This window comes from Engraulis encrasicolus, chromosome 19 (assembly GCF_034702125.1).
Source record: "Engraulis encrasicolus isolate BLACKSEA-1 chromosome 19, IST_EnEncr_1.0, whole genome shotgun sequence".
NCBI classification, from domain to species: Eukaryota; Metazoa; Chordata; class Actinopteri; order Clupeiformes; family Engraulidae; genus Engraulis; species Engraulis encrasicolus.
In genome coordinates this window covers 34,526,323-34,597,257 of record NC_085875.1, presented here as the reverse complement: position 1 = coordinate 34,597,257, position 70,935 = coordinate 34,526,323, and the positions used below count along the sequence as shown (strand labels likewise).

Below are 70,935 nucleotides of genomic sequence, written 5' to 3'. Positions count from 1 at the left end.
TGTGTGTGTGTAAAGGGGAAGACTGCATACATTTATAAATGTGTTCACATTTATCATTATATTAAGATTCTGACGTCATTAAGAATCAATTTAAGCTATGTGAACTTAAAATTGCTGTCAAACAGGAACACACACTTTGTCTTTCTCTCTCGCGCTCACTCACTCACTCACACTCACTCGTCACTCACTCACTCATTCACTCAATCACTCACTCGCTCACTCGCTCACTCACTGACTTATTCCCACCCTCCCCGCCCCCACACATACACACATACACATTGAGACAACAATACCTTTTCCCTTCAACATGTTACACGTTTCAATGTTACATTTGTGATTTTTAAATGTTTGTAAAATGTATGTACAGTAGGCCTATGTTTTCTATACTGCACTGTAGGCTTCACTGTATCTGACTGCGCAGATACAACGATATCACTTCCCCATTCTCCTCAGAAGACAGTACTAACTGCCATATTATCAACCTCTCTGTCCTCAGTCACTCATAATCCTTCAAAGGGGTAGGTCTCCAACCAGACTTTTTACAGTTTGTTGGGCCCCCTGGCAAAAAAAACAACCAAATCTTCCATGCCAGAAATATTAGCACCACATTCAAAGGTTTGCCAGCCTTTGAGGGCCCTGTTGTGATCTGGGAGGTGCCTTATACATTTGTCTGTTGTTATCGTTTGAGTATGACGCTAAGCCTCTCCTTGGTGTACATTCCAATATGCGCACTCCCGTCCTCCACTTGTGCTTGTGGCCTCGCGTTTTGCTGATGCCCCGCCTCCGTGGAGAAAACAATACCGTTTCCCAGCTGTCAGCCTAGCTACAACAATGTTTGGGGGACTGTTTTTCATTCACCATCCCGATTGCAAATGAGGAAATGACGTTAGAACTGTGCTTCTGCAAGATATTGAATTGATTTTCTGTCGTCAGTGATGTCCTCATGAGGTCACAAGCAGGCAAGTGAGCAAGGGAGGATGGAAGTCCACATAATGAAATCCACCCCATGCCCCCTGTCCCATTTCCACAATGCTATGCTGTTATCTAAGGTCTCTCCATGTCCCCTGTCCCATCTACACAATGCTATGCTATCTAAGGTCTCTCCATGCCCCCTGTCCCATCTCCACAATGCTATGCTATCTAAGGTCTCTCCATGTCCCCTGTCCCATCTCCACAATGCTATGCTATCTAAGGTCTCTTCATGCCCCCTGTCCCATCTCCACAATGCTATGCTATCTAGTGAAAGTCTCTCCATGCCCCCTGTCCCATCTCCGACAGGGCTGGACTGGCCATCTGGCATAGCGGGCATTTTCTCATGGGCCTCTATTTTCTGAAATGTAAAAAAAGGACACATTTTTTTACCCACCGGTGAGTCAGGTCTGCGCCGCTAATTATAAGGGGCCCTTTAAGCCAAAAGCACCCAGTCCCTATTTCTCCCTCAGCCCAGCCCTGATCTCCACAATGCTATGCTATGCTATCTAGTGAAGGTGGGTATCATGGGGGAAATGTGCCCTCATGTCATGACAGACCTGGGAGCTGTGCCAGAGCTCATCTCCGTAATCGGTGACCCTTATGTGACCTGCTCTGATTTATGAGCGCTGCATAAACAGTCATAAACACCCCTGCACAGGAACTGTAGATGAACCTGCGCTGCCAGGTCTTGATAATCTTTTAAGCAGGAGTGGTGTCAAAGAGAGTAGAATGCACACAAACATATATTTATATACAGTATATGCCTCTTTATATATTTATATATGCCTCTTTTTTTATATAACTTCTTACAGTTGTGCGAAAGTGTTACATTCAGCCATTGCTTTCACCCCTGCACTTATCTTACCTTTCCTTTTTTCTCAAAGATTTCACGAATACTGTATGTCTCATGTAACAATTCTGTAATAATGTGTCAGTGGGGTTTTATCTCATGCGTGGCATTGCTTCCCACATATGACTACAAGAACAATCATCCTCACTGGGTGTCATGGATGAAAGACACTCCAAGCAAGTGGTGGTCCTTGAAGAAAGAAAAAATGAACATTATTCTGCATTACAGTAACATCATCTTTGACACTTGTTTTTTGTTGTTGTTCTTTTTTAATTTGTGAGAATAAGTCTGAGGTGTTTCCCGTTCTGTGTGTTTGTGTCTGAGTGAGTGAGTGAGTGAGCGTGTGTTCATAGGCTATCGTCCAGCTTCAGCGTGCCGCTCGGCCAGGAGAAAGGCAAGAGGAAGTACTTGCATAGCCTGGCTAGTCTGCCTGAGCTATTTATGGAGACTGTGGACCACTGAAATAGATCTGCAGTTATGTTCCAGATACAGCTTTGTACCATAGCTCAAATCCCACCGTGCTCTCTCTCTCTCTCTCTCTCTCTCTCTCTCTCTCTCTCTCTCTCTCTCTCTCTCTCTCTCTCTCTCTGTCTCTCTCTCTCTCTCTCTCTCTCTCTCTCTCTCTCTCTCTCTCTGCTTATCCTCTCCTCTCTCTATCTACCCCCTCCTTCTCTCCTCCCCTCCTGCTCTCTCTCTCTCTCTCTCTCTCTCTCTCTCTCTCTCTCTCTCTCTCTCTCTCTCTCTCTCTCTCTCTCTCTCTCTATCCCTCTCTCTCTCTCTCTCTCTCTCTCTCTCTCTCTCTCTCTGCATATCCTCACCTCTCTCTATCTACCCCCTCCTCCCTCTCTCTTCTCTTCTCTGATTTTAGAGCACAGGTGTTGACCTCTGGATGGATGGATGGGGACCCTACCCTGCACATGCTCACACATGATATGGGAGGGTCTGGACCATGTGTGTGTGGGGGGGCCACGACCAGGGCTGGACGGGGGGAGAAATTAATGGGGGCGGGGCATTATTGTCTTAAAGGGGCCCCTCCTAAATAGCACTGCAGAACTGACTCACCGGTGGGCCCTGCACTCTCGTGGCCCCCTATTTTCAGAAATGATACAAAACAAATTCTTTTTTTTTTCATTTCTGAAAGTAGGGGCCCTCGAGGGTGCGGTGCCCATTGAGTAATGCCCGCTATGCCAGATGTCCAGTCCAGTTCTGGCCACAACAATGTGGGGAGCCTGCGACAGTCCATAACATTGCAGTTTCAAATAAAAAACACATTCAAAGTCATTGATATTCTTTGAAGTTTGAAACAGAAAAGTAATCATTGATATTCATCTTGATTGATGATGATGTAATAGATTCATTGATGATGCAGAAACCGTTTCTAAGACTGATTACAGGGTAGCTGTAGCCCTGAGGACTGATGCTTTGACATCACCCAAAGAGCACAATGCCGGAGATGGCCATATCAATGTTGTTTTGTTGTCAAATACGTTCATAGCACTTTTGTGAATATAGCAAACAAAATCCTTGTATTTTGTACCTTGTTTCATTATGCAGCTCCCATCAGGGGCGTAGCAGCATATTGTGGGCCCTATGTACAATCAGCTCCAACGGACCCCCCCCAAGCCACATATCTACATATATCAGACACTGTGTGGACCCCTTGGGGCCCTGGTGACTCAGTCCCACTTCACCACCCTATACAACACCCCTGGCTCCAGTTGACACAGTAGAATAGTAACTACTCATTATTTGTAAAACAAATAAATAAATAAATAAAAACCCACAGAAAAAAAAGAAGCGACACACTCCTAATGTCTAAACATCTTCAAGCACTGTAGCCATTTGAGATATGATGCATCATCTTTAGTTTACATCTCCTAAATTGTCTTAAACAAAAGCATTCATGAATGGGGGCTATGTTGAACACATGCTAAAGGTGAAAGACCACATGCCACATGGCCAGAGACAGGCATACCCAGCTAAGGTATAAACTACTGCTCTAAGCTCTCAGCTGTGCCCCTTAAACCATTTTTCCGCAGGACTGTCCAAAAAAAAAAAAGCTTGGCAGTTGTTCTCAACCACCAACACCCAACACTCCCCTCCCCCGTGCACCCACACACACACACACACACCCACACACACACACGCACACGCACACACACACACACACACACACACACACACACACACACACACACACACACACACACACACACACACACACACACACACACACACACACACACACACACACACACGTTCTTCTCCACCCCCCACCTCCTCTCTCTAGCACATGCTCTCTCGCGCGCTCTCTCCCTCTCTCTGTCTCTCTCTCTATCTCTCTCTCTCCCTCTCCCTCCCTCCATCCCTCTCCCTCTCCTCTACTGCAGCAGAGCATTCAACATGGCTGTGTATAGGAATAGGATGTCTCACATATAGTGAGAACAGCTGAGCGGTGTGATTTGCTTGTCAGGGGAGGGGGGTTGTGGGGGGTGAGGCCGGGGAACAGCAGGCGCGGGGCAGCACAGAGCAGGCGAGGCCCAGGCTTCTGAGGGGCACCGGCAGGTGGAGGCCCAGCCCTGTCGACACAGAGATAGGGTGTGTGTGTGTGTATGTGTGTGTGTGTATGTGTGTGTGTGTGTGTGTGTGTGTGTGTGTGTGTGTGTGTGTGTGTGTGTGTGTGTGTGTGTGTGTGTGTGTGTGTGTGTGTGTGTGTGTGTGTGTGTGTGTGTTGGGGGGAGGGCAGAGGGGAGTGTAGAAAAGGCTGGAGAGGGAAGCCCAGCCTGGACACAATCCAGCGGCCGGACGCTGAGGAAGGAGAGGGACGGCGGGCAACAAGGAGAGGAAGAGAAGATGAAAGAGGATGACGGAAGAACGACAGACAGCGAAAGACTGAGAGAGAGACAGAGAGAGAGAGAGAGAGAGAGAAAGAGAGGGAAAGAGAGATAGGTGGGGAGTGAGACGGGACAGAGACAGATAGAGGGGGAGAGAGAGAGTTGGACCGCATGGACCCTCTTTGAAAAAAAAAAGAAAACGGAAAAAAGATTAGGAGACTGGAAGTTGAAGAAGAGGATACTCTACTATGAGGACCCTCTGACTGGCGCATGTGCTCTTGGATTCTTCAAGAGATTTCGCCATTTGAAAAAACTAACTAACTTACTTTTCTTTCATTAGCTGTGTGTGCTGTATACCACTGTTCTGTTTGCTCTTCATTCATTGTGTCCAGGCTGGCTGGGCATATTCTGTGTGAAAAGAAATCCTGTTGTTTTGCTTTGAATAGGCCGCAGTTTAACAGTAATGTCAGCAGAAAGCCTCCGTGGGAACTGAACACATAAAAGAAGACAGTCTGATGATGCAGCAATCTCTAACATCTGACAGTGGAAAGGTGGGGTATATCTCATTCTTAAAGTGGACCTTGAGTGCTTATTTCTACTGTTTTAAAACGTTCAGGACTGAGGTGAATGTGTAACATACTCTGATAATCCAAAATGTGTATGACTTTGTTATATTTTACAGTTACCTTCAATTCAGTCTGAAGTGCTTTTTCATTGGGCAACCAACACTCTGCTAAACCCATAATTTAATATTGGCTGGACTAAAGCATGGCTTTTGTATTTGTAATTTGAATTGAGTGGTTAGGTTTGTTTTTCACCCTTGACCTGGGGCAAACTGTGACGCCATCTTGTTGCGGAAGATAAATCAGGAAAAGTGGCTGAAAATGCAACAAGGTCTTTCCAGCCAATCATGTTTGACACTCTAAAAGAAATACAGCACACAAGGTCCTCTTTAAGATCATTCATGACTTTAACATTAGGAAATGAACATTAGGATATCTGACTACAAGTGAAATGCACAAAGGTTAGAAAGGAGGGTTGTGCATAAAATGAAGCAGAGGAAAAACTTTGGCAGGCAGGCTCCGCTCCGCTCCGAGTTTAAAAGAAGGATTGCCTGGCTCTTTCTCCTCTTGAGAGAACACACTTCCTTATATGCCCATATGATGAACTCCACTATGGAATGTAAGGAAGTGTGTGGTTTCAAGTGGATCTGATCTGCGCTGTCGAGGGCCAGGGGGACCTGTACCACAAGACTGGAGACTGGAGGTGAGAAGAACCATTCAGACCATGTGTGTAAGCACTAACAGTCAAGTTCTTCCCTTTTATTTTCGATTTCTTTTTTTTTCGTGGGACCTAACGCTTTTAAACCCTGAAAAGGGGACTCCGTAGGTTGTGTGGCTCTCTCTGCATAGCCTCTGTGTGTGTGTGTGTGTGTGTGTGTGTGTGTGTGTGTGTGTGTGTGTGTGTGTGTGTGTGTGTGTGTGTGTGTGTGTGTGTGTGTGTGTGTGTGTGTTTCCGCTTCAACATTTCAGATGCTGCGTTGTTGGAATACCAACGTACAAGTCTATGTCTTGAATGCAAACCATATTTAAACTGTGTTGCTGTGGCCCAGGCCAGCCGGTGCAGAGCAGAGCAGAGCAGAGCAGAGCAGGGGGGTGTGCAATTGGGGGACACACACTAGGAGCACCACCAGAGCCGCTGACAGCTTTGACTGGGCCCGGGACAAAGATATCTGAAAGGGCCCAAACCCAATACATACAATGTAATGAGGATCCAATTCTGGGTCCCGTCTCTCACTGGGCCAGGGAAAAGTAACCCATTTGTCCCCCCTCGTCGGCTTCCCTGAGCACCACCCATAAAGTCAGCATGGACGCCCCCTCCTTTCCTCCTCCTCCTCCTCCTCCAACACCACGCCTGGTGGCATACCGGCATTCATGCTCGGCAGCATGGCTCACTGGCTCAGCCAAGGACCGGCTATGAGCTGTCATGGTGACACGCTCGCTCTCCCCCCCCCCCCTCTCCCCCCCCTTCTCTCTCTCACTGTCCCTTTCTCTCTCTCACTGTCCCTTTGTATACCCTCTCTATCTTACCCTCCTCTATCCTCTGCCACTCTCTCTCCCTCTCTCTCCCCCTCCCTCTGTTTAGCTCTCTCACTCTATGACTGACAGAACACAGGTGCTGTCCATCAGGAGAATGTGTGTGTGCTTATAAATAGTGGAACAGGTGTGAGCAGGGCGAGCGAGAGGGGTGGGGGGGCCTCTAATTATGGGCGCTGCCGCCACTCCTCTCCCTCCCTTCTCTCCTCTCCTCTCTCTATCTCCCTCCCTCTCTCTCTCTCCTTCCCTCTCTCTATCTCCATCCCTCTCTCTCTCCCTCCCTCCCCTCCCACACTCTTCTGAAAAAGGACAGATAATCTCCACTTCCCTGTCAATGGCTTTGAAGGGTGGAAACAATGTCAGCTGAAGATGAATTACAATTTTCCCACTGCTGTCAGCCTTCTAAATTTACTGGGCTTACACAACATAGACCACCCCTCTATTAGCTCACCCTACCCTCCTGCCTGTTAAGCTGCAAACATCTCTGTCTTTGACATATTGTTGTTACATTGGTCAATGTACTGTACATAGTGGCACATTACCAGTAGGTCTGTAGCAAGTTCATTCTGGTAAACTCAAGAATATAGAACTAGGTGAATGTTGCCAGATTTTCAGACATTTTGGTGATCCTTGGGGTCCTAGTGTTTTGGGTACATGGGCATTTCTCAAAATCTGCCAACTCTGTGTCGTCTTATCAATCTGCAAAAACACTGTGAGGTGCATGAGTTTTTCTTTTCAGTGACTATTATCGTTGCACCCCCAAGTAAGAGTTTCCTTGACACATATAAGGTCCACAGTCATTCAATCCCGGTCATTTTCATCTGTTGTTAGGGTGTATAAGGGCCACAGCCACCCAGTTCCGCTACTTTGTTGTTGGGTGTATAGATGGGTTCTCATTTTTTGTTTTCCCCCTGATAACGCGACCCTGGTTGCGCACAACTCAACCTCCAATTGTTGGAAACCGCTGTCAGTCAAAAAATTAGCTCACATGGTTGGCTGCCAGTGTCTTGCCCCTCCTCACAACACTGTGTTTATAAACAAAAAAACCCATGTATAGAGTCCACAACCACTGGTTGGGTCCCCAGTCCCGCTACTCTGTTGTTAGGGTGTATAGGGGCCACAGCCACTGGTTGGGTCCCCAGTCCCGCTACTCTGTTGTTAGGGTGTATAGGGGCCACAGCCACTGGTTGGGTCCCCAGTCCCGCTACTCTGTTGTTAGGGTGTATAGGGGCCACAGCCACTGGTTGGGTCCCCAGTCCCGCTACTCTGTTGTTAGGGTGTATAGGGGCCACAGCCACTGGTTGGGTCCCCAGTCCCGCTACTCTGTTGCCATGCAGGCTCCACATGGCTTAGGAGCTGGTCAAATGGAACCAAGTCAGGAGTCTCAGTGAGGTTTGGTCCCTTTCAACCAGCTCCTGCGCTCTGCCTCACGCCAGCCTGCTGCAACACACACTCCCACTGGTCGCACACAAGCACCCACACAGACACACACACATCTTCTCCCCCCTCTGGATGGTTAAGATGGTTGGAGAGCCTTGCAATGTGTTAGCTGTAGTGAATCACTCTGTACAGTATGCCCACTTTCACTGTCAACAAATATGAAATACAAGTTTCTGTTGGAAAAAAATGTTTCAAGTTTTTGTTATTCTTATTAATCACACTGTAAACAACAAAATCATAATTTCAATGATCAATCATGATTCATCATCAACATTTAAGTTAATTTTGATGTTTAGTTCTAAAATCAGAATTGAATTAACAACAGCTAATTTAAGTCAAGTGAGAAACTTGATCTCACACCTACATCGCCACTTAATGCATGACACCTTTATAGATCTTTTACAGATCAGATTCATGCTCTAGTACACTAAATGGGAGGGGGGTAAAAGCATGTTACAATCCCTGCACCGTGTAACAGGCACGTACTACACCCTTGAGATAAAATAAAAAGGTCACCCCATTCTCCCATAGTTCTCAACAACCAACACTCTGCTGCCCTCTAGAGCCGTTTCCAAATAAATGCACCCATAGCAATATGCTTCCCCTACTACTACATAGATGGGGAATCTATGGTCTGAGCCAGGGGAGCTGCCAGAAATGTTGGGCCCCATGAAAGATTCAAATTTTGGGTCCCCTTAAGGGCCCCTCTCAGAGCTTGGGCCCCCTTAAGGGCTCCTATCAGTGCTTGGCCCCTTAGAATCTGTACCACTTTTCCCCACCTAGCGGCCCCCATGGTCTGAGCACCGTCTTATCCGCCCCCTAATATATTTCAATGCTATGCAGTGTTCACATGAAACCTTAGAAATTACAACTGGAATACTAAGGGAGTTTTTCCTCACCCCTGATGCCACCAGGGGCCGCATCTGAGCGCCCAAATTCAGTGTGACTATCTACTGTATGACTTATGCTAGGCCCAGCCACTATGGACCTTACGCATCTAAGAATCCTGGTCCTAACCTACGTTGACCTTATGACTCTACAATCTCTATCTATCTCTTCTTCCTCTGCCTTCCTGCTATTTCTGCCTCTCCTTTTAAATCCATCTCTAACAATGATGTTTTTTCCCATTTGTTAAGCACTTTGAGTTACATGCCTTGTATGATACAGTGCTATACAAATACAATTATTATTATTATTATTATTATTATAATTAAGTTATATTTTCAGTAGGGTGAACTAGTGAAGTTGGGGTCTGTTGTAAAGGTGGCCGCCTTCAGTTTAGGCCTTAGGTGCAGGGGGACATCCTGGTCTGTGTTCTTAGCGCGGCCCTAGGAGAACTTATTAAAATTTGAAGCGGCCCTTCGAATGAAAATGTTCCTCACTCCGTCCCTACTAAAGTATAAACACTAGTGGCTTTCCACTTTGACGTTTAATTTCACCCAGTGTCATAATTTCCACCATGTGGTCTTCTGACTCACTACAAAATCGGACAACTTTGTTTATCAAAAACATTTGCTCATTAAAAAAAGCTCAAAAACCAGGCCCAAATAAAAGTAGAAATATTTGTTTTATTACAAAAGCAAAAAAAAAAGGTCACTTGCTAACTCCTGCCAACTTGTCCACATGTTGGAAGGGTATTTAATGTTGGACTGAGGCAACACCATGGGGATGGTGAAAGGCAGTACAAATGGCACCCAAACATTCAAACGTTCGTTTACTTACTTCCCTGATTTTCGAGACTACGCTGGGCTCTCGACACACATAATGGCCACGGAACACAGAGCACTTGCAGACAGAGCTTATAGGCTTGATCACATTCTTTAGGCATTAAATAGTTCTGTCCAGAAAAACAAAATGAAAGAAGCACTAAAACAAAAGATTAAAGCTTCATAAAACACAGCAATCAAAGACTTTAAGTTTAAAGGAAAAGAGGAAATTAGGCATGGCTTCTGAAATGCTACAAATCAAACTAGGCCAATCTATTAAGTAGACGTTAAATAATAAGTAGATAGCGAGTGTGGTGGTCCCTTCAATTTTACACAAAACATAAATCAGCTTCGAATTATATATATATAAAAAACAGTAGCATTGAGTATTCATCTACAACACAGTATTTGTCTTCAATCTCACAGAATTTCACAGTAGATCACACGAAACAAAAACAAAAAAAATCAACAGCAACATCATGATCAAAGACAGTTGTCACTCAAAACTTACACAGTATCACTTTTACGCTTTCTTTTATCCTTCTGTCTCTCACTCACGCACACGCACGCACGCGCACACACGCGCGCACACACGCACACACGCACACACGCACACACGCACGCACGCACGCACGCACGCACGCACGCACACACGCACACGCACACGCACACGCACACGCACACACACACACACACACACACACACACACACACACGCGCACCCCTTTTAATGCCTTGGTTAGCAGTGTGCAATGGACTCAGTGCAGCATTACCCAGAGGCACCAGAAGAAGAAGAAAAAAAAAGGAAGGGGTAAAAAAACAAAAAAACAGACGTCAAAATAAACAGCTAGAGTCATTGGGGTCAAGTTCAGTCTTGACAAGTTTGGTCCTGACAAAAACAGAAGGCCTCTCTGAAACCTGGGATCCCAACGTGCTCCTAGCAGCCAGCAGTGCTCGCACAGCATCATCATATATCAAAAGAGTCTACATGGTCAACAACGCAAGACAGAAAAATATAAAAAATAGGTTTTAATTACAGTTTTCAGAGACTAAGAAAATCGAAATATCAGTGTTAAGAGTGTGTTTGCTTTGTATATGTGGCAGTATGCGCAGACGCGTCTGTAGGTAAGTGCAAGCAAATCTCTGTAGGTAGGATGTCTGGATTGTGTGTGTGTGTGTGTGTGTGTGTGTGTGTGTGTGTGTGTGTGTGTGTGTGTGTGTGTGTGTGTGTGTGTGTGTGTGTGTGTGTGTATCCTTCCCTTCCTCTACATCTCTCCCTCCCTGCCCTGTTCCATCTCCATCTCCATCTCCATCTCCTGTTTCTCCTCCCAGTCCTGCTGCAGCAGCCCTTCCCCAGCACCTCCATCCCCCTCCCCGTCCCCGTCCCCATCCGCACCCCCGCCGCCGGCGTGCTTCTTCTGGTGCCTCTTGTAGTTGTCCCAGTGGCCCGTGGTGTAGTTGCAGAGCGGGTAGGTGCAGTGGTGCGGCTTGTGTCCGCTGTGGCGCAGCATGTGGCGCTTGAGGTTCATGCTCTGGTTGCAGCTGTAGGGGCAGAGCGGGCAGGTGAAGGGCTTGGCGCCCGTGTGGATGCGCTCGTGCCGCCGCAGGTTGGCCAGGTTGCCGCAGGCGTAGTCGCAGCGTGCGCAGGCGTAGGGCTTCTCGCCCGTGTGCACACGCAGGTGCCGCTTCAGGTTGTCCAGGTGCGCCGAGGCGTAGGGGCAGTGCGGGCACGTGTAGGGCTTCTCGCCGCTGTGCGTCTTGCTGTGGCGCGCCAGGTGGTTGGGGTACTGGCTGGTGAAGGGGCACATGGGGCACGTGTATAGCAGCTTCTCCCCGGGAGGGGAGGCCTTGGACGGGCTGTCGGGGGCCGTGGTGGGCTCGGCGGGGCTCTGGGGGGAGATCTCCAGGGGAGGGTGCTTGGCTGAGGCCAGCGTGGTGGGTGTGGGTGTTGGGGTGGGGGTGGGGGTGGGGGTGGGGGTAGTGTGGCCGTTGGAGGCAGGTGGTGGGGGGGAGAGCACCTCCGGGTCCAGGTCGCAGGGGAGCAGGATGCAGGATGCCGCTGCTCCCGGGGAGGAGGAGGAGGAGTTGCTGCCCTCTGGGCTGGCTCCGGGCTCCAGCAGGCTGGAGGGGGGGCGGTCGGACTGCAGGCCCTCCTCGTAGGAGCGCAGGAAGTCGGCATCACGGCTGGTGAGACACAGCATGAAGTCAGACACCATGCCTGCAGAGAGAGATGGAGAGATGGAGAGAGAGATGGAGAGAGAAAACGGTGATGGAAACGAAAAGACGTGGTGAATTATAATGAGAAAACAATAAAGTTAACAGTACATTTAAGCAACCAAGACGAAAGAAAAAAAGAAATAAACTTTTTGACTTTTAAAATCTCTTTATTGAACCATTGCATGGTCTACACGTCCACAAAATGGCCAACACCCCCTCACAAGGAATAGAGAATACTATACTATACTACTGCTGTGTGACCGTGTTTACAGAATCATGGCTGAACGACGGCATACCCGACTCGGCTTTACAACTGGAGCAACTTACGTGCCACCGAGCGGACAGAGCCCTTGCAGAGAAAAAACGAGGGGGAGGAATATGTGTTTACACACATGATGCTTGGTGCAAAAATGCTACGGTGGTACAGAGACACTGCTCTCCACTAGTGGAGTTCATGATCATCAAGTGCCGACCCTTCTATTTACCAAGAGAAATATCCGCCATTCTACTGGTCGCAGTTTACCTCGCTCCTAGCAACACCAACAGCGCCAGAAGCGAGGCACTGAACGAGCTGCATCGGGGAATCAGTGAACAACAAGATGCACACCCAGATGCCTTCACAGTGGTCATGGGAGATTTCAACCACGGAAATCTCAAAACAGTACTTCCAAATTTCACCAACATGTTAACTTTCCAAACAAGAGGACAAATACCCTGGACTTTGTTTATACCCCAAAACAAGGAGCATACAAGGCAAAGCCCATCCCCCACATCGGCCTATCAGACCACCTAACGATTCTGCTACTGCCAGCCTACAGACAAAAGGTAAAACTCACCAAACCAGCTCTGAAGGAGGTGAGAAAATGGCCAGAGGGAGCGTGTCACGACTACAAGACTGCTTTGAAACCACAGATTGGGACATGTTCAAAACAGCTGCCACCACACAGCAACCACATTGACATTGAGGAGTACACAGACACCGTGACATCCTACATCACAAAATGCATTGATGATGTTTTACAGAAATAAAACGCATCACCACCAGGGCCAACCAGAAGCCATGGTTTCACAGGAGACGTTCACAGGACTGCTGAGGGCCAGAGACAAAGCCTTCAGAGCAGGAGACGTAGCTGGCCTAAAAGCAGCAAGGGCAAACCCTGTCCCAGGGCAATCAGGAAAGCAAAAAGGAATACTCGGACAAAATAACAACACACTTCAAAGACAGCAGAGATGCACAGAGCCTGTGGCAGGGCATACAGGCCATCACGGACTATAAGCCCGCACCACGAAGCTGTGACAACAACTCCTCTCTGCCTAAACGACCTGAACAGTTTCTTTTTGCCCGTTTTGAAGCACAAAATGACACTCATCCACAGAAAAACTCCCCCTCCCCCCCATGATCAACCCTGTACCTGTCCTCTGCCAGTGTGAAGAGGACACTGGCCACCATCAACCCACGCAAAAGCAGCTGGCCCAGACAACATACCTGGCCGAGTGTTGAAGGATTGTGCAGAAGAGCTGAAGGATGTCTTCTGCACAGACATCTTTAACATCTCTCTGGAGCAAGCAGTCATCCCATCACTTTTCAAAGCTGCTACCATCATACCACGTGCCGAGAAGAAATCATCACCATCATGCTTCAATGGACTACCGTCCCTGTAGCACTGACGCCCATAATCATGAAGTGCTTCGAACGGCTAGTCCCTGTCACACATCAAAGCCACCCTACCCCCCACCATGGACCCCTACCAGTTCGCATACCGAGCCAAGCGAATCCACGAGGATGCAATCCTGCTCTGCCCTCCATCCAGCCCTCACCCACTTGGACAATAAAGACTCATATGTGAGAATGCTGTTCATTGACTTCAGTTCAGCATTTAATACCATAATACCACAACAACTCATCAGAAAACTGGACAAACTAGGTTTCAGCACCTCCCTCTGCAACTGGCTGCTGGACTTCCTGATGCAGAGACCACAAGCAGTACGGGTAGGGAATAACACCTCAAGCACCCTGACCCTGAGCACGGGGCTCCGCAAGGTTGTGTTCTCAGCCCCCTGCTGTTCACGCTGCTGACACATGACTGCACAACGACCCACAGCACTAACCATCTAGTGAAGTTTGCGGATGATACAACACTGGTGGGCCTCATCACTAAGGGCGATGAGACCCACTACAGAGAAGAAGTAGACCTGCTGGCCAGATGGTGGCAAAGACAACAACCTCCCTGCTGAATGTCAACAAGACCAAGGAGATTGTTGTCAACTTTCAGAGGGTCCAAAAACAACTGCCACCACTGACCATCGACGGTGATGCTGTGGAGAGAGTGAGCAGCACCAAGTTCCTTGGAGTGCACATCAGCGACGACCTCTCTTGGACCAACAACACTACATCACTGGCGAAGAAGGCCCATCAGCGTCTCTACTTCTTGCGCAAACTAAAGAAGGCAAGTGCTACACCCTCCATCATGACAACATTCTACAGAGGAACCATAGAGAGCGTCGTGTCCAGCTGCATCACAGTGTGGGGAGGAAGCTGCACGGAGAAACAGGAAGACACTCCAGCGTGTTGTGAACACAGCGAAGAAGATCATTGGAGTACCACTCCCCTCCCTGCAGGACATTTACACCGCACGCCTCACCCGAAAAGCACTGATGATCATCAAAGACACAAGCCACCCTGCACACAAACTGTTCAGCCTCCTGCCCTCTGGAAAGAGGTTACAGGCGCCTCCGTTCCCCGTACCACCAGGCTTGCAAGCAGCACGATGCATCAAGCAATCAAGATACTGAACACTCAACCCACTCTCCCTTCACTGTCAGCCTCTAGCCAGCCAGGCCACTGACAACGCTCCCCCCCCTCATCCCCACCACCATATCTGCGACTGAACATTCCACCTGCACTACTACATCTGTGACTGTACTTTCAACCTGCACTAACTCAAAACATGCACACACACACACACACACACACACACAAACACACACCACACAACACACACACGCGCAGGCACACAAACACACACCACACAACACACACACACACACACCCCGACACACACACACACACACACACAAGCACACTGCACTTTCTGCACTAAACCCAAACAATACACACACTGACACACAACTCCTACTCACACAATCACACCACACACCACACACACACACATACACAGGTACACACACACAGACGCACACCGCACTTTCTACCTGCACTAAACACACACACACACACACACACACACACACACACACACACACACACACACACGCACACACGCACACAAAACACATACAAACACACACACACACACACACACATACTGCTGCTGGTGTATTTAATAAAAACCTTTTTTAATTATTTATTTCTTCAAATGCTACTATTACTATGTCAGAACGCTATAAAGGACTTTTAGAAAAAGAACAACAAAATACCTCCTCTTAATGTATGTTCTCTACAAGTCTTCTGTTGTCCAGTCTTGCACTTATAATGTCTGTATGAGCAATGTCTACGTCCATACTGTCTATGTCCATGTATGAGTACTGTCTATGTCTATACTGTCTATGTCCTTACCTAGATTAGTCTATGTCTGCATGGGAGAGCAAGAAACGCAATTTCAAATTCTTTGTATGACCAGTGCATGTAAAGAAATTGACAATAAACTTGACTTGACTTGACTTGACTATAGAAAAAGGACATCAAAACAGAAAACAGAAAATCAACACTAAAATCCGTCTTCCTCTTTCCAAGCACTGACATCAACTTCCCCTTTACATGTTCTGTGCAGTTCCTTAACTACAAAAAATATGCTAAGCAAAAACAAGCTGACAACACTGCTGATCTTGAGTTATTGGCAATTGTAAAGCTTGGTGTGTAGTTCCTTGCATGAGCATGTGGGCCTTGAGTACCAATAGGCCTTGGCTACCGACTTCACTTTTTCCCACTCGGATTAACCCATTGTGTCCTGGAGACACATATGCGCTGCATTTAGGTTTTTGAGATTTGAGCTCTTTTATTAAAAATGTTGGTAACTTAGAGCTGAATAAACACATTCCAAGGCAAAACGAGGGTCCTGGCTTTTAAATGCAACTCATTTCATGTTTGTATGTGCTTCGGAGGATGAGATATTTAGGATTGAATAGGTAGAGGGCACCCTTTCCCAAAAAGGGCTTAGGACAAAATGGGTTAATGAAGAAACAGGCAAAGTACAGGGATATGTATTTGGGCATGTAGACATGGTCAAACAATCTGATGCAATTCTTCCAACCAAGCGTCAGAATGGGGGAGAAAAGTGATTTAAGAGACTTTGACCATGGAATGGTTAGTGGTGCTAGGCGGGCTGCTTTGACTATTTCAGGATTAACGAAGACACAGGCAAAGTACTGAGACAAATGGCAAGGAGGTATTTGAGAGAAGGTAACCTGCTTACATGGGCCTGTGCACAACACATCAACACCCAAAATAGATATTGGTTACTAACGTCGTCCCACTCCTTTCCTACCGAATTGACACAGACATAGGGAAGCAAATGAGAGAAAATAGGCAAAGTGAAAGTGCTTCACAAAAACGTGCCCATTATTTGTTATAACTTATTTCATGACAAAGTATTCTGGTCTTTACATTTACGGCTACCGACCACTATCTTGAAACAAACCCAAGAGCTTAATCTAATTACAGTATGTGTATTTCTATTAAATGAAATTGAAACAATTTGCGAAGTTTAAATTATTTTAGAAGATGAAAAATAAACTACACAAACTTTAAGATCTAACTGACATCTATTGCCATAATACATCATTGTGGCAGTTGCACCAAACACTTAGCCACTTTTAATGAGTAACTGTTCTTGCCTCCAAAACAAAGGCTAATTTGCAGTCCAGGCAACGAGACCTGCCTGACAAAAACTGCTGGACATTAATTGGATAGTGACTCACAGTTCATAAAATCTGGCACAGCCATCAAATTCCAAGTCCAACCAATTCCAAAAGCTGCCATTTTACTGTCAGAGCCACAACAACAACGCCTTTTGGAGAAACTAAAAACATTACATCATAACAAATATTTTGGCGAAACTACATTCACTAGTAGGCCAGGGATGTCAAACTCAGGCCCGGGTGCCAAATTTGACAAAACTGACAGTTTAGCAACAAACTATTCCTATCTATGTACCAGCATGTCAAATTTGAGCTTCCTACATGGTTTAGTTATTGAGCTACGGGCTTGTGAACTTTGACAAAAAAAAGAGTGTGAACAAAATGGGCACCCCCCCTCCCCCAGTGAAATTGGCTGTAACATGGCTCTTACATTCAAATACATTTACAGTGTTTCTCTTAAGTACCACGGGTACACTTGGTAATATTTTCATAATTTTTTGAGACCTAAGTGCGCCGGCTCTTGTTGATTTGGCGTGGAATGACCCTATTCACTTCATAAGAGTAGGAGTATGCACATCCAACCTCTCTGAGGCCAGGTGCAGGACAAAGGCGCATCTGATTGTGGAAAAAGTAGAAATTCGCACACTGTAGCTTCGTTTTGAAATTTATTTAGGTCATACAAAGTTTCGACCCAACAGGGTCTTCATCGTGCCAGATGAAGACCCTGTTGGGTCGAAACGTTGTATGACCTAAATAATTTTCAAAACGGAGCTACAGACGTCTACATTTTCCACTATCAGAAGTTCATATTCACAGCATGTCATCATGACACTGCGTTTCAATAACACGCCAACTTGAACCGTCTAATCGCATGTGTGCACCACAACTTGGCAGGTTAACTCGTGTTCTACAACACCGTGTGACAGGTTAGGGTTAGGGGTGGTTTTGGTCTGGGCTGGGGTACAATTTCGCCACTGTCCTTGCTTGTTTTGCTGTTGTTGGCAAAAGTAAAGCAGCAGAATTGTTGTTTTACTGACAGGTTAGGGTTAGGGATGGTTGTGGTCAGGGCACAGCTTAGCATTTTCGCGTTTAGCAACAGAAATTTACAGCAGTCGCAGGAAAAACTACTTGTCTCGCACAAGCCTGCTCACGTGACAAAACTGCTGCAACGACATGCGGAATGCACTAGCGTGAAATAACACGGCTTTTCATGAGGACAGTCAGTTATTCATGATGTTGTGTATACGGGAGTCTCCAATGACTGTGACGATGACTTTGAAAACGACTCAGCACAGCAAATTTAGTTAATCGTATCTTGTTGCTTGGACTGTAAATGCAGCTCAGTTGATATTACTACAGAGGAGTCTTCAACCGCCATGGTGCACATGACTAATCACCAATCAAACAACAAGTCAGCCATGTTATGTCTATTCCCTCTCAAAGAGGGCTAAAGGTTCGTTTAGCCTCCTCCTGCAACTGCAGGAGACGCACTGTCAGCTGGGGGTGGCGGCAGATCATGTGCACAAACAGACACCACGCCCTCCTCTGCAGAGCTGAATATATAGTATAGTATAGTATATATATATATATATAGTTCTCCCAGGCTGAATTGTCCTTAATCTGCCACTACCCCCCCAGCTGACAGTGCGTCTGCTGCAGTTGCAGTGTCAGGAGTCTAAACCAGGCTTAAGGCCCAAAAATTATGTGTGTGATGTGAAAGAATCTGAAAAGTGCCCCCAATGACACATAACATTTCAATGTCCATGTATTGTTTGATACGTGTTTGAATAACACTTTTAGACTGTGAGATGCCAAATAAAAGTTCTCTTTGTCTATGGCATCAGGATGTACTGAACTTCCCTTCCCCCAAACTGCTGATTTGAAATTGCCTATCCATTGCTATTGGCTAAAACTATCATTGTATGTGACATCATTCCATGTGACCTCACTTCCTGTGGAGGGTGTTTTAAATCCAGGCACTGGCTTTGTTCTTGCTCCTTCTTGCTTGTACCTGTATCTGTTAACACCTCTTCATTGGAGAGGGGGTGGGGAGGCCTGTGGACAGGCCTTTGGGGCCTAATGGCCTCCCCCCTCTCTCAAGCAAATAAACCTTGCATTTCTGAATTCCAACTATTGCACTGGATCTGGTCTTGAATATTAATTAGTAGTAAAACCTAGATACTATCAGATGCTAACTCACTGAACTACAAAACAAGAATTGTAGTGTGGCTTTTCCATGACAAACCCACCTTCCTCTGCGATCTCGTCCCCATTGCTGCCGCTCCCGTTGGCCTTGTGTGTGGCCATGTGCCTCTTGAGGCTGAGGCCGCTGCCGGCACGGTAGCTGCACAGGTGGCAGGTGTGCTGGCGCTCCTCGGCATGCATGCGCTGGTGCCTGCGCAGGTTGCCCAGCGAGCTGCAGGCGAAGGCGCACTGCGAGCACTTGTACGGCTTCTCTCCGGTGTGGGTGCGCATGTGGCGCTGCAGGTTGACCAGCTGGGCCGAGGCGTAGGGGCAGTGGGGGCACGTGTAGGGTTTCTCCCCGTTATGGGTCTTCATATGGCGCTTCAGGTGGTTGGAGTAGCGCGACGTGAAGCTGCACAGCTGGCAGGAGAAGCTCTTCGGGGAGGAGGACCCGTGGTCGGAGGTCGGAGGACCCGTGTCGTCGGTGATGGTGGCGGAGGTCTTTGTTGGCTTGTTGCGTCGCCTCTGTGCACGTGCACGGCCGTTACTGCCGTTGTGGGTGGTCTTCCCTGTAGCTGCTAGGCTGCTGCTGCTGGTGGTGGACTTGCGTCGTCGGCGCGGGTTGCCGAGGGCTCCACAGCGGAGGCAGAGGGGATGCTCGGGATCCTCCAGAGCCCCTCCGCAGCAGCCACAGCCCAGGTAGAGAGGGAGCGCGCCGCCCTTGGCCATGTCCAGAGGCTCCTCCTCCATGTCGCTACCCAGGCTGTGCCGCTTACTGCCAGCGCCACAGTCCTCGTCACTCAGGGAGTACACGGCCATGCCCATGTCCCCCGACGCACAGTCTGACAACACAACAAGCACAGCAGAGGGATGGGTGAGATTTTACAGTTTGATCCGAGATGATCAAGAAATTAGACCAGTAGCTGTTCCTTAGAATAAATTAATTGCATATTAAAGGAGAACTCTAATTTTCTTTTGGAGGTAACCTTCCCTTTCTCCATCTTCTAAACAGTGCTAACAAAGCTTCAGAAAATAAGTTTTTTTTTTAATGTATTTTTTATGGGCTTTTTCGCCTTTATTTTAGATAGGACAGTGAAGAGCAACAGGAAGCAAATGTCGAGACAGAGAGACGATGTTGGGTTGGCAAATGACCCAGGCCGGATTCGAACCCTGGGTGCAACGCTTGGGCATGCAAGCCCAAATGTGGGGGGCTTAGCGCGTTGCGCCACAGCGCCCCCAAGGACTGAAGGTTTTATGTGTACAGTGTATCACAGAAGTGAGTACACCCTTCACATTTTTGCAGATTTGTAAGTACTGTATATCTTTTCATAATTTCACTTTGACACAATGAGTAGTGAGTGACCTGTTAACAACATGTATAACCACGAAAATTTCACCAAAAAAATCTAAATACAGCCATTAAACATTAACAAAAGTGAGTACACCCCAGGTTAAAATCCTGTAGAGCAGTGATTCTCAAACTATGGTGTTGATGTAGGTGTAAAATGGATATTTGTAATAATTTTTAGTCGATTGGGAGAGGAAACTTTGCTGTTTTGGCTTGCTACAGTTGGCTTTCCTCCTAACTATTAATAGAGCATTTAGTATTTAGCTAATGCATATTTCCCTGAGCTGTGAATGCTGGCTTGTTTCATGCTAATTTCATATTCAGTATTTAGGAGGCCCCTCAGTGGCCACAACTTTCTGAAAATAGGCCCTATCTTATTATTCATCATAACAATATAATAATGATATAATATAATGTAATATAATAAAATATAATACAATATAAGTTATATAACATAACATATGGTTTGGTGGACCCCAGAATTTTTTCACATTTCAAAGTGGGCCTTGGTGTTCTGTAGTTTGAGAACGGCTGCTGTAGAGAGTGTCTGAGAAGGAGCCATGTTGGCCTGAATCGTCTCGAAATGAAAAGGCTTTAAAAGGGAGGTCATTGGTGTGCGTTTCAACCTTGCCTTACATTGAACTTTTACATTTTGAGTCTAAAATAGATGGGTGTGAGATTTGAATTAAATCCTATGGAGAGTATCATGATCTGCTTCAGTAGTCACAGTGCATGTTGACATGCATGTTTCTTTAGGTGAAATTCAGATTTCCAATGTTGACGACATTCACGCATCCCCAAACCATGTCAGTCCCACTACCATGCTTAACTTGACAGATGGTACGCTTTTTTCTTTTTTTTGGCAAAACTCACTTGTTTACCACCTCACATGCTTGATACCATCTAAAGCGAATTTGTTTATCTTGGTCTCAAGAGAGATGAACAGACCAAGGATATGGATCACTGGAAATATGTTGTGTGGTCTGATGAGACCAAGATAAACAAATTTGCTTTAGAGCAGGGTTTCCCAAACTGTGGTGCGTGCACCACTGGGGGTGCGCGGCCTGCCATAAGGGGGTGCGCGAGCTAAATAGAGCAATGGTGGATATGTGCGTTTTCATTCAGCATTAATGAACATTAAGTAGTTGTATGGTGAATTGTATGCTGGAAGGGTCCATCTGAAGTGTAGTTTAACTCCCAGACTATTGGAAAAGAGGATTCCCCAAAACAACTGTGCATAATGTGCAGTGAATGCGCAGTGAATCTTACCTCTGTGGCCATTATCACACCAAAATATTCGCTTAGGGGGTGCGCGAACCACACTGAAATGTACAAGGGGGTGCGCAGGGAAAAAAGTTTGGGAACCGCTGCTTTAGAGGATGAGATTAGATGGCTAGGAATATCAATATGAATGTGGGCTGCCTGATCAGGGGGCTGCAGGTTCAAATCCCACTCTTCCACTCCATCTCATCCCATGGCTGAGGTGCCCTTGAGCAAGGCACCTTATCCCACACTGCTTCAGGGACTGTAACCAACACCATGTACTTCAAAATAAATAATTCACTTGGGATAAAAGCATCAGCTAAGTGCAATGTAATGCAATATAATGCAATGTAATGAACAGTCATAAAACACTGTCCATGGCCCTGCCATGGCCTAACGGTAGGACACTCGTCCACTATGCAGCCGACCTGGGATCGATTCCTGGCCCGGGTCCTTTCCCGGTCCTTTCCCGTCTCTCTCCCCACTCGCTTCCTGTCACCATCTTCACTATCATCAATAAATTCGAGAAGACCAAAAAAATATCTTTTAAAAAAAGAAACACTGTCCATACCGGAGTCTCTGTCGAAGCCGATGATCTTGAAGTCGGCCTCTCCAAACTCCAGGTCTTGGCCCAGCATGAGGTTGCTCTCCAGCACCAGGCCGTCTGGGGGGCCCACAGCCAGCCCATCCTCATACTCCACTGGGGGCAGAAGAAGAACAGAAGAGGGTTGGAATTAGGGGACTCTGAGTGCTACAGGCCGTGTCGTGTGTGTGTGTGTGTGTGTCGGTGTGTGTGTGTGTGTGTGTGTGTGTGTGTGTGTGTGTGTCTGTGTGTCTGTGTCTGGATGCGTGAAATGGCTGGGTTTTGGGAGAGTATGGGCTTGGCTGTGTGCTGGTGGTTGTGGCTCTGTGTGTGTGTGGACATTTTACAGTTCAACACGTCCTCACAAATTCTTGAAGGGTTTAGGACAGGGGTGGGGAACCTTTTTCATTCGAAGGGCCACTTCAATTTCCTCCAAGGGTCGTAAAAGCCCTCCGAGGGCCGTACTATGAACACAAACCAGGATTTCCCCCTGCATTTTAGGCCTAAATTGAAGGCAGACACCTTTAAAACAGACCCCACCTTCTCTAGGCCCCCTGAACATAACTTAATTGTAATGTAAATGTCATTTCCAAGATTCCTTTGCAAAATATGTCATATTTCTTGTGAAGCTGCACAACTTTAAAATTATATCGGGGCCCGGATAAAACAGCCCTCGAGACATAGGGTCCCCACCCCTGCTTTAGGCCCAGAGTTTGCTCCCATTTGACATTGAAGACAAAACAGCACTTCAACCAGGCCAGTAGGGCTGTAACGATATTTATATCGAACCGAGAAATCGTGATACACAGTGTCACGATACTGTATCGTGAAACAAGGAGGCAGTATCGTGATAAGCCTTTTTAGAGTTTTGATACACATCAGCCCAGAAAACAACCACAGGATATGAGGTGATAGCGCTTCCAAGCATCAATTATTGTATAGAAACTTTTAATAATCATTAGTAGCCTCTTGTAACCAATTCTACCTATAAACTATCATAGTTTTTTTAATTCATAAAGTTTATAATGTTTGCAAATGTGAAACCGTGGGGTGTATCGAACTGTAGGTCATGAATCGTGATACAAACCGAATCGTGAGTTGAGTGTATCGTTACAGCCCTACAGGCCAGTCATGTTAATCTTGCGATCTGTATTTATTTGCATCTGTACTTAGGAGGAGTATGCCGATCATGCTTTTTGTGATAGTCCATGTAGTACAGTAGTACAATGTAAATGTAACGCTTGTAACGTCTACTGGCTGCTGCCTAATTTGGACTCTTTGAATATCTGCAGCTCAGCTCTCCTTTCCTGTCGTCAGCAGCTTCCTCTTTCTGTTTCTTCCTCTTTCGCCATCTTCCTCTGCCTCTCCCTCTCCCTCGCTCACCCTCTTCCTCTTCCTCTTGCCTCCTCTACTTCTCTTTCCTGCCTGGCGGCCTCCTGCTTAGGGCAGGCTGAGGGGGAGGGGAGGGCTGTGTTTTCAACAGTCACATACACGCCACACCAGAGGTTGCGCTAGACTTTTTCACAGTCCGTCATTTTGACGGACAGGGTCGAAAAAAATCCGTCATCGCCTATTTTTTAAATTCGCCACCTAGTTTCTCAATGTGGGGGGTCTCGACCCCGCACCGAGAACAACACATGCGCAATTGCGAATACACCCCCTTTCACTCGACATTCATTCTCCAACTTCGAGGATGGAGTCAATTTTGCTGTCCACTTTCTCTCTCTGCCTCCCTCATTGCATTGTTTAAAAAGCTGCAGATATCTCTCATGGCGCGCGTCTGATTCAGTGTTCAGCGCTATGGTCACCACAAGCACTTTTTTAAAAGACGCGTGCAGGGCTTTATCCAACAGCTGTCAGTCACTCGATTTGCTCTGATTAATGCACCGATTGTAATACAGGCGCAGTGTTAAATAATATTCGCGTTGGACTTCACATGCACGATGGAAAGGAAAGCCGTCTTGAAGCAGAAAGGTGTAGCCTAGACAGTAGATAAAGGCACTGAAGCCTACAACAGGAAGACGACCAGATTTCGCAAAACTTTGTTGAAAAATGTCAGCGACGGTAAAGGGAACCTCTCCATACATAGCCCCATCGGGTTATAGGCCTATGTTGCCTCTGGGAGCGCGGTAAAGTTGTCTGAATAAAAAATATATCGCCTATAATGGGTGAACCAGCTATCGAAATGAGAGAAGGTTAGCCGTTTCTGGCAACTTTTGCCAAGTTGTAAGTTGCGTTGCCTGGTAATATTTTGGTTCTTGAATATCCGTCGTTTTTATTAGTTAATGTTCTGAAGCCGTTTTAGACCTGCGTTGCCTTTGAGTGAAGGTTCTGGCTAGCAAACGTGCTATTCGCATATTTGTTTCAAGCGAGGAGTTATGAAAGAATGCTTCTATGAAGGGCGATAGAGGGACAACTTCGTCATTGGCAGAAAATCAGATAGTCGGTAAATGTAGGCTTAGGTCTACAAATAGTTCTGAATCTTAAAGTCGAAGTCTTATTAGCCTATTTTAATTCATTATTTTGAGCAAGTGCAGAGGCGCGCGCTCTGCTGCAGCCAGCCGCACAGCCCAGCTGCGGCGCATGGTATGACAAGCAAGGAGAGAGGGAGAAAGGCAAACGATAGTAGCATTAAATTATCTGCGCTGATAACTATGTCTAATTGAAATGCATATTTGCTCTACTCGATAGAGGCGTAGGCCTATTTAAACTTGTGATTTATTTATCATCACCCTGAATATTGATCCGTCAAAATGACGGACAGGCTTCAGAATTTTCCGTCATCCTTCAAAAAAATCCGTCAATGACGGACATTTGTCGGTTAACGCGACCTCTGCACACACACACACACACACACACACACACACACACACACACACACACACACAAAGAGGGGTACGGGGGTCAGTGAGACACACGCAGACATGTGTACACACACACACACACCTCATTAAAAAGCCTTTTGTGAGAATTCTCAAGAAAGGTACACAGTTGACACTGTAATTTAATTGAATAAAGTGCCGCTGCCAGTGACAGCCGACCCCTCCCAGTCCCTTCCCCTCCCAAACTTCTCCAACAACAATCTCATTCGGTGGGAGGGCAGGCCCAGATGATAGCGCGCCGCAGTGGCACTAATAACAGGAATAACACTCTAGCCTTGCCCTGTGATCTTGGTGTGGCAGCTTTCAGGTCTCACGTTGGGACATGAAAGGCACAGAGACTCACAGCCCCTCTGCTCATGTACGGGTCAGGAGTCGTGTCGCTGTGAGAGGAAGGAACTGCGAAGACCAGCCAAATGTGTGTGTGTGTTGTGCGAAGTGTGTGTGTGTGTGTGTGTGTGTGTGTGTGTGTGTGTGTGTGTGTGTGTAGGAGGAAGGTCAGGGATGGGTTAACTCGCCTCTTCTTGGCGATCACTGAAGGGAAATGGAGTTAGGAAAGACTGAGGAAGAAGAGGAAGTCTGGAGGGGACTGGCTCTGATAACTGCGATTAGATTGAACCACCACCACCACCACTACTACTACTACTACTACACTATAGAGCCGTTTAATGTTTGTTGACTTGGGATTTTCCCAGGCATCATTGTTGTCTTCTTGAACGCAACGAAGTCGGAAGTAGTACAGCAATAATTCATAATGTAAATAAAACCTGTTGAGCTGGCATAAGCACGTTAACCATGACGGAGCTCTCTCAACCATCAAATCCATATCTGAACGTCGAAAAAAGCACTCAAATGGTGTCCACTGACTTGTTGATCAATTGTAACAAGTAGTTTTTAATGTAACGAACTAAATCAAAAGCACACAGAGTCTGGAGTGATTTTCGCTATAGTTACTTCCTCATAACCAAAACAAGTTGCGGTAAGAGAATTTGTTCCACGTAAAACACTACAAATACAGTGCCATCAACAATAAGCAGCAGCAATAAATTTAATCCAGCAATGAAGTCCAAAAGTTGACTTACATTTCACGGGCTGAGGGTTGGATTGTTTCCGTCGAGGCATTTCGTCCGCTTCTCAAATGAAGTTCCCTCTGCTCGACAGGCAATACATCTCATTCCTTTAGCTGAACACTGTCATCTTCCTCTTCCTCTCCCACACAAAGACACAACTATCAGTGTCATCAGCCTGGTCACCATCGCCTGTGGCTACTCACCTAACAGCAACGATGCATTCACTTTGCCAGCCTCACTCCTTGTAATTTCCGATCATGTTTCATTCATGCAATGATATTGTAGTAACGCCGACGAGTGTCGTGGCTGGGAAGCTGGAACTGGTTGCTAAACTTGACTGGGCGGTTATGTAGGTCAGGGTGCAAAAACAAATCGCTTGCAAATTATAGCAGTTTAGATAACTTTGTCGTTAAATACAAGCCAGTCACGCAGAACTGACTGGTGGTGATAGCCAAAATACCACAGCAAACAGCAGTATGGAGAGAGATCAGTTTCAATATTAAGAAATGAATGTCACACCACTCACCAATATATTTCGTGATCCACAAACAAATGTAATAACATTCGCAAATATAATTCATACATTTCATGATCCACAAACAAATGTAACAACATTCACAAATATAATTCATGATGCACAAATGAATGTAACCCCATTCACAAATGCCAGCGCAGTTCTATTCATTTGCAAACCGGTCTACATATATTCGCAAACCCTATACATATTTGTGACTTCCATTGTATTTGTGTGTGGATTTTTGAGACTGTCCTGACGGTATTTGACACACAAATGTGCTCAGCCAATCACATCAGCCGGCGTTCGAGCGTAAGGTTGAAAACATTGCGCTTCTATTACGCAGAGAAGGCTACAAGCGCGAAGCCACCATAGATCTGTATTATACACCGATCCGAGGAAATAACCGGAAGTAGAGCGGCCGCCTTTACTGAAGTGCTCCCTGACGTAAACTCGTAATTGAAGCGTGTGAAGTTACTGACTTTCACATCATCTTTGTACAAATATGTCTGGATCTGGACTAACGTGTGCCGTAATCGGATGTCACAATAACAGCAGAAAGCTAAAAATGTGGAAAAAGAGCGTATGTGCGCTTCATAGTCCACAGTTTGAAGAGGATTGTCCTTGTTGTGTGCCCTACGGTGTACACCGCTTCCCCGGCCGTGCTGAGGATGAAGACATTCGCAAGATGTGGATTAAAAACGTACACCGAAAGGACTTTGCCCCCAAACAAGTATTCAAGGGTATGTATTTTATTTTCTAGGTGGTTAGTGTAGTTAAGTATTGTAAGCCAGTGTCTATGTAACATAAACTGGTGGCAACAATTATTTAGCTTGGCTAGCTAACGCTAGTTAAGATTATTTAGCATTATTTCATTAATACCTAAGTTTCCCCAGGAGTGGGAAAAGCACCATGAGCCCCATGGTTATCTGTGCTGTGTGTCATGGTCCGTTTGTGTGCTTATTTTCGATTATTTGTGTATGTGTGCCCTTTGAAATGAAAATGTGACCCTGACAACTTGGCTAATTCTTTTGTTATGCTAGCGGAGTTTTGGCAAGGCTAGCCAGGTTACACTGACTAATAAGAAGTCAGGCTAGGTTTTGGTAGCACCATGAGCCCCATGGTTATCTGTGCTGTGTGCCATGGTACATTTGTGTGTTTATTTACGATTATTTGTGTATGTGTGCCCTTTGAAATGGAAATGTGACCCTGGCAATTTAGCTAATTCTTTTGTTATGCTAGCGGAGTTTTGGCAAAGCTAGCCAGGTTGTGACTGACTTAAATAAGAAGTCAGGGTAGGTTTTGGTAGCTTTTGTTTTTGTCCATAACCTAGCCCAATTTTATTTTCATCTCGGAAATCGACCACCATGTTTGTATTTGTAATAATGTTTGGCATTATATCGGAAATAAAGTGGCGGGGACAAGCTAGGTTAATCTCAAAAGTGGTAGGCCTATGGACATGTATGTCCCCCAACACCCAGACTGAAAATTACACCCATGTAGTATTAACCCCTCCTCAACAAAAGATAATTTTCGCTATCCAACCTCAGTGTACATGTCTTGCTTTGTCCTGTATTTTGTCTAATGTCTGTGAGAATGACTGCAGCCATGGCAAAGATAATTTTCTGTTTCATGTGTAACAGTCAATTATATTTTTATCTCATCTTATTCCCACCCTCCTTAGGTGTGTGGAGTACACTTCCCTGACGGCAGACCAACGCAGGAACACCCATGAATATAGTGTAAGTTTACATGTATATAACAAATAACTTAAGTGATTTTTTCTTAATTACCTTAACCATATGTTGTTAAAGTACTTTTGGAGCGATTTGCGTCCAGATGTTAGACTCTCTCCCATCTGCCATTACTTTTTAATCTAGGCTAAAAAAAAAAAAAAAAACACACACAAACTCACACATTTTCTTAACTTAGTTCTTGACTCTTAGTTGTTATGCTTTCTCTCCTTAAGCCACTGCTTTTATGTACCTAAATTGCCTTTCAACACTTGTGTCTTATTATTCCATGCAAGAGTTTACATCTGCTAATTGTAATATAATGCAATGTGAAGTGAGATTTAAAGTGTTCTGTAGGACAGTGGCGTTGTAATTAACTGTTTTTAAAAGCTGTTGGTGTTTTTTGTTCCTTCTTATATTTATTCTCAGAAAGCACCATCATGTGGAAGACCACCTCAAAGAGGAGATGTCTCCAGCCCCCAACAGAGAGACCATGTGATGAGCCTCCTGTGACAGATTCTGACACCGAAGTAGGGCATAGCTTGGAGGATAGTCTGTCTCCACACCAATGTGATGTTGGCACTCAGTGGCCAGAGCGTAGTGATCATGATTATTGTTCGATGAAGTCAACAAAAGATGCAAGCACACAAACAGATCCTACACCATCACTGTCAGCTCATGACATGGATGATAAAGTGTCAAAATTTTACACTGGACTAGACATCATCAGCTTTTGGCAACTTTTGAACACCATCATTGGCTTTCTTCCACAGTCGAAGACGTTCAAATTACCAGTCCATGAACAGCTACTGCTGGTCCTAATGAGGCTTCGGCTTGGCTACAGCCTGTGATATGTTCGCAATGTGGAGAGCAACACTTGCCAATTTCACAAGGGAAAATCTTATGTTTTGGCTCCCTCGAGACACTCTGAATAGAGTAAGACCCTCAAGTTTTCTTGAACACTATCCCAATGCAACATGCATCATAGATTGCACTGAAATATTTGTCCAAAGACCGAAGAACTTGGGGAAAAGAGCAAAAACATACAGCAACTATAAGCATCACAACACCTACAAACTCCTCTATTGCATAGCCCCCAATGGTTTTGTGATGTATGTGTCAAAACTGTTTGGTGGCAGAGCTAGTGACACTTTTATCACAAACTGTGGATTTCTGTCACATTTGATTTTTGGTGATCAGATTTTGACAGACCGGGGATTCACAATTGGAGATGTTCTTCCTCCAGGAGTGACATTGGCTATTCCAGCATTTACACGTGGATGTACACAACTATCAGAACATGAAGTCACAAGAACCCGCTGTCTCGCCAATGTCCGAATTCATGTTGAACGTGCAATAAGAAGGTTAAAATGCTTCAAAATTTTGAGTAATGTAATTTCAGGTTGATTAAAACATGTTGATGACATTTTGACTATTTGTGCAGGCCTGTGTAACCTTCTTGAAATCTTACAAACATGTTTGGCATACACTACACTTGTCCCTGTCTGTAGGCCTACATGTCAGCATCATCTTCCAACTTTTCAGCGATACTATGCCCAAGATATTTTGTACTGCTTGACACACAGTGATTGCCCTGACAGGTAAAACGTTGGAAAGACTTAAGATCCTGAACATAACACTTTTTTTTGGATTGTACTGTAGGCCTACATCAAACTCAACCCCATACTCAGAGCACACATTCAGAAGTTGCTGAAACTCAACAGCGCCGCGGGACATGGGCCTAATAGCCAGATCATCAAATGGTTGAAAACGGTGCATGTGTTTTATTGTCTGTGTCTACATCTCGTCATACATCCAGTGTGTTTTGTTTTTTTAACAGACGTGTTTTCACAATGACACTCTGTGAATTTACTTTTGAACAAAGTGTCTTGTGTATAAAATGGTGTGCAGACAGCCGGAGTGTGTGTGTTGCGTAAAGGAACAAGTGCTTTGCAAAGCTGGTATGAAAGTGTAATGCTTGACTTTTGATTAAGGTAAAGCAGCATGTGTTTAAGTTATAGTACCAACAACTGAACAATATGCTACTTTGGTCATCGGCCTATAGTGTTTAAGCAGTAGCCTAGGCAAAAACTGTAACAAAGTAAAAACAAAACAAAGAAAATATAACTGCCGAATGAATTAAGAACCTGAATTTTCACCAGCATTTGACCGGTTGTTAATTTAAAACCAGGCATGCATATATATATCTATCTTTAGAAATTAGGCCTACGTTAACAAGAGGGAATCTTTATCTTTTCAGGTCAAGGTGGCCGCCTTGGCAATAGGGAAACTCTCTCTCTCTAGGCAAGGCCTAATCAGAAAGCAAGGTGTGTGTGTGTGTGTGTGTGTGTTTTTTTTTTTTTTTTTAAACCTCTGTCATCAAAGGGACACTGCAAGATTTATAGTTGTTTATTTCCAGAATTCATGCTACTCATTCACTAATGTTACCTTTTTCATGAATACTTACCACCACCATTAAATTCTAAGTATTCATTATGACTGGAAAAATTGCACTTTTCATACATACAAAGGGGGATCTCCTCCATCATTGTCCGCCATTTTGAATTTCCAGAAATAGCCATTTTTAGCTGCAAAAAGGACTGTACTTGGGCCATAACAGAAAATCTGAGTTTATTATTTAGTAAACTTTCATGAAAAGAGCAAATTTGGCAATAGGCAACCCAGTTACAATGAGCAGCATAGTTGCAGTACCCTTTTTGACCATTTCCTGCACAGTGTCCCTCTAACTGATAAAATAAAGCCTTGTTGGCCTCAACATGTCATTAATTTCACCATGTAAATCGTGCCTTTCAAGAACTGATATTTTGAGGCAGTGTTAAGACTGGGTTGCACCAGCTGATTGCTTAGGCTACTTAACCACAGCCCTTTTAGAAGACATCACCTCCCGTCCTCTCCTTGTGGTAGCGTCTCCAGCAATAAGTAAGGATTTGGCGCCCCTTAGTGGCAAGCTGTGTACCCAGCGATGAACAAACAGACAGACTGCAAAACTCAGACAATCACATATTATGTGGCAGAGGTAATGATAAAAATGATGTCTGGTATAGTCAGGAGGTAATAAAAAAAAGCCAGTATAACATTTCCCAATCAATATAAGGGGGATAATGATTAATTAAATTGAATGTGTGACAGTGGCACCAGCTCTCTGTTAAGACTGGACACCACAGGTCAGCTCCTGTGTCTATTCCACAACACACTGCAGCAAGATTTTACATTACATTACATTACATTTCACTTAGCTGACGCTTTCATTTGTTCAAAGCGACTTACAACTATTATTTTTCAGGGTATTGGTTACAGTCCCTGGAGTAATGTGGGGTTAGGTGCCTTGCTCAAGGGCACTTCAGCCATGGATGGAGGTGTAGGGAGAGGTCGTGGGGGATTCGAACCAGCAACCCCTAGATTGAAAGACCAACTCTCTAACCACTAGGCCAGGGGTGTCAAACTCAAACTCACAGAGGGCCAAAATACAAATCTGGAACAAAGTCGCGGGCCAAACTCAATATTTACAACGGCCTAAAATTGTGCAAACACACTTAATCTCATTAAATTTCACAAACAGATTCCCATCGTCGTTCAAATGTGCCTGCAGATACTCTGTTGCAGTAGTGTGAGCTGTTTTACTGGCCTATGCCCACTCATATTTTTGTGACATATTACATTTTATGTTCAGGTCTTATTATGCTATATATTAATGGTGTATGTGGGCCAACTGTAATACACATTTGAAATGATCTTGCGGGCCAAATGAAATGACTCTGCGGGCCAGATTTGGCCCCCGGGCCTGAGTTTGACATCCCTGCACTAGGCCATGGCTGCCCAGATTTCTCACAAAGAGCTGCATTGAAATGACATTAAGAACATTAGTGATTAATAACAAGTTGCCTAGTAAAAAACACACCAGCAAGTGTCATTTAGTGTATGGGGCCATTTGTAAAGTGGACCAATGTAAGGTGTGTGTCAAATTTGAACAACCATCACCCCCCACCTGCAACTACAATGCTGCAGTTGGATATTGGGCACAAGTAGCTAGGTTGTTTTTCAGTTCAGCACATATAAAAAACCATCAAGTAAGCACACAGTATTGAACTATATTAAATGCACTATCTGTATGCATTTTAATAACTGTGTAAATAAACATTTCAAAACCGCCAGGTTAATTCATTTTTCTTCAGCACTTAAGCCTACAGTATACAGTATGTCATACCTTTGTCAGGTGCAGTGATTCTCATTGATATGATTAGATTAGATACAACTTTATTGTCTGTTACACCAGTGTTTCTCAACAGGGGTGCCGGGGCACCCTGGGGTGCCGCGGGCCCACCCCAAGGGTGCCACGGAAACGTGGCTGATAAATAAATAATCAATTTAGACAAATATGTATTATATTGCATAAGTTAATGCTAGTCAGTGGAATCTTTCATTTGCCATTTACACACAATAAAGTAAATATAGGTCGCCCTAGTCAGCTGCAACTTCGAACGTAGGTCGTGTGACCTCTCCAAATGTGCTACTTTTCTAAGCTTGTGTGGTATGGGATGCAATGCCATGTTATGGCTTGTTGGTTTGGGGTGCCTTGAAATTTTTCATGAACTGAAAGGGTGCCTCGCCTAAAAAAAGGTTGCGAAACACTGTGTTACACCCATGAAACAGAAAATTGTCTTTGGCGTGGCTTCAGTGATTCTCACAGACATTAGACAAGGCTTGACCAAAAAAAAAAAGACAAGACCACACAATACATGCATGCTGCAGCTGGACAGTTCATCTCTTGTTCAGTATGGTCACAGCTGAGGGGATGAAGGATTTCTTGAAAGATGATAGATATCTACATATAACTGAACCAAGTGTTTCTACACCGTATTGAACAATAATCCTCTCAACATTAATCCAAGTCTCTCTGTTGGGGGCTGGAGACATCTCCTCTTAGGGGGTGGTCTTCCACATGATGGTGCTTTCTGAGAATAAATATAAGAAGGAACAAAAAACGCCAACAGCTTTTAAAACAGTTAATTACAACGCCACTGTCCTACAGAACACTTTAAATCTCACTTCACATTGCATTATATTACAATTAGCAGATGTAGACTCTTGCATGGAATAATAAGACAAGTGTTGAAAGGCAATGTAGGTACATAAAAGCAGAGCCTTAAGGAGAGAAAGCATAACAACTAAGAGTCAATAACTAAGTTAAGAAAATGTGTGTGTGTGTTTATTTTATTATTATTTTTTAGCCTAGATTAAAAAGTGGCAGATGGGAGAGAGTCTAACGTCTGTAGGCAAATCGCTCCAAAAGTACTTTAACAACATATGGTTAAGGTAATTAAGAAAAAAGCACTTAAGTTATTTGTTATATACATGTAAACTTACACTATATTCATATCCCATATTATGGGATATGGGTGTTCCTGCGTTGGTCTGCCGTCAGGGAAGTGTACTCCACACACCTAAGGAGGGTGGGAATAAGATGAGATAAAAAATATATTTGACTGTTACACATGAAACAGAAAATTATATTTGCCATGGCTGCAGTCATTCTCACAGACATTAGACAAAATACAGGACAAAGCAAGACATGTACACTGAGGTTGGATAGCGAAAATTATCTTTTGTTGAGGAAAGGTTATTTTCAGTCTGGGTGTTGGGGGACATGTCCATAGGCCTACCACTTTTGAGATTAAACTAGCTTGTCCCCACCACTTTATTTCCAATAGAATGGCAAACATTATTACAAATACAAACATGCTGGCCGATTTATGAGATGAAAATAAAATTGGGCTAGGTTATGAACAAAACAAAAGCTACCAAAACCTAGCCTGACTTCTTATTAAAGTCAGTCACACAACCTGGCTAGCTTAGCCAAAACTCCGCTAGCATAACAAAAGAATGAGCTAAATTGCCAGGGTCACATTTCCATTTCAAAGGGCACACATACACAAATAATCGTAAATAAACACATAAATGTACCATGGCACACAGCACAGATAACCATGGGGCTCATGGTGCTACCAAAACCTAGCCTGACTTCTTATTGAAGTCAGTGTAACCTGGCTAGCCTTGCCAAAACTTCGCTAGCATAACAAAATAATTAGCTAAGTTGCCAGGGTGACATTTTCATTTCAAAGGGCACACATACACAAATAATCGAACATAAGCACACAAATGTACCATAACACACAGCACAGATAACCATGGGGCTAATGATGCTCTTCCCACTCCTGGGGAAACTTAGGTCTTAATGAAAGAATGCTAAATAATCGTAACTAGCGTTAGCTAGCCAAGCGAAATAATTGTTGCCAACAGTTTATGTTACATAGACACTGGCTTACAATACTTAACTACACTAACCACCTAGAAATAAAAATACATACCCTTGAATACTTGTTTGGGGGCAAAGTCCTTTCGGTGTACGTTTTTAATCCACATCTTGCGAATGTCTTCATCCTCAGCACGGCCGGGGAAGCGGTGTACACCGTAGGGCACACAACAAGGACAATCCTCTTTAAACTGTGGACTATGAAGCGCACATACGCTCTTTTTCCAAATTTTTAGCTTTCTGCTGTTATTGTGACATCCGATTACAGCACACGTTAGTCCAGATCCAGACATATTTGTACAAAGATGATGTGAAAGTCAGTAACTTCATACGCTTCCGAGTTTACGTCATGGAGCACTTCAGTAATGACTCTACTTCCGGTTATTTCCTCGGATCGGTGTAGTTCTATACAGATCTATGGTGGCTTCGCACTAGTAACCTTCTCTGCGTAATAGAAGCGCAATGTCTTCAACCTTACGCTCGAACGCCGGCTGATGTGATTGGCTGAGCACATTTGTGTGTCAAATACCGTCAGGACAGTCTCAAAAATCCACACACAAATACAATGGAAGTCATAAATATGTATAGGGTTTGCGAATATATGTAGACCGGTTTGCAAATGAACAGAACTGCGCTGGCATTTGTGAATGGGGTTACATTCATTTGTGCATCATGAATTATATTTGTGAATGTTGTTACATTTGTTTGTGGATCATGAAATGTATGAATTATATTTGCGAATGTTATTACATTTGTTTGTGGATCACGAAATATATTGGTGAGTGGTGTGACATTCATTTCTTAATATTGAAACTGATCTCTCTCCATACAGCAGCGCACAAAACATGCGGTCATTCACGCCAGTAAAGTTACCGTCTTGTATGCATTTCACTGAACTTTGAAAGTATAACTTAGTATGCAGTGAGTTTGCTTAACCAGAGCGAAAATCTCTCATACTGTACGACAAGATAGCTAACACGATATCGTCGTAGTCACGCACATTTGAAAAATAGCGATTGTTTGGGAAATCTGACGCCAAACTTGCTTGGCTGCATATTAGCCAAACTGTTGATCAAAACTTCTGTCACAGAGGAGTGTGTAACGACGAATCTCTATCGACAAACATGTTTATGTGTATTCGTCATCTGTCAACTATTACGAACATAAGAAACTGATACTCTAAATGTAAAAATGCATCCCACCACTGAAACGTGAAATTCACTTTTAAAGATTCATTGTTGTTAGATTTCCTGAAACTTCCTTTCTCTGAGTGTATTTCCGCCCTTGGCGATGACAACATCCGGTCGGTTCAGCGCTCATCTCGCTCTCCTTCTGGTAAAAGAGGACACTGGGGATTTTAATATAATTTAGATAAAACGATAGGTAGACATTTAAGACGTTTTTTTTTAAACTGAAAAACAAAAAACAAATACAAATACTAAACAAACACCCACACAAATTAGACCAAAAAGAAACCGTAACAAATGGTTTTGTGAATACCCAGGTGTTTAAATATCCAAATTAATTTGTCTTAAAATAGGAGGCGTACATTTTACACTATAAATAACAACAAAAAGCCAAACTGGGCTGCTGTGTTTTTGGTTTTGGAATGGTTTCACCTCGGCTATAAGGACATGTGCATGATGTCAGGAATGAAGAATAGGCCACAATTTATTTAACCCCTTTATTATTAACATGTAGGCCTACAATTTAGGACCAAAACATAAGGCTACTGCAGAACAAGTGCTACTCATAGGCCTAATAAATCATAAGCAAACCAACACACAAAAATGCATAGGTCCACAGAAATATAACCGTTTGAGAAAAAAAAACCCTATTGTTAAGACAGCGGGTCTGGTGGTCGAACTAAGTAACACATACTTCCATTGACTTTTTCATCAAAATACTCTTTTCAGTGTGATAGACAATGAACCTTACATGAGCACACACACGCGCACACCCACACGCACACACACACACACACACACACACACACACACACACACACAGAGGAAGTGGAATTCAAGTGGGGTTCATCGTGTGTAGTCTTTGATTTGATTTAGGTAGTGGGCCACATATATATATATATATATATATTTTTATTTATGACATTTTTGTCACAGTCCCAGACTCATTAGCCTATTTAATTAAACTAACTAGCTAATGTAGTTCAATATGGCCAAGCTACATTAATTTCCAGTTAGTTAGGCCTACTAGTGTCAGTGTTCAATGCCTCAGCTAACTAAGGCAAAAAATAAATTAAATCATTCGCACCACAGTCAGGTTGCTCCTAGTCAGGAATCAGGGGTGAGATGATATGGAAGTCCACCCATGCAGGAAGGTCAGTCCACCGTAGAGCATGACACAGGAGTGCCAGAAAAAAATGGGACGGGACCCAGTGGAATTCCCGAAAAATGTCATCCTCTAGTGCACTGGTCTCCGGCTCTGGCTCAGCTGAGTCAAAACACTGATTCAGTTCGGCCATGAAAAGTCCACGCTCACCCACAGACTCAACAACAGCTTTTCAAATGCTTTCACACTAAATCCGTAAAGGGCTTACTTAGGCTTCTCCCAGAGTCACACAATCAAGTGAATGAGCTCTCCACAGCAGACACGTTGTTGAGCTCCTTCAGTACAATGCACACACACTTTCCATAAGTAAGCAATTCTGAAGGATTTCACTGGGGGGGAATGAACTACAGTTATTCCTATAGGACGGTTGCATTGTTAACTGGGGAAGCCTTCTTTGTACTGTAAAAAATAGTAGGAGGAAAAAAGGAGTGCATGAATTTGGTTGAATTTAGTCAAAGCAACGTGTATCACAACCCACTCCGATACCCTGTAGAGCCCCTGTAAAGCCTCCTGGCTGCGCGTTGTGTCTACTGACCTGATGACGTCTACGGTACTGAAGGCTCAGAGCTAAGGCGTTTGGGGGTAATGGGGGGCGTCAGGGTTAAAGGCAGGGGTTAAATTGGGATTTGCTACAGTATGTGGGGGGTGAGGGTTGGGGGCACTCAGGTCTGGGTTTGGAGCTAACAAATTCATCAAACACTGGTACAGGACTGGTAAAAAAGGGGTGTTTTTGGACTGTTTTATCTGCACTCCCTGTGTTAGGCAGTGATTCCTCTGATGCAAATTTGATGAAAAATTAGTTCAATACATTATTTGTCTATTGATAGTGAATCATTCTGGTTCCACTGGCCATGTTATCCATAGTCTATTTGTGTTTGTTTAGAACAATAAATATGTGAAAAAAACAGTGTATGTGTGTCATAATGCACATGAGTTCCTGCCCCAGGCTTCAGCCCCGGACAGCTCTGGCCCAATTTAACAGGACCTGGGTGTAGTGTGCACAGTCATGAGGGGTCCACTTCCTGATGGACCATGTGTGAATGGGGGATTAGGTATAGCTCTTCAGCAGCTTGGCTAAGAGTAGCCCTCAAGACTGACCACATGGCTGTCCATGTCCATGGGGTCATGTCAGGTGGGAGGAGACAGGAGGAGGACTAGGTCAAGTGTCAAGTGGGAGGGCAGCTACTTAGACAGGCCTCTTTGAGGCTCATGGGAAAAGTAAGAGATTGCTACTTTAAGGTGCATCCAAAGGGTCAAGGATTACAAGGAGAGGTCAGCTGAGAGTTGTAGTACGTGTAGAGAGGTAGGAGGCGACTTGGCATGTGAGGGCTGCCGGCCGTCAGAGATTCTGATGTTACAGTATTATGCAGTCTCTCTGCCGCCGTGCTGATGGAGGCTCGGGTTGGGTCGCGTCAGACCTTGATGATGCTTATGGATGATGCAGTTCTTGATTGGAACTACGGGAGAGCAAAAAAAGTTCACAATTAATGCTTAAAATTTGAGTTGTTGTTAATAAATAAATAATTAAGCAGTCTTCAGCATACTTAATACTTAATTAAGATTCAGTTGTCTTCAGCATACTTCTAAAATATATCATGTCATGAATGTAAAAGAGTGATGCTCAGTCAGTTCTTCTTTGAATTGATGAACGTGTACTTTGATTTTTTATTTTGAAGGAAAAAATGGGCTCCGGAATGGCTATAATCAAAGCAAATGCATCAAAGCTCTCTTTGAGTATTCATCCTTAAATATGTTGCATTACTTTTATCAGCTTACCAAAACACAGGCTTGCTGAGATACTACATTTTATATCTAAATTAAACCAGCCAACCGGCCAAATTCTGGTGAAATTTGGCTGGTAGAACAGATCAACTTACTAGCCACTATGACCCATTAGAGAGTGTGTGTTTGGTTGATAAGATTAACATCTACTAGCCATTTTGGCTGGAGATGAAATAAGTTATTTTAGACCCCTGTACGTGGCTATGGAGAGCTGGCCAGTCTTACCTTACTGCTCAGTAATCCTCCGTTGTGGTAATCAGGAGTGCTGTGTTCTGAGGGGGGCTTGGCCTTCTCTTTGCTGTGGTTGTTTGAGTCATTATCTTTGATGATGTCATACTGCCTACAGAACAACGCTATGACAGCTGAGGAGGATGAGGAGAGGGGAATTAATGTTTCTTTTTTTTTTCTATATAAGTGAAAAATTATATGTAGAGAGCAGCCTTCCATTAGCATCTTTGCTTTCTGGCAATACTACCCAAAAAGGCAAAAAAAAGAACTATGTGTCTGTCATATCTGTATGTTCAATCAGCATGTTTGATGTGAAATAAATTGCATGTAGACATCCCTGGATCTCTATTAAAATGTCACCCAGCCACAACAAAAGCCTTCGCACGGCAGGCTTTCTGGATTACAATTTTCTTCTCAGCATGAGATTGTCAAGCAGACACTTCTGTTGTGTGTGCACAACAAGTGTCTTTTTGTGAGAATTTGGTTGATCACATATGGATTACTAAATAATAATATATGTATACAATAAAATCCTTACATGCAATTTACTGGCAATCAATTAGTAGATTGTGAATACGTGCAAATATAATGTAATCCAAGAAAGCCTATCAAAGTGGTTGTTATTGTCTAGTGGTGCATTGGCAGTAAATTGCAATAATAATTTAAAAAAATACTTAGTGGGAGCTGCAGTCTGTCTTGATTATGCATACTTCAAAACATAAAAATCTCTCTCTCAACTTTCTTTTGCTGCTAAATGAATCTCAACATTTGAAGGCCATGAAATGTCAGACATTAATGGTTTTCCAATGGGATCTGGCTGAGTAGTTAGTGTACCTGCCCACATGATCAGGACTGTCATAATGATGACCATCTCTCCCGTCTGCAGCTGTCTGGACATGTCTAAACCCTCCACAGATGGGTCATCTTCACATACACACAAGAGACAAAAAAAACACCCAGCACTATCAATACACAGTACATTGAAAATTGTAAACATGTATCTGATAAAACAGTCAAGTACATCTACTGTACATTCATATTCTGTTCTGTAAGTCAGTTTGGATGAAAGTGTCTTTGTGAAGACATCAGCATTACCATGAAACACACAACACCATGTGGTGGCTTCTACGTACACTACATGTGTTGCATTCACAGAATTGAAATTAATATATGTATATAATAATATATAATAATATATATATATATATGACATATGTTTATAATAAAATAATTGAAAAACAGAAGTAGGCCTACAGCATAAAATTATGGGGCGCCGTTTGTAAAGCTGACGGTGCTAAAGATCTCATCAACATTTTGTCACATTTAGCTTAAAACAGTGTTTTAAAAACAGAGACAAAATGTTGATGGAATTTAAGCTAAATGTGACAAAATGTTGAGGAAATTTCCAGCACAGTCAACTTAACATCGGCGCCCCATATCAATATTGTTCGTGTGGCAATTTCTGTCATATCACTCAATGCATCCCACAGTATACTACCGTGGTCTATTAAGCTGGTCTGAAAGTGGTCCGACTTCTCCAGCGTTCTGAAGTGGACTCTCTTGCTGGCTTCACTGTCCTCCCCGTGAAGGCCGATGGACTGGACCTGGATGATGTAGTCCGTGTCCTCGTCCAGGTTCCAGAGCACACACGCCCGACTGGTGGTGTTCACCTCCCTGATGAAGCGCATCGCCAACCCATCCTGCCTCTGACATGCATAGCCAACAAGAGAGGGTAGGTAGTTTATGGATTAAATACAGTATACTGTACGTTCATTAGTTCACTATCTGAAATTTGGATTAATCATGTATGCATAGGTACATCTTTGTTCTCACTGGAGAACGGACTTCTCTCTTAGGACCGCTGCACTCAAGAAGCTAAGATAGTTGGATTACACGGCTATTGGGCAAGATCGCTGGCTGTGGTGCTGAAGTACTGCCATGGCCGATGGCTACATGGTAGACATTCTCGAGCTCAGGAATACGAGGCGGCGCCACTGAGAGCTCGGGCAGTATCTGCGACCCCAGATATGTGCGAGGTCTGAGTGGGCACCCCCCGCCCGATGATGGTCAGAGAAGTTAGAGATTTGCCCGACAAATCGAACAAACAGTGATGGAGGGGAGGTGAACGGGGAGGTAGTAGGCGCTAGAAAGCGAGAAAGCACATTTCTGACTGGAGATAGGTCAGCAGAGAATAAATGCTGTGTATTTAATTAAGGGGCATTACAATTAAATTACTCCGAATGATGCCTATCTTTTCATGCTGAATTCTGATGAATGACAGTTGAGCGGAGAATAGAATGCGGGTGGAAATTAGGGCATGTCAAATTTCATTACGCTTCTCCCAAACTTTCTTTTTCAACAAACGCACATTTCATGCATGCAGAAGCGTACTCTTGTACGCACGCACGCACTGACATACACACACACGCACGCACGCACACAAACCACCAGCACAAACCCATGCCTACACCCTGCCCAAAACCCTGCCATTCTACACAGCCAAACACACACACACACACACACACACACACACACACACACACACACACACACACACACACACACACACACACACACACACACTTCCCCGCCCTAAATCTCAAATCTAATCTCAAAAACTCAATGGGAGGTATTTTCAAGGTCAGAGGCTAACAAGAAGAGACACAAGGAGATTTGCGGGCGTGTTTTGAAGACGAGACAGCAGGTGGTGGCGGGGGCTCCTGTGGGGAGTGGGGACTGACCTGCTGTGTGATAGCGTAGCCAATGACGACGTCGCTGTCCACGATGCTCCACGAGACAGTGGCGGAGTCGGCCCGCAGGTGGCTGATGGTAATGTTGACAGGGGATGCAGGACGATCTGATGGCACAGGGGGACGAGAGGACAAAAAGACAGAGAGAGAGGGAGAGAGAGAGAGAGAGAGAGAGAGAGAGAGAGAGAGAGAGAGAGAGAGAGAGAGAGAGAGAGTAGCGCTTTGAAGATAACAATACAATACAGCAGCCACACAATGTCATCATCACACAGGCAGGCAGGCTCATTACCACATTACAGACACCTTACACGGATATTCGATTTCTTTGTAGTCGTCAAGGGTGGAGAGAGGACAGAGAGGTCCCTTTTGTCTCAAGATGATAAGCACACACAGAGACAGAGTCAAGGTTACCTGAGGACAACTCTCATTGATATGAGGGCGATGGAAGGACCACTGCACACTGCAGAATAACAAGTTGACAAGTTATTCAACACAGCATTTGCTGCATGAAAAGTCTCTTTAGCTTTCATGTGTGCTCTACACTTACTGTACTTGCAACAAGGCTCACTCTTACACTATGCTCATTTCAGAATCTGAGTTGTGTGTTGTTCACTTGAAAGGATGACAATTCAGAGGATGGAGGATGATCAGACGCTACACCGCGCTGCTGGCTGGCAAACCTCTGTTGGGTTTTTGAAGGTAAATATAGTCCAGGTCTAGATCTCTACTTTCTTTAGTAAAACAAAAATAATAATATAATAGTGAAAAGCATCTGAATCTGCAGCTGTCATCTGGCCAGCATAAAAGGACTCAGGCGTAGCATGGTCTCATGAATATGGAAGAGCTGCCGTATTTAACTAATGCTGTCATGTTGGGGCATTATGCAAATATATTCCTTTTTTTTCTTCCCCAACCGTGTTCTGGGCAGCAGTTGCAAAGACAGAGCCGCTGCCTTTCTAGCCAGCAGACATATCTCTGCAGCAGCTGAGAGGCCAGACCTGCCACCAGTCTACGTAGTAGGCCTACTGTACGCTGCACTCAAGTCTCAATCTGACAACAGTAAATAATTGTAGGGTTACACGGTGATATAGTCTAATATTAACAGCAAGTAATATAGTAATACATTAAAATAGTATAATACAATTTATACTTAAGATGCTTATAACGCACCATTATCTCACCTATACATTTTAGTTTGACAGTGTAATGGTAACAGTTTTACTGTCATAAGTTGATTACTGCCATGTGCCATATGGCTACACATGACTGTGTGGTATGGCTATATGAATACAAATGTATAAAAGCTGCACTACAAATTATGTTTGTGATCGGATTAAAGAAAATACATTTTGAGTAGGCATACAGTAACAGATATTTTTATTCAAACTGATTCATTGTAATAATACCATCACAAAATGTGGTGCTGTTGGTTTTATTTATTGCATGAGCCTACAATCTTTATTAACTTGTGAACAATGGCAAGGGGGTCTTGCTAGTTTTAGAAGGAAGTTCATTGCAGTGAAGAATCTGAGGATGGTTTACTTTATGGCTTTTTGATTGATTTACTGAGCTTTTTAAAAAAGTAACAAGAGCAAGTGGACACACCATGAGCAAGATGTCAAACAAAAACAAACTTCCTTTCTCGTCCACAGCGCTTCTGTGACTCATCTGACAAGCTAATAATGTCGTCAGCTGGACTGTAAAGGTCTGTTATTGATTATGCCGCCTTGTGTATTGAGCTGAGCTCAGAAGGACTACATCAGAAAGGAACCATGTGGTCTGTGATCGATACCTGCAGCTCTTGGAATTCATCTTCTATAATATCAGCGCAGCATTAGTATTATTGGACTCTGTTATGAAAGTGACTGAGGGGCCATCAGTAAATTGATCCAGAGGCACTAATATTAGCTAATTGACCAGCAGACCAACACACGCACGCACGCACACACGCACGCACGCACGCACGCACGCACGCACGCACGCTGGCACGCACGCACGCACAGAGAGAGAGAGAGAGAGAGAGAGAGAGAGAGAGAGAGAGTGCCATTCAACCATCCACTCCTAAATCAGATTGTGTCACTCTGTCATCAGGGGACATAGGCCTATCCAAACAGACTGGGAGCAACAGGCCGAGATGATATACTGCTACGAAAACGCTGATCTGGGATCAGAGAGCCGGGCTCGCACGAGTGATCCCTCTGATTGATATCCTCCTGGCTCGGGCAGCTAGCGTGCGTGGTGGATGAATATTGAGTCGGCTGGCACTGCGCACTGTGCAATCCACTAAATGCGCTTTAAACATGAGCGAGCACCACTCACGCTCGTCTCTGATAAGTGACTACATCAATTACATTTAAAGAGAGTGCATCCGAGCCTGTGAGCCTGTGCCCTTGGATCTCTTGTCACTGATATACATCCCTTACTACGGATGGAGCAGAAAAAGAGTAGCAGTTGTAAAGAGATATTAAAGTAGGCCTTGCAGTCCTGATGATGCAGATAATCTGTGTATGCTCTGAAGAGTTAATTGTGCAGAATATCACCTGCTGGGGGCAATAAAAAAGCTGACAGCTTTATAGACTGTAGATCTCTGAGGGAAATCAAGATTGTGTCAATATCCAGAATAATGTTTGGATTTATTCAGCACTATAGGCCCTACTTACCTAGCCTGGTGACGCCATCTTATGTGCACTCCACCCAAAGATTTTGGCTCCAACAGTCGGCTTTTCGCCCAGGCTACTACTTACCTGCCATGGTTTCATATGATGTACAGTGAGTGCTTTCACTGTGTCAACCAGCCCCACCCTGCCTACGCTTACCAAAACGCATACATCCATAGACCGACAACATGCACACAAACACATACAATAAATCAAAGGCCCCCCTAACAGGCAATCTCATTACTCTAATGGCTGACTCACTGACATAACGAATGTATTTACTAGGCTGACATTTGCTGATGCTAGTGGAATGGTTGGTAAGAACTTGTCTTGCCTGCACTGTTATTAGGTTAAACCAGGTGTTTTTAACTGGTTAATGTGTCAATGTGAGAGCTGAATTCTCAACTCTGGCACAATCATACAGTCTCTCTGAGAGAGAGAGGGGGGGGGTGTAAGTATGCAAGAGTGAGCTATACATGGTTTATATATGTGTAAGGATGTGTGTAATATCTAGTGTGTTATGCCTTTTGTATTTATGTATGTAGGCTATGTATGCTACTGGACAGTGGACACCTTAATTTCCCCCTGGGATCAATGAAAGGTACTTTACTCAACTCATGGAACATTGTCACAGTGGAAAGACATGGCAAAAAAGTGAACAAAAGACTCCAAGATGAACAGATAATTGAAAGAACCGGTGAACTTACTTGCCCCCGTATGGAGTATGTGACATCCACACAGCGTCAAAACCATATGTAGAAAAATGGGAGTCATTTTCCCCCAAAGCGGTGCCGCCGTTGTTTAAAGAAAAAAAAAACTCGAACGTAGTCTACACTCGTCCTTCACCTCATCTCATTTCACATGTCAGGATCTCCAGCGCGATATTTGACAGGTGATGCTGGTGATGATTTGCTCGCCGTCTTGATTACGGAGAAGTTTGGACTCTTTCATATCTCCGTCATATCTGTTCAGAATATGTCACCGGTGACTTGAGTGCATGACCTTCTGGATCTCTGATTCCAAATTTTCCACGTATATCCGCTGGTCATTGACATTCCACTGCTTCGAATTTGTTTTTCTGAGGTTCACCTGTTATGGAGCTCACGCGCTGTGCCCCTATAGCTCTAGCCTAATTACGCACGTTGCCCGGCGAATTGGTTACGATAGAACTCCGAGCATCAGCAGACTTCGCAAGGGTCCTCTTCGATTTGGACCCTGGGGGCCAGGGGAGCAGTAGTCGGCTTCACGAAGGTTAACACAATCGGAAATACTGACCACTCCGTCCGCATGAGAAATGGCGAAAACACAAATGGCGTCCGAGCCCCTGTATTGCGCACAACCTCAACTATTTCTCCCGTGCGCTATGCGCTCGCACGCATTCTGCATATCAATAACCCAGTAACCCCTCAGCTGTCAGAGTCCTCTGCGGAACACGCGGATCATCTCCCATCCCACAGGTGGGCTGGGTCTCGTGCGCCACTGTTTTGACGAGTGACGTCTCATTGAGACCTGTGATGCATGCATGTACCCCTTTCTTGATTTTGACAGCTTCGGTGAAGCAGTATGGCCATCAAACCGCCGTCTTTGTTGCATATCTGAAGCAAGTCCTAAATTTGGGGTTTCAGTATCATAATTGAACTTGGTGCATTGCATTAATGGTGATTCACAAGTGAACGGCACCTCTTCGACGCATTGAGGCAGAACATTATAAAAACACCACAATATGTATAGGTTACAGTCGTGGTCCCTGCCAATCACCAAACAGACCTGCCTGACGTAGAATACAGTCAAGGCTATCGTAGTTCAAAGTACAAAGTTGGAACTTTTCAAGACACGTTCATTTCGAAGAGACGTCGCTTGACCATACGTCACAAACTGCACGTGCTACCAAAGACTTATATTATAATCAGAAGAATATTTCTGTGAAGGTGTTATTCTGTAACTATACAATGTCAAGACACCAGGAACAAAATCGCAGGAGCAGAGCAGCACAGGAATGGGAGGTAAAATGTCAGATATCTGTGTAAGCTAATGCGCACAGCAAGATCAATAGAGCCATTTCCTATTTATCTTCTTTCAGTGGTTGAAAATAAGCAACAAATCAATTGATCGAACAGTTGAGTTTTCTGTTTGTACCCTATTGATTTTGTGGGCTTTTTGAATTATTTAAGACTGTAATAGTGGCTTATTACTGCACCTGAATAAGGCATCGCATTAAGGCCAATCCTCAGGCCAACTAAGCTTACATTTGTTTTTAGCTAACAGGCTAAATAGAAGGATAGTGGACTGAGGCAATAATATAGCCTAATGAAAATGAACCTTAGAATGAAGAGCAATCCTAAACAGTGTAAGTTTTCCAGTAGCCTGTTTTTTTTGTTAGATACTTATCTTGGTAACCATGGGGCCCATTACACTTCTTTGGGGATAATGTCACCATTATTTTTCCTTGACTTGTTACAGTGACAAATAGAAGATGTTCTATTCTGTAATGAAATGACATTTCGATAGGACACACAGATCTGGCTGCAACAATAACAGCAGCACCTCCCTGTCCCTGACAGTCTCCAGGTTACGAGCAGCAGTTGCCTGTCACAGAGAAATCCAATCCACTGTCCCGTGACATAGACAGGGCGGGACCTGAGCAGATTGTCCGCGTGCTGCAGGAGTGTGATGCTGAGGTATTCCAGGGAGACCTTCAGCCTGACTCCCACTATAAGGTCAGGACACACTGAGGACTGCTCAGTCACAACCACCCTGGGAAGCAAATAGCTGGGAGCTGTGTGTGTGTGTGTGTGTGTGTGTGTGTGTGTGTGTGTGTGTGTGTGTGTGTGTGTGTGTGTGTGTGTGTGTGAGTGTGTGTGTGTGTGTGTGTGTGTGTGTGTGTGTGTGTGTGTGTGTGTGTGTGCGAGCGCGTGTGCGCAGGGAAGCCGACAGTGGGGGGGACAAAGGCCTCACTTGTCCTGGGCCCAGGGAGATAGGGGGCCCAGAATCGGATCCTCATTACATTGTATTGATGGAGTTTGGGGCCCTTTCAGAGGTCTTCGTCCCGGGTCCAGCCAAAGCTGTCAGCGACCCTCTGTGTGTGTGTGTGTGTGTGTGTGTGTGTGTGTGTGTGTGTGTGTGTGTGTGTGTGTGTGTGTGTGTGTGTTTAAGCTTTGTTCAGTCATGATTGTTTTACTTAAGAAATTCCAGACATTATGAATGAGTCTCCCTCTGACTCAGCAGTGGATATAAGAACACACTACGTACCGCGACTACCTTTATTCCTGTCATGACTCAGAACCAACCTTTTATTTCATTTGATGTCAGCTATTTTTCATGTAATTTGCCCTTGCCAAAAAGCAATGCTGTGTTTTGTTTTTGTTTTTTGCAGAGGCTGTTGAGTGAGTCAGTGGTCCAACAACTGCAGAAAGTGGCTGAGAGGGTGAAAGCTATCCTCAAGGTCAGCGCAAGTCTTCAGTACAAGTGCTTATAGCAGCTGTTTTTTTTTAATTGTCTGATGAAAAACGAATAGGCAAGAACTGAACAGGTTCCATGAGCATCCCTCCAACCAAATCCAAGAAAACACACAAGTCTCTGTCTCTCTGTTTCTGTCTCTTGCTCTGTCTCTGACGATAAAGGTTCAGGTTGTCCAGTGATGCTGCAGAGCTTATGTTAAATAGTATGTGATCTATGATCTTCACACGCCCTTTACTTGCCTGCTTAAACACTTCAGGAAACATTGGAACAGTAGTGAACTCTTGCTTACAGACTGTTCTTGTTTCAAAGAACCCAGAGGATTCCTTAATTGTCCTCAGTGGCTGTGGGACATCTGGACGGATCGCTTTCCTCTTGTCGGTAAATTATCTTGTAAACATTTTCGCTTTCACTTCACTCACTCCATGGTTATTATAGCCAATATGATTATTTTAAGGCCTACATTATTGTATTTTATATGGACAGCTTCTGTGTCATATCACATTAATTTGTTACCAAGAACCTGTGACAAACGCTCTCACAAAAAATGATCCCCCTAGAACACATTCAACAGGATACTTGCAGGCCGTCACCAAAAGCCAGTCTACACTTACATTATTGCTGGAGGAGATAGGTGAGCAATTTCTCTCCTGCTGTTCTTTATACACACACACACACGTGATAACTTCAGTTTTTGAAGTGGTTTATAATGGCGTATGTCTGGAGCTTAGCTGTAATGTACTGTGTCTGTGTGTGTGTGTGTGTGTGTGTGAGAGAGAGAGAGAGAGAGAGAGAGAGAGAGAGAGAGAGAGAAAGAGAGAGAGAGAGAGAGAGAGGGGGCTGTATGTATGTAAGAGTGAGCTATACATGGTTAATATATTTACTAGGGCTGGGACTCGATTAAAATTTTTAATGGAAGTAATCTATAGGCTTTGAAATTAATTAATCGAATTTAACGCATTTTAATCGCATTTTAAATATCTGACTTGTACACAGTGAAAAGTATTTTTTTTCATATGGATTTTGAATAATGACAATAAATAAGCTTAATCTAAAAATATTGTTCAGTTTTAAAAGAAGAGAGAACTCTTCTCAATTTCAGCAGACTGTTCAACATGAGGCGAAATGCTGCCCTCCACACTGGTCTAATCCAGAACTATGTAGCTATATTATAGTGCGATTAAAATGAGTTTTTTTTTTTTTAAGCGCGTTAATTCTTGTGTGATTAATTAATCGAAATTAATGCATTAATGTCCCAGCCATAATATTTACACACCTATATTACCGGTAACCATGTATAGCTCACTTACAGACATGTGTAATGTCTAGTGTGTTATGTCTTCTGTATTTATGTATGTATGCTACTGAACACCTTAATGGTGGGATCAATAAATTATACTCTACTCTACTCTACTCTAATGTTGTCTCAAAATTCCACAGGGCACTGTTGACCTCCCAGGAAGCTCCAGAGGACAATCCCTCACTGGGAGCACAAGTGCTGAAGGAGGTGAGGAGATGGAGGAGTTTTCAAAATAGTCCCTTCTGCAGCAAGAGGTTACAACATCCCTGGACGAAGGCCAGCTACCAAACCAAACATGCCTTACTGTACACCAAACACACACTATTGAACTGAGGGGAGAAAGGGAGCAGGGAAAGAGTGGAGGAGAGAGATTTGGTGTAACAACTATGTATGTTGTGGAGACCAGATGAGGTTTCAGTGATCCAAACATACTTAAGCAATGTGTTGTCCAACTAAGCTTTACTTTCTGTATGCTTTTCAGACTTGCCTTGGAAAGAAGAAAGTTCTTTTCATCGGAATTACCTGTGGTCTATCAGTAAGTTTTGTTTTGTTTTTCTGGAAATACATTTCAATTGTCCCCATGTAATTTGCACACTACAATGCTTGCAATGTTTTAGTAGATTTTCTGTTTTTACAATGAAGGCACCCTTTGTTGCTGGCCAGCTTGACTTTTGCTTGGACAACTTGGACACATTCACACCTGTGCTGGTAGGATTCAACCCTACCTATATGGCAAGGTACAATGGAAGTTAAAATATTTTGTTTGAGCATTCGACCAAGACATCACCAAAATTACAGTCAGAAACAGAATAAAATGTGCAATTAGAAGAACCATTTTAGTAATGTGAACAGAATCAAAATGGCCCTGGTGATAGGTGGTATTAAAATCATATGGACAGAGTAAGGATAAAAGGCTGTACTCCTCATGATAACAAGCTAGCCAAAACAGAGATGAAGGGCTTTTCATCCTCTGTTGTGCCAACTAGAGAGAGAGAGAGAGAGAGAGAGAGAGAGAGAGAGAGAGAGAGAGAGAGAGAGAGAGAGAGAGAGAGAGAGAGACAGAGACAGAGACAGAGACAGAGAGAGGCAGAGAGTGAGTGAGCTACCTTGGGCTGAATGTATGTAAGAGTGAGCTACACTATATAAGGTTAATATACTGTATGTGTAAGGATGTGTGTAATGTCTCGTGTTTAATGTCTTCTGTGTTTATGTATGTCCGTAAGCTACTTGACATCTTAATTTCCCCCTGGGATCAATAAATGATACTCTACTCTACGCTCCGCTCCTCTACTCTACTCACTCCCCAGGAACGAGCCCATTCAGGGATGGCCACATACCTTCAGAGAGGTGACTGAGAGGATGCTGAATGTTCAGGAGACTGACAGGGCTTTCATTCTGAACCCTGTGGTTGGGGTATGTTGTACTGCCTGATTCCTTTTGACAACTTACAAAACACAGATCACTGTTAGACACAGGTCATTTGCGCTTAGAAAAATGATCTGCATCCATTTTTTCCTCAAATCATTCTTTATATTACCAGAGAGAGATTATAACGTTGAGACATTTGACCCCCCCCCCCCCCCAAAAAAAAGAAAAAACCCATAACACCACTGTCAGTGTCACTGACTGAGTGTGCATTGATGTATTCTGTTTGAAGTTCATAAATGATGGAGTAGGCTTCACCCAAACAGATTTTCTCTTGTTTTAGGATTCTGACCAAAATCATGTATAATTGAAAGAGTAGGCACCACACTTCAACTTGTTTAAAATGTCACACACTAACGAATGCAGAACGCCAAAAAAAACTCTGTGTAATTGAAAAAGAAGCTGATGCATGGTCAGGTGTGAACTCCTCTTACTGTACTTTTGGTGTATTCTGTTTGAAGCCCGAGGCGATCAGCGGCTCGTCGCGGATGAAAGGGGGCACGGCCACCAAGCTGCTACTGGAGTGCCTCCTCCTGCTGGGGCACCGGGCAGCACACAGCAGCAGCCACACACAGGACATCAGCCAGCAGTAGGTCACCCAAAACAGCAGCCTGCTTCACAAACACTTACGTATGAAATGCACCAGTCTGTAGTACAGTTACTTACAGTGCACTTAGAGACATTGAAATTATTGCCTTAGTCTCTGACTAATATTGGAGTTTTAGATTCACAACCATAGTTTTGGTTCATCAGTTTCAAGTATCTCAGTTGATTTTACATGCATAGATAAATGTATGTAATCAAATTTTTGCTCCATCTTGACATTGCTGAAACAAGGACATACCTGGTTTCGAATTTCTCGTTTTTCACTCACTATGACATGATATTCACACGAGCTATGATAATATGTGGGTATTGTCACATCATTTTGGCTCTGGCAAGTTTGAAGAAGGGAAGGTAAAATTGTACCATACATATTGGACTAAGTTAAACACACATGATTTTGTACATCATCCCATCACAGTGATTAATTTTGATTTTGTTGCTGGACAGCGATATCTTGGACTGCCTCAAACAGTATGAGAATGTTCATGGTGTTACATACTCCAAGACTGCAGACTTGGCTGGTATGGTTGGAAAAGCTGGTATGAGGTATGTTTCATAGTCTTATCTTTATTCATTCATTCATTCATTCATTCATTCATTCATTCATTCATTCATTCATTCATTCATTTACTCATGCACCCATTTCCAATGTGTGTGTGTGTCTGTGTGTGCGTGTGTGTGAGCATGTACCGCTATGTCTATTCATGTGCATAAACATGTGTGAACATGTGTGTACATGAGTGAGTGTGTGTGTGTGTGTGTGTGTGTGTGTGTGTGTGTGTGTGTGTGTGTGTGTGTGTGTGTGTGTGTGTGTGTGTGTGTACGTGCGTGTTTCTATGTGCTCAGCCTACAGAAGCAGGGCCACGTCTACTATCTTGGCTGGAGCACTGTGGGCATCTTGGGCATAATTGATGCGAGTGAGTGCGTGCCCACGTTTGGAGCAGGTATGGAGCCTGATGTGCAGCTTTAGACCTTACTGACTATATGGCTAATCAAGATTAATGTGCTGACTCCAGTCCTCATATCTGAGACCAGATTGCATAGAGAGTAGATAGAATATGTACTCTCACTGATTGCATCTGATGTATGAAATGGCCTAGGAGGATCTTAATCGGGTGCATTTCTATATTGACTTTCGGGTTCACACTGTTTAACTCGAAAGGATTCTGTTACCTTTATTGATGCCTGAGGTATTGAGCTATTATTTCATTGATTATCGGTGCACTCACACCAGGGCTGTACTGGCCATCTGGCAATTTCCCGGTGGCCCTGCACCCTCGTGGGCCCCTATTTTCAAAATATTATTAAAAAATATATATTAAAATATCTATTAAAATATGTATCTATTATCTATTAATATATATATATATATATATATATATATATATATATATATATATATATATATATACACTGGCGCCGACTATGGGGGGGCACGGACCTTTTTGCCCCCCCAATAATAAAGTTGGGGGGCAAAAACACCCCAATAATGACACGTTAAAAATAGCTGATTTCACTGATGATTTAAACCCACTATGAGAATGTGAAGTCTGTAGCCTATCCCCTTTCTCACTGTCTCATTTTTTTAACTCACAAACGGTGAATTCATGAACAAATTTGTGTTTGAACCGTCGGTACGAGCGAGCACGCACAGGGAATAGGGCCTACATCTGCAGCATCGGTCATGGCCAATCGGCGGGAGCGCGCATAGCCTACTTGAGTGGCAGAAAGCCATCCTCTTTGGGCAGAGAAAGCAGTGGGAATGTTGACCAACATGTTTATTATTTGTGAAGACTATAGCGTACATGGACAATGTTGTGTTATGTGTTTGCTTGATTATTGTATTCGCACTGGTGATTTTTGTTTGCGATGGTCCAGGAAGTTTAAGGAACTGCAGGCTGCGCAGCATAGGTAAAGTGATGAATTGAATAAGTGAAAAATTATAGTCCCTCAGAAATGTGGGTATTTAAGCCAGTCCTTAATGAGAGCAAGGGTGATTAGTAGGCATATGGCTTCGATCGCGTTAAACTGCGGTGCAAGCATTGTTCTGGGCTTTGCTGCTGAAGTGTAACAGAGCGAGATTAATTCATTCGAGGTTGGATTCCCGTTGCCAGTTGAGAGTTGTCAACTTTGTTTGGTTTGTCGGCCACATGAACATTTATTTTCTGGTGTCAATAAAAAGGCCTCACTATTTTGTATTTAACTCCATCTCAATAACGGCTGTATTTCACTCCAACCATGACATGGAGGTAATTGTGTTCTCACAACTAAACAAGTAATATCCTAGCTTTGAATGACACGTAGCCTAATCTAAAATATTATGATCAGACATGACCCGCCCCTGTTCAGTTTTCATTGCAATGGGGCTATTCCAATGGTTGACAATAAGTTATTGACAAGTTGAACCCCAGATTGCACGCTATGTCTGATTTGCTGCGTAATAATTCCACCTGTTTGGTCGAATACAGATGTCCAGTAATAATAGGCTACAATAGTCCCGCGCACATCCACATCTGCGATTCTGATTGTGTGATTGCGCACCGTTTAATTTCTGGCGAAAATGATGGAGACTAGCCTACGCCTATACGGTTGCAAGATTGAGACAGGTTTGAAACGCAGTTCGCACTAAACAATCTAATTCCCAAAAATAATCCTTGCATGTTTGTTGTCTATGCACAACATGCTATCTGAAGTGGTCCATGCGCTTTCGCGTTTGTTAATCAAGGCTTATGCCAACATTCTGCCAACGTGGAAAAGGTGCCGCGCTCTTCGCAATCCGGTGCGTCACGGGAAGGCTGAGTTCAAAGTAGCCTAGGTAAGACCACTGGAGCATCTGGAAGATTATTCTCTGCTTTTATTTAGAGCAGTGTTAAACCAACGTTTCGAATTTACCATTTCTTCATCGGAGCCGAAGATGTGGCATCCTCGGCACTGCTCAAAATAAAAGCAGAGAATAATCTTCCTCAGATGCTCCGGAGAACTTTCCTACTTTGCTTGCACTGTAGGCTATATCTAGTCCTAAACGTCTTTATGGTAACCAAGTAGCCTATTAAGGGTCTTAATGTCTGTATAGGCTATTCAGTAAATAACGGACCTGGCTAAATGCCGTGCAAATGTGCCACTGAAACACAGAGGTAACGTTGACTTCACGCAATACCCCCCCCCCCCCCCCCCCCAAAAAAAATCTGGCCCCCCCAATGTTGACATGAAGACGGCGCCTATGGATATATATATATATATATATGAAAATAGGGGCCCACGAGGGTGTGTGGCCCACCACTGAGTCAGTTCTGTGCCGCTAATGATTTGGGGCCCCTTTAAGCTAATAGTGCCCGGGCCCTATTTCTCCCCCAGTCCAGCCCTGCACTCACACCATTATTTGTCTCCAGACCTCCAGGACATCAGAGGATTTGTCAGCGGGGGTTTCAGCGAGATGAACAATAAAGAGGGAAACTTGTCCTCTCTGGTTTGTAAAACACAATGTAAAAATATCACATTACATTACACTTAGCTGACACTTTTATCCAAAGAAACTTACAGTTACTGTTTTGCAGGGTAAAGTATAACCAGCAATAAAAGACTGCAGTGAAATGCCTCTGAATTCATCTGACTGTTTTATAATTTCTTTGTAGGGTTCAGAATTCTCTATTGACCACAGGGACTTTGTGGACAACATTTTACCCAACCTGGGAGAGAATGACATGGTCATCTTCTTATTCACAGTGGATGGTAGGTTTTGAAGACTTGGTCTTTATTTTCAGGCTTTAACGAGTTAGAATGAAGCTGAGTTGACCTCAAACTCAATAATGGTTTTCAGACAAACTCTAAGTATCTTTGACCATTGTTAATGGTATGTTTATTTGTATCCATCTGTTAATACGTTAAAGTAACTTACAGGTTTATTTGTTAATTAGATGATTTCGGAGATGTTGGGAAACTAGCTGATCAGGTCAAACGAAAGACCTCAAATGTACACGCCATTTGCCATGAACACAGAGGACATAGTTTTCCTGTGAGTAAAACTGACCACTTAATTTCATCTCATTGTCTTAAGTGCACATTGTTTAGGCTAACTCACCAGGCTGAATTTGGGGGGTTAACTATGTTTAATTTCAGACAAAAATCAATGACATCTTCCTTTCAAACATCCTCAAAATTACCTGGATCCCCCCTGCTGGTGATGCAGACGATAGCGTCTTGATGGTATGCATACTTTACTCTTGGCTTATTACAATGCTAATGATATTGTCTTACATTTGATGGGAAATGTTTAAGATTCAATTTCAATTTATTTCACCATTATATCACCATTGGTCCCAGAATAATTAGGATAAATAAGAATGAATAAGCGTTGCAGAAAAAAATAAGAAAATAAGAAATATTGGTAACACTTTATTGTAACAGGGCTTTAATTACAGTGTACGTACTCATTAGATACAGTGAAATAACTGGAATAACATGTAAATGGAAAAGTACAACTCTAGTACATACCATAATAACAAAAATGACCATAATGCACTATCATGTGGTTTTATAATACTTTGCCAAAGTGATGAATTCTTCCAGGGAGGCAAAGGGCTGAACTGTGGCCCAAGGCAGCCTTGGTATAGACACACAAAAATACATATTGTGAGTACAATGTAATAACATGTACTACAGTTGTACTTACAGGTTATTACTATAACACAATTTATTCAACTGAACCTAATGAGTATGTTCACTGTAATTAAAACTGTGTTAACATAAAGTCTTACCAAAATATTTTTCACGGCCTATTTCTATTGTTGGCATGGCCACCATCTCCATGATCGCGCCTCATTGGCTGTCTCCTTGCGTGCCCCCATGATATCGCCTCATTGGCTGTCTCCTTGCGTGCCCCCATGATATCGCCTCATCGGCTGTCTCCTTGCGTGCCCCCATGATATCGCCTCATTGGCTGTCTCCTTGCATGCCCCCTTGTGTGTTGTTGAAGAGGCTTCAGTGGGAGCTCTCCTCTAAGTGGATGCTGAATGCAATCAGCAGCGGCGCCCACATCCTGAAGGGGAAGGTCTTCAAGAACTACATGATAGACCTCAAGGTCACCAACAGCAAGCTCTACAGGAGAGCCATAGGCATACTGCAGGTATAATGCTCAGCAATACACCATGGAATGTGCTATTGTGCATGTATATATGAAAGCACATTGAGTTAACTGTGTAGTTGTGATATTGTGCTATATAAATACTTGTTGTTGTTGTTGTTGTTGTTGTTGTTGTTGTTGTTGTTGTTGTTGTTGTTGTTGTTGTTGTTGAGGCTCAAAAAATACCTTGTGGGGAGAGAGAGAGAGAGAGAGAGAGAGAGAGAGAGAGAGAGAGAGAGAGAGAGAGAGAGACAGGCAGAGAGAGACAGACAGAGAGAGACAGACAGATAGACAGACAGATTGAGAATATGTCTTGTTTCAAGTATTAACCGATGTTTCCTACCAAAATAAAAGTTAGATTGGTGATTGGAAAAAAATATGATCAAATAAGAGATAAAGCAACCATCTGCTGTAAAGTCAGTTAAGTAAAGTTACCTTCACTACTACTTGCATACATGATCACCAGCACACATATGCTATATACTGTACAGACCAGTTATGCATGTTATGCATGCAGATATGCATGTTTTCAAATTTCTTGTAATTGATATCTACAAAATAAAAAAATGAGCCTGGTAACATGGGGTATATTTACTGTGTACTGTACTGTACTACCATACTACTGTATTATCTTCACTGTGTACCCTGCTACCATATAATTCAATACACACTAGGGCTGCACGATATCAGAAATAAATTGATACTCGATAACAGCATGCAATACCTCAATAACGATATTTAAACGATATTTAGAAATATAGCTGAATGTTTTTCTTGTCACTAATTTAACGGTCTGTGTGGGGGGAGTGGCTTTGGTCATGACGAGCTTCCTGCGCTTTTGTTCACATTCAGTAAGTGATTGGACTGCACAGAAATGCTCTACTTGTTTGCGATAATTAATCAGTCATTTTTGCGATACTCTTGATATTGCGATTTCGATACATTTTCGATTAATTGTGCAGCCCTAGTGCACACCAAGTATTTTCCTCTCCTGAAGTATATTGCCAATGGTGCACTGTTTTATAATGCTCTACCATTATGACACCACTACTCTATTCTCTACTATTATTGTTCTATTCTGAGGCCTGAACGCTCAGTCCTCTGTTTTCTACTGTATACTCTGTCCTTTGGTAATGTATATTCTGAGGCCTGAACGCTCTGTCCTCTGTTTTCTACTGTATACTCTGTATTCTCTGTCCTTTGGTAATGTATATTCTGAGGCCTGAATGCTCTGTCCTCTGCTTTGCTTGTCAGAGGTTCACCGGCTGCTCGTGGATGCAGGGTGAGCAGGTGCTCCTGAAGGCGCTGTACAGAGTCGAGCACCTGAGCCAGGAGATAACCACAGCAGACATCAGCCGCCACACGCTGGCAGCCAACACCGGCGACAGGGTACGGTACAGTCAAGGCTGGACTCACAGGCAATCTGGCATAGTTGGAAATTCCTGGTGGGCCCCGCACCCTCGTGAGAAAAAAAAAGCGCCCGGGCCCTAGTTCTCCCACACTCCTGCCCCGAGTACAGTACAGCACGGCCATTAGATATCTCCACAATGCTGCGCTACAAAGCCAAAAAGGCAATACTGTGCATAGCTCCGAACGGAATAAAATGCCTTCTAGGTTATTCTGTTGTCCAGGCTAAGTAGTTTGTGGTAGATTGTAGACATGTGGCTGTTGTGTTACTCCATATCAGTGTTTCTCAACCTTTTTTTAGGCGAGGCACCCTTTCAATTACTGAACATTTTCAATGCACCCCTAAGCAACAAGCTGTAACATGGCATCACATCGGATACCACAAAAGCTTAGAAAAGTAACACATTTGGAGACGTCACACAACCTACGTTCGAAGTTGGAGCTTACTGGGGCAACCTAAATTTACTTTATTGTGCGTAAATGGCAGGTGAAAGACTCCACTGAGCACTGACTAAGCAATACTTTATTCATTTGGACATATACTGTATGTGTTAAATTACATAATTTATTTATCAGCCCCGTTTCCGTGGCACCCCAGGGTGCCACATATATTACCACATTCTTTACAGATCAATCATTTTATTTAGCATCATATTTTGATAAATGTGTTATTAAAATGACAATAACTAATTTTCAACAACAGTGGAGTTAGTACCTTTTTGCTTTGTTGGGCAGCATGTTCCTGGTGCATTTTGAAGTGGACCCACCTAAGGCCACAGTTCCCATGTACAACTAGAAAATAACAGTGTGATTTGGCAAGAGTCCACCTGGCATCGTGGCTGGGGTTATAGGTGATCAGAGGATAAGTTGGGGTTAAAAGCAATCAGAATATTTACATTTCTTTTCAGGAACATTTACCCAGCTGCACAGTAGTGCCTTGTTTTATGCTACACCACAATATTGTATTACTTTAAGAGAGAGAATGATAGTTTGGGGTGTTTTTTTTCTTGAACTGCAATGTGGTAATACTGTATATAGAAAACCAGTGCATTGTATACCAGATTACCAGTCCAGGCCTGGATAGCCGTGTTAATTAGTCACCTTTCACTGACTGCTGTGTGTGTGTGTGTGTGTGTGTGTGTGTGTGTGTGTGTGTGTGTGTGTGTGTGTGTGTGTGTGTGTGTGTGTGTGTGTGTGTGTATTGTCCTTTGCCAGGTGGTCCCCACTGCTCTGGTGGTCCTCCAGACAGGCTGCTCTGTATCTCAGGCTCAGGCCCAGTTGAGTGAGTGTGCTGTGATCAGGGATGTGGTGGAGGCCTGTCTGACCTCTGCAAGCCATTGACGGCCCTCCTGTGATCGAAATCGTAGAAGTTGTCTTAATCACTTGATTTCAATGATTGATTATTATGTACCATTGGTGGGTGTGGTCTTTTGCTTAAGATTCTTGTTTTTATCATTGGGCAACCATGGCTCATTGGTTAGAGCACTGCACTGTCCTTTAGATCAGAAGATTGCAGGTTCTTAACCCACCCTTACCAGCACCTTCATCCATGGCTGAAGTGCCCTTGAGCAAGACAACTAACCCTACATTGCTCCAGGGCCTGTAACCAATTCCCTGAACCTACATAACTGGAAGTCGCTTTGGATACAAGTGTCAGCTAAGTGTAATGTAATCTGATCTAATCATCACTGCTGCATGTTTACATTACCGACTGTCATTATTGCATACCTAAAACGATATGTTTTATTGCAGTTATTTTAAAATGGAGGATGTGATATGTGGTATTGTTTAACTGTCAATGTCAACAATATAGAGGAGTAAAATGTAATTGTATTGAGTGTGTTGGAAATAATTTACAGCTTATTTTTTACAGCTATATATTTTTTTATTATAAACCTACATAAATCACACACTCTGTATCTTTGGTTGACTCTGAATCGATCTAGAATAAAAAACAGTTTGTGATTCCAAGGGTACTAAACATAACCCCTTGGAATCCTGTGACCCTAAGCTTGACCCCTAGCTGATGCATGTGATGAGGGACGAGCCTTGTTGACGAGATTAAAAGTCAAATCGTCTGTACAACCTAGGCTTACAAAGCAAAGCCTGTTGTCCCGAGGTGTAAATGCAAAGACCCTCATTGCTCATTCATGATTTTCACACCTGTCGCTCCAGAGCTAATGGACCAGAATAATAAAGACGCATTGTTATCCTGTTTGACTCTTTGGGGATTTGTAAGGTTAAGAAGGTATGATCCTTCGTGACTTGCCAAGGCTATGTTTGTTCTTCCAAATGCTATGTTAGGTCTATAGGTGTACGGGCGGTCATGGGTAAGCGGTTAGGGCATCAGACTTGTATCCCCAAGGTTGCCGGTTCGACCCGCCAGGTTGGTGAGGGGGGTAATTAACCAGTGCTCTCCCCTATCCTCCTCCATGACTGAGGTACCCTGAGCATGGTGCCGTCTCACCGCACTGCTCCCTTGGGGCGCCATTGGGGGCTGCCCCCTTGCACGGGTGAGTCATAAATGCAATTTCATGGAGTGCTGTGTCACAATGACAATGGCAATTGGAGTTTCCCAGGTGGGCTTTTGCTTTCGCATGTAGGGTACATTCTTATACAAGGCATGAGAGGTACTGTGACAACAATTCCTGGCCTTTGGGGTAGCCTACTTAACATACTATACATGGGATCAAAAATAAGAACATATATCGTATGGTTCCTTGCTGTTTTACAGTTGTTTCCCATTGAGTGTTTTTGCCTTTACATGTACAGTACGAGTGCATGAAAATTAACATCTTCATACGGCATACAGTTAAGGCATTCTGGTAATATGTAAAACACATACACACACACATGAACACGCTATTATGTTAAGTGCCTATATGCCTATCGACTGTACCTAGTAACACCACCAGATGGCTCTATACTTGTTTTGGAGCATGTCTCATGTTATTTACCTTGAATGACAACGCAAGCCTTCTGTCAGAATTGAAGTGGAGTATTAATTTCAACCTGAAATGCTTTATATTGCCACCAAAATGAAACACTAGCTGGCTGAAAAAGCCAAGATGTAAAATTACACGATTCAAGACACAGAAGTGAAATGCTCACAGTTTTAAAGAGTCATTTTCACCATGAAAGGGAAAGTGTAATTGGACACGGCCCAGCAGTCTGACTGTTCTGTTTGGGATTGACACTCTCTCTCAGCTATAGCTGTAGTCTCCTGGAGACGTTAACTAATACACCTGGCTGTCCTAGATAGGGTGTGATGCAACAAGAGCGCCTCAATCCAATCTGCCCGCTAAAGATAAGCGAAGAGAGCCGTGGCGAGGGGATTACAATGGCGCAAGTATTTAGACCCTACCCCTACCAGGACATAAGCTCTGTATGGACACTAGGTCTGCACGCAGTATGCTACACACAGACAGGCATTTAGCTAGCAATCACAGGATTCAGTTATGTAATTGTATTTATGCTTTGACTTGTTTAATATTGATAATATCTTACATATCATTTACACAATCAATATAAAATGCATTTTTAAGCCTTTCCAGAAAGAAGTAAAAGTGGTATACTTTGAGGCATGCTTTCCATATTTCCAACATTTTAGACAATTCTGTGGCATGTTCAGTTCGATATGCTTTATTTAATAACAAAGCGCATCAGTACACTAAAATATTAAATAATATTACATCAGACAACATACAGTACATCCCTTTCATCAGAAGGTTTAAAGGTGTAAAATACCAAGTAGAATGTAAGCAGCATCAAATACAAACACATTCCAGAACTTCTTTCAAACACTCAAACCATTGCAGCATGTTCAGTTACAGTACATTTTTTTTCTTTCTTTATCAGGAAACCCTTGACTGTAAATCACATATACAGTACTTTCACCATGAGAAAAATATAGTCTGGGAACAGACATACCCGTAGTGACACTTATTCACGAATGAGAGACTGGTTTAGAACACGGTGCTTCTGTACACATTAGTTCTCTCTGTTACTGAAAGACAAAATACAACCTTTAGAAACACAGAGGCTGAATCATTTTCATCTGTTGAAATAAAACAGTTTCATCCAAACTCCCTGAGGTGGGGAAATGACCTTTCATGTACCCTCTGAGAGCATAAAAGCTGTTTTGTGTTGTGCACAAACAGCAATAATATGTATGATTAATATAGTGCTGTCTTTTCTCTGAAAACACGTATCGATTTTATGAAATGACAAGGATACATTGCTTCACAACATAGTTCTAAAATCCCTGGTAATCATTGGATAAAATATATGTAATGCACTGAGTATATCTTAACATCATAAAAAGTCATGATAAATACAATTTCTACAAACACTGTACATTTTGAGTGTACGACCAGCTCTGTAACGCCCTACTCACAGAACTGAATGTACTGTTGATACATTGGTCTCTAACATAAACACCGGGCAACCATGTGTCGAGCAATAATCAGGAGTGCAGTCTTTTCTGTCTGTTTTTTAAAGTGCATTATGCATTTTGGGTCTGTGCTGGGGTCAGATTAATACTCAAGGTCATCATCCACCTTGATGTCACTGTCCTTGGGTCTCCGTGGTTTATTGGCCCTTGCAGCAGGAGACCGGCTTCGTTTCTTTGAAGATGAGGAGGAGCCTGTTTCATCCCAGTCTCTTTTGGGGCCTCCTTGAATGTTCGTAAAAACGGACTGGACAATCTGCTTGGCCTCCAACTGCAGCTCCATCGAGTCCATCGATCCTGTCTGTGATTCAACCGACGTCCTAGTCATCTGGCGGTGTCTGAACTGCTCCCATGATTTGCCCTTGGGTGCTTTACTGTCTGCCACCACTGTAGTTTCCTCCTCCTCCTCTCCTCCATCTTCAATCTCTTCCTGATCCTGAGCTTCCTCGTTCTCCTCTGCTTCGTTGTCATTTTGAACTGCCGTGTCACCCTCGCCGCCATCCTCTTCCTCTTCCTCAGCCTCCTCCAGCTCTTCCTGTATTTCATCCGCAGCCTCAGTGGAATCGACCTGGTTAACGTCTCCTTCTGTGTCGTCCATTGGTGTTTTCTCTGCAATGGCATTGTCTTCAGTTTCATCCTTACTTTGCTGCTGGTCTGTTGCATCATCCCCTTCTTCATCTGCAACCTCATCCTGAGCATCTTCATCTTCAGCTCCTCCATCCTCCTCCTCCTGGCCCCCATCATCATGAACAACGCTGGCTGTTTCACCCTCATCTGCATCCTCTCCCGCCTGCTCCTCCTCCTCCGCCTCTACATCCTCCCCCCCAGCAGTCTGCTCCCCTTCCCCATCCTCTGCTTCGAGATTCTCATTCGTTTCCTCTGCTTCTTCTTCACCTCCCTCCTCCTCCTCCTCAGCTGCTGCCTCCTCCTCAGCTCCCTCCCCTCCCTCCTCTGGCTCTCCCTCCTCTGCCTCTGCCTCAGCATCAGCCTCCTCTTGAGCTTCTTCCTCCTCCTCCTGCTCTGGCTCCTCCTCCACCACATCCAAGTTGCTATCCTGTTGTTTTTCCTCTGAGGGCACGCTCTCTGGTTGTGTGGGTGCTGGTGGTGGTGGCTCCACCTTAGGAGGTGGTGGGGGAGCCTTTTTTATCTGAAGGATTTTTCTAAGGTCAAATTCCATCCTCACTGGGGCGGTGTTCAGGACTTCTGCGCGAATCACCTGCTTGGCCTCCATTTTCTTCCTCACGCAAGCGTCGCATGGGCAGTACTCATCATCACTTCGCTGGTCGCTGAAACTGGTGCCAGACGCCGCGTCACTGCCATTGCTGTTGGAAACCTTGAGTGAGCGGTCGCGCATGACTTTCAAGCGCCGTCGCCTTTGATCCGTTACGACAGAGTCTTTAGACAGATTTGACGAAGGTGGCCTTGGCGATTTCCCAGCTCGACCTTGAATTTTTTGAAGCTCCCTCTTAATGCTACTCTGTATTCTATTTTGCACCTCAACTTTCAGTTCATTGATCATGGTGTCAAGCATTGCATTGTCATCCAAGTTCCAGCGTACCTTGAACTCTTGCATTGCACTGGCATAGTGACTCATGAACTGTTTTTCTATTTTTTTCAGGAGACTCAAGACCCATGTTGGATCTGGTTCTAGGGAGACTCTGCTGGTAAGTTGGGCTTGTTTTGTGGAGGGAGGTGTGCCTGAGCTTGAGCCCTCTGGCCGCTCGCTGTCATTGGCTGATCTGCTCTCCTTTCCAGAGCTAGTGTTCGGCGACTCAGATGGTTCCTCAGTAGTTTCTTTGTGAGTCTCACCACTTTGAGTCGCCTCATTTCCAGTATCAGCTTCATTATTCTTCTCGGAAATTTCTTGACTCCCCTGGACTCTTGCGGCGACGTCGGGAGTATCTGCATTTGAAACGACCTCTTCATTCTCAGCCTCTGCCTCCTGCTCGTCAAGCTTATTTTCTGCTGATGACTCAACGTTCTCTGCTCCATTGTTGGTCATGCTTTTAGGCGTATCGGCTGACCCACTGCTGACATCAACCCCAGAGGATGATCTGGGATTGGCGTCGTCTTCAGCTGAAGGATCATCTTTGACCCTGCTTGACTTTGAATCCCACTCAGCGGGGTTGTAAAGCCAAAGTGTTTGAAGGATGGTCATGATCTCAGTGTATTTGGGATTTGGATTGTTTGCGGGATCTAAATCTATTAGTCTCAGTTTCGCGAGGCAGTCTAGTAGGCCTTCTGCAGATCTACTCAGTTTCCTGCCATATGCAGGGGAGACCTCTGGGAGACTATTGCACCTGTCAAGCTTGGGGCTCAAAAGTGCTTTCATAACTTGGACAGAAGAGTGGGCTCGCTTTGGAAAACCATCAATCTTGGTTTCCTCAATCTTGCCTTCCTCTGCCTGGGTCGCTGCATCATCGGAAATATTGTTGATATCTCCCTCACCGGCAGAAGTATCATCTTTCGCCTCAATGGTTTCCTCTGTTGCATCTTCTTTCTCCTCACATGGATCAATATTCTCCTCCTCATTCTCCTCTGTTTTGCTATGCTGCTCATCTTCAAGCTCATCACTGTCATTTTGAATCGAGTCTTCAAGTCGCTCAACAGAATCCGTCCTCTGTGGTCCCTCAGTGTCAGTCTCATCTTCCATTTGGTACACTGGGCCATCGACTGGAATGTTCTTTAGCCACTCGTGCACAACATCAGTGGGGGATGCATTTGGTAGGCAAGACTGTACCAGCTCTAAAGAGGACTGCCCGTCCATCTCCAACAAGTTAATCTTTTTGTGTGCACTTCGGCTGCTCCTGTTGCTTTTTGTTTCAAGCCTGTCATTTTCTTTCTGTCCTTTAGCTAGGCTTCTGTGTGAATTCCTGCTTTCCGGCCTTGTGTTTTCAGACGGCCCTCGTAGGAGATCTGCAGCTGAGCGTGCATTGGATAAGACACTATCGCTAGATGTGGAAGCAAGGCGTATTGTAGGTGGTGTACATTTATTCGATTGTTCTTGGGGTGGGCTTGAGCATTTCTGTGACACTGCATTTGCTGTTGATTCTTCACCCTGCATTGTTTCTTTGGGTGGATCTTTGTCAAATTTGACAGATTTTGCTTTTCTGGATGACCTGACAGACCTAACAGACCTGACACTGCCTTTTTCGCTCTTCGCATCTGTGTCAGTCTCTGTGACTATTATATTTAGATAGTGTGAGAGCTTGGGTGTACTTTTTGATTTGGGGATATGGGTGGTGGGCGACTTTATTGATTTCTCAGTTCGCACTGAAGCGCTTGACTTTGGCCTTGGTTCTTTCGAAGCGTCCTCTGCTTTGGGTGTTGGTGATTTACTGCGGTTGTCTACAGCAGACGATGCAGAGGAGGCAGAGGGACTCTTATCCTTTTCTTTTATCACTACCTCTACCATGGTCTTTCTGCTTGATCTGCTTGACCTGGCCGATCTTACACTCTCTGCTTTGTCTTGTTTTGAGCTTGCCTCTGTGTCAAGGGTCACAACTGTGGCTGACCCATCAGCTTCAGCAGGATCAGGCATGGTTGTATCAGTTGCATCAGGTGACGACACACTGTCAGTATTGTCAGGCTGTGGGTTCTCTGCTGGCGATTCCGTCTTTGATTCGGGTGACTCTGGCTTTTTTGGAGGTGTGTGGTCGCACTGACACTTCTTTGACCTTGAGGATACTTTTGAACGGCCAGACATTGCACTTGGTGCCCTTGGCTCCTCGTCAGCTTTACTGATCTTGCTCAGGTTAGATCTTGGTTTGGGAGAAGGAGCTGGGCGTGACTTTTTGGATGACTGGGAAGCCACACTTAAGGCACTCTTTGGCCTCTCGTTGACCTCCTCTGCAGCCTGTTTGACCTCCTGACCTGCAGAGGTATCAGTGCACTCTGCCTGTGCGGCATCTGTGTCTAAAGCACCTTTAGATGATTTTATCTCAGAGGTTGGTAGTCCGGAACTCTCTGCTTCATTTGCACTATCGGTGTCAGAGTCTTTTTCTTTCTTGTACTGAATTTTAGTTGATTTGGTCGATTTCTTGGACATGGCGCTAACCGGTCGCTCTTCCGAAGCAACGTCTAATTCTTGTCCACCAGTCTTCTTTACTGCAGGGCTAGGGGATCGATTAGGCTCTTTGGGCTTAGATTTCCTGGAGGATCTTGATACCTCTGTTCTGCCTGACAAAGAGCTTAAAGGTCTCTTTTCAATCTCATCCTCTTTAACCCTGTTAATAAGTGCAGGACTTTTAACCAGAGCTGTTGGTGCTTTCTCTGACGTAGATTTGCAAGATACCCTGGACTTAACTGAAACGTCTGTTTTGTTTGACACAACAGATTTTGCTGATTTCCTGGACATGGCACTGGATGGTCTATTTTCCGGGGCAGAACTTATCTCATTATGGCAGGAACTGGCTTTGGATTTTCTAGACACATCTGATTTCCCACTTAGAGCACTGGACGGTCTCTCTTCCATCTCATTTTCTTCTTCATCTTTCCATTTGGCGATCTCTGAAGGAAGAAGGACTAATTTATGGGGGGCCTTGGATTTTGCAGACGTATCTGTTTTATTGGACATGGCGCTCGCCGCTCTCTCTTCCTCAACAGCCTCAGCACAGGTAATATTGTTTTCCACTTCCACTTCTCCATTTATTTGGTTGGTCTTTGTTGCGTTTGACTTTGGTGACTTTGCTCTTGATGCAGTTGAACAAGCTGACCTATGGGATGCTCTTGATCTGACTGAGGCATTAGACATTGCGCTTGCAGCTCGCTTATCCTCTACTGGTTCTTCAGCCTCTTCTACTGTGCAACCTGCCGTTTCCTCTACCTTGTCTTCCTTGTCCCTTTCTGATGTTTTGCAGTGAGGCCTCCCTGATCTTGAGGCAGCTGATGCTGCACTATTTGGCCTCTTCGAAGTTGAACAATTAGATTTCTTGGATTTCACTGACACTCCTGATTTGTTTGATAATGCACTGGCAGCTCTGATGTCCACTGTTTTGTCATCGACCACTTCATCAATGCCAGGATCTTCCTTGGATGGCTCTGGCCCATCCATTTCCTCTGAATCATTGGTAATGGGAACTGGACTTGATGCATTGCAGCCTGATCTGCGAGACACTCTAGATTTATTTGACAAGGAGCTACCCACTCTCTCTTCTTCTGCAGAACCATTGTCCACAGGTCCAGATTCCTGTTCCTGAACAGTTGAATCAGTTGCTGACAACCTTCGACAGTTTGAGCAAACTGATTGGTTGGACTTCTTGGACCTTGCAGAGGCATTTGATTGGTTAGATAAAGCACTTTCAACTCGCTCATTATGGACTGTTTCCTCCACCCCACTATTAGCTTCTATCCCAGATGTGTCTGATACAGGTGTCGCACCTCTGGATGACGCGCAATGATCACACTTTGGGGATTTGGTCGATCTTACAGATTTCTTTGATACAGCAGACTTGACTGAACCTCCCGACACAACACTGTGCGCCTTCGTTACAGTCTCTTCATCAGCCTCGTTTTCTTCTTCTATGTCTGATGGCTCTCCTGACTGTCTGGAGGCACTCTCTCTGTCCTCGTTACATGCACCACAGTGAGGACAAACGCTGAATGCTTCAGATCCTGACATGGCACTTAATGGTCTGTCTTCTTTTTCCTCATCCATTACTGCTGGACCATTCATTGTTGCAGTTGAGGGACTGGGCGATCGGTCCTTCTGATGCCTGAGTGATTTTTTTGATGTTCTACTGGACTTTGACATAGTGCTATGGGGTCTTTCACCCTCCTCACCATTCATTGGCATGTCTAGTAATGCATTCACCTGTTTGTCTGAGGCTGCCGAGTGTGTTGACACTGCTTCACAGCGCCTAAAAGGGGATTTTACGGAGTTTCTGGACTCAGTGCTCGCAGGCCTTTCATTAGGAATGGGGTTTTGCTCTTGATTCTCTGATGTGGGAGATTCATTTTGGAGAAGGCGCTTTAACGACCTCACAGAGCAAGCAGAGGGTCCCCTCCGTTTTGGAGACAGAAGACGCTCATCAGGTGGTTGGCTGTAATTTTTCCCCCTGCCACAGTCTTCGTTTTGACATTCACCTGGAGAATGCCGAGAGTTCCTGGACGCACTGGGGGCAAAGTCATCAAAGTCGTCGTCTTGATCCTCCCTGAGAGACTCGAGCACTTTTGAGGAGGTGCTAGTCTCAGAAACAGGGCGATCATCTGTGTCTGATGCTTTGGTAACCTCAACACAGCACAGTTGCCTCCGCTCTGTGGTATCAGGTCTATTCTCACCTCCCTCTGCCTTCTTCTTTGACGTTGTCGCTGTGGAGCAGACCTCGCTGCGGCTGCAGCATCGGCTTATGGTGCAGTACTCCACCACGGTGTCTCCTCCATCCATCGTCTGCTGATGGAACTTCTCCACCACGTGCTCTGTGTACTCTTCGCTGGAGCGGGAGATTGTCCGCGACTGGACGCTGTCCACAGAGGCCTCCTTGTGGACCACTTTATGGGACGACGCACTGGAGCTCGAGGACTTCACGTGCCTGGCTTTCCTGTGGTGTTCCCTGTGTATGGGGTTTTTCCAGATGTCGTACTCCTGGCAGTGATTGCAGCAGTTCTCACAGCGAGACTCATCTACCTGTATGTGTCTCTTTTTCAGCTTTGTGGTATACACCTCTTCAACCTCTCCGCTGGACTCGTGCTCCGAGGACTCTTTAGCTTGCTGCAAATAGTGAGTATTGGCTTCCTTCTCGTTGAGGGTGTCATTTGAGGCCAGCGGCGATTTCTTGATCTCTGTAGACCACTGGAGAGTCTCGTCGTTGGTGAGGCGGAAGCGGACTTTCATTTCTACCGAGAGGCTGCCGTCTTTGTTTACGAGAACACGCTTCTCGATGTCATCGTTTATGAATGGTTCCTTTCCATGGGTGCAGGTGGCAACATAGCCAGATTGACCAGGCGTGCATACTCCGTTTGATTTTTCTGACGACAGGGAGAATCTGGTCGACCTGTTGCTTGAGTCGCACCTTGGGTGAATGATGCTCTTCTTTGTCTCGAGGCCAAAATTAACTGCAAGTAGAAGATAGAAAAACAAAGAAATGTGTTATTAAACAAATATGAATATACTGTATACGCACAGTAGATAGAAACAAATACATCATAAGGAAATTCTTGAAAAATCTACAATATTCCTATAACTCTTGCTAGAGTAAATGTGTACTCTCTGAACAGTTTATTACTATATCACTGCAAATAATCATCAAGGTGAAGTCCTTCTGTGGGTTAGAAACTGCTGTTTAGAAAGTTCTGCAGTTTTATGCTGCATTTCCTACAGTATGACGTGATCATATTCTTTCTAACAGAGCATTGCATCAGAGCATGCGTCTATGATGCCATGGGCGGAGCTATAGGCAGGGCATGTAGGCCATTTGCCACTGGGCCCAGGGCCCATCTGTATTGGTAATGGGGACCCTGTTATGACCTTGGCAGGCTGTATGGGGGGGCCCTGTCAGTACTTTGCCATGGGGCCCTGTGTGCAATTGTTCTGCCACTGTATGCTGCATTACCATTTTTCTTGCTAAATGTGTACTCTCTGAACATTTTATTACTATATCACTGCAAATAATTGAAATACAGCAATGAAATGTCTGAAAATCTATCAAAATATCAAGGAGAAGTGCTTCTGTGGTATAGAAACTGTGGATTAGAAAGCTGCATTTCCTTTGACTTGACCATATTATTTCTAACAGAGCATTGCATCAGAGCATGCGTCTATGCTGCATTACCATTTTTCTTGCTCTCATGTCCGTCACTGCAGAGGCTGGAGCGGGATCGGCTGCCCATGCCCGGAAGCTTCTCCTCTTGTGAGTTCTTGTGACAGTCCACCATGAGTGGCCGGAATGGCTCCCGACCCACACACACCAGCACATTAGGGCTGTGCACCAGGCTCTGGATGCTGTCAATCTGCATTGGAATAACCACACACACAGACACATACACACACACCCACACCCACACGCAGCCACGCACGCACGCACGCACGCACACACGCACGCATACACACACACACACACACACGCACACACACACACACACACACACACACACACACACACAAACATGCATTGAGATAGATTGAGAGAGATGTACAGCAGCGAGCGGCAGAGAGATAAATTGACTCTCTCATACTCCTGTGCAAGAATAGGTCTACTGTAAGTCTGGCCCATCCAATAATTTGTAATGATTATCCATATATCAAGGTGGTGAAGGGTGACATATGTCATACATTTTGCAATACTGTGTATTTGTTGTCATCTTTATCAATTTCTTCAACTGCAGTGAACATTGATTAATTGATTTCGACAAAGCCATGAAAAATCCATCACAATATTTTGTCATAGTATTTCTGTCAAAATCAAAGCATTACCGTAAAAGAAGATCACAACAGCTATTGGACCAGTGAAAAATGTCAATATGAGACCATTTGTCAGTTTGCTCACACAGGATTGTATTTCTCCTGCA

At 44.2% G+C, this 70,935-nt stretch overlaps 5 protein-coding genes and 2 long non-coding RNA genes across 7 annotated transcripts in view; 2 read left to right on the top strand and 5 right to left on the bottom strand.

Moving 5' to 3' along the window:
- Nucleotides 1–9,740: 9,740 nt before the first annotated feature.
- Nucleotides 9,741–26,789, bottom strand: LOC134435309 (zinc finger protein 513). The gene is made up of 4 exons (XM_063184197.1): nt 26,333–26,789; nt 22,360–22,488; nt 19,243–20,019; nt 9,741–12,116 (listed from the first exon to the last, which is right to left on the bottom strand). Exons 1-4 carry the CDS (start codon nt 26,370–26,372, stop codon nt 11,164–11,166), a joined length of 1,899 nt encoding a protein of 632 aa, XP_063040267.1. The 5' UTR covers nt 26,373–26,789; the 3' UTR covers nt 9,741–11,163.
- Nucleotides 26,790–26,794: 5 nt separating this feature from the next.
- On the top strand, nt 26,795–29,999 carry LOC134435311 (uncharacterized). Its single transcript, XR_010031997.1, has 3 exons — nt 26,795–27,577; nt 28,519–28,576; nt 28,997–29,999. It is a non-coding gene; the product is annotated as an uncharacterized LOC134435311 (long non-coding RNA).
- Nucleotides 30,000–31,181: 1,182 nt separating this feature from the next.
- Nucleotides 31,182–35,466, bottom strand: LOC134435310 (uncharacterized). The gene is made up of 3 exons (XR_010031996.1): nt 34,954–35,466; nt 33,953–34,029; nt 31,182–33,540 (listed from the first exon to the last, which is right to left on the bottom strand). It is a non-coding gene; the product is annotated as an uncharacterized LOC134435310 (long non-coding RNA).
- A 1,117-nt stretch (nt 35,467–36,583) lies between these two features.
- On the bottom strand, nt 36,584–44,761 carry fndc4b (fibronectin type III domain containing 4b). Its single transcript, XM_063223883.1, has 6 exons — nt 44,755–44,761; nt 42,002–42,117; nt 40,759–40,966; nt 40,095–40,184; nt 39,258–39,394; nt 36,584–38,707 (listed from the first exon to the last, which is right to left on the bottom strand). The coding sequence occupies exons 1-6, from the start codon at nt 44,759–44,761 to the stop codon at nt 38,663–38,665; spliced, it is 603 nt and encodes a 200-aa protein (XP_063079953.1). The 3' UTR covers nt 36,584–38,662.
- A 1,774-nt stretch (nt 44,762–46,535) lies between these two features.
- Nucleotides 46,536–60,176, top strand: gckr (glucokinase (hexokinase 4) regulator). Its single transcript, XM_063224156.1, has 19 exons — nt 46,536–46,670; nt 47,229–47,384; nt 48,041–48,109; nt 48,436–48,504; nt 48,684–48,757; nt 49,564–49,630; nt 49,905–49,958; nt 50,066–50,160; nt 50,731–50,836; nt 51,310–51,437; nt 51,902–52,000; nt 52,301–52,398; nt 54,844–54,920; nt 55,087–55,183; nt 55,369–55,466; nt 55,571–55,657; nt 56,427–56,576; nt 57,828–57,962; nt 59,196–60,176. The coding sequence occupies exons 1-19, from the start codon at nt 46,617–46,619 to the stop codon at nt 59,319–59,321; spliced, it is 1,839 nt and encodes a 612-aa protein (XP_063080226.1). The 5' UTR covers nt 46,536–46,616; the 3' UTR covers nt 59,322–60,176.
- Nucleotides 60,177–62,515: 2,339 nt separating this feature from the next.
- Nucleotides 62,516–65,197, bottom strand: LOC134469854 (retinitis pigmentosa 1-like 1 protein). The gene is made up of 2 exons (XM_063223882.1): nt 63,389–65,197; nt 62,516–63,262 (listed from the first exon to the last, which is right to left on the bottom strand). Exons 1-2 carry the CDS (start codon nt 65,195–65,197, stop codon nt 62,516–62,518), a joined length of 2,556 nt encoding a protein of 851 aa, XP_063079952.1.
- Nucleotides 65,198–67,776: 2,579 nt separating this feature from the next.
- The window catches only part of rp1l1a (rp1 like 1a), a 6,422-nt gene continuing 3,263 nt past the window's right edge, over nt 67,777–70,935 (bottom strand). Inside the window, exons 2-4 of the mRNA XM_063223881.1 lie at nt 70,200–70,377; nt 68,515–69,483; nt 67,777–67,811 (exon numbers count right to left, since the gene is read on the bottom strand). Of these exons, the coding sequence (XP_063079951.1) occupies nt 67,777–67,811; nt 68,515–69,483; nt 70,200–70,377 (1,182 nt within the window). The remainder of the gene's footprint in view (nt 67,812–68,514; nt 69,484–70,199; nt 70,378–70,935) is intronic.

What these genes read in the sequence shown, in the direction of transcription:
- LOC134469854 (XM_063223882.1), bottom strand. Translation starts at nt 65,197, where the DNA reads ATGGACGGGCAGTCCTCTTTAGAGCTGGTACAGTCTTGCCTACCAAAT. An exon ending in AGGCAGAGGCAGAGGAGGGA is followed by an intron (nt 63,263 to 63,388) that starts GAGCCAGAGGAG and finishes GAAGGGGAGCAG; the next exon opens with ACTGCTGGGGGGGAGGATGT.
- fndc4b (XM_063223883.1), bottom strand. An exon ending in GCTACGCTATCACACAGCAG is followed by an intron (nt 40,967 to 42,001) that starts GTCAGTCCCCAC and finishes TATGCATGTCAG; the next exon opens with AGGCAGGATGGGTTGGCGAT. An exon ending in GAGGATTACTGAGCAGTAAG is followed by an intron (nt 38,708 to 39,257) that starts GTAAGACTGGCC and finishes GCTCTCCCGTAG; the next exon opens with TTCCAATCAAGAACTGCATC.
- LOC134435309 (XM_063184197.1), bottom strand. Translation starts at nt 26,372, where the DNA reads ATGCCTCGACGGAAACAATCCAACCCTCAGCCCGTGAAAT. An exon ending in CAACCCTCAGCCCGTGAAAT is followed by an intron (nt 22,489 to 26,332) that starts GTAAGTCAACTT and finishes TTCTGCCCCCAG; the next exon opens with TGGAGTATGAGGATGGGCTG. An exon ending in GGACGAGATCGCAGAGGAAG is followed by an intron (nt 12,117 to 19,242) that starts GTGGGTTTGTCA and finishes CTCTCTCTGCAG; the next exon opens with GCATGGTGTCTGACTTCATG.
- gckr (XM_063224156.1), top strand. Translation starts at nt 46,617, where the DNA reads ATGTCAAGACACCAGGAACAAAATCGCAGGAGCAGAGCAGCACAGGAA. An exon ending in AGGGAAACTTGTCCTCTCTG is followed by an intron (nt 54,921 to 55,086) that starts GTTTGTAAAACA and finishes ATTTCTTTGTAG; the next exon opens with GGTTCAGAATTCTCTATTGA. An exon ending in GAGCCATAGGCATACTGCAG is followed by an intron (nt 56,577 to 57,827) that starts GTATAATGCTCA and finishes TTTGCTTGTCAG; the next exon opens with AGGTTCACCGGCTGCTCGTG.